At 44.7% G+C, this 71,712-nt stretch overlaps 3 protein-coding genes across 6 annotated transcripts; 1 reads left to right on the top strand and 2 right to left on the bottom strand.

The window, feature by feature from the left end:
* Positions 1–19,482: 19,482 nt before the first annotated feature.
* Positions 19,483–48,140, bottom strand: LOC100382702 (Mitochondrial inner membrane protein OXA1). Of its 2 annotated transcripts, none has more exons than XM_008645985.3 (9): positions 47,552–48,140; positions 47,374–47,464; positions 42,296–42,337; positions 42,125–42,183; positions 36,538–36,613; positions 36,327–36,458; positions 35,792–35,899; positions 20,346–20,396; positions 19,483–20,246 (listed from the first exon to the last, which is right to left on the bottom strand). In XM_008645985.3, the coding sequence occupies exons 1-9, from the start codon at positions 48,007–48,009 to the stop codon at positions 20,226–20,228; spliced, it is 1,038 nt and encodes a 345-aa protein (XP_008644207.1). In that variant the 5' UTR covers positions 48,010–48,140; the 3' UTR covers positions 19,483–20,225. The 2 variants fall into 2 exon arrangements, with proteins under 2 accessions (XP_008644207.1, NP_001168896.1); NM_001175425.1 differs by having other exon boundaries at positions 19,689–20,246; positions 20,346–20,400; positions 47,552–48,058.
* LOC103637118 (uncharacterized) lies at positions 44,883–47,344 on the bottom strand. Its single transcript, XM_008659379.3, has one exon. The coding sequence runs from the start codon at positions 46,903–46,905 to the stop codon at positions 46,171–46,173; it is 735 nt and encodes a 244-aa protein (XP_008657601.1). The 5' UTR covers positions 46,906–47,344; the 3' UTR covers positions 44,883–46,170.
* Positions 47,418–51,436, top strand: LOC100285480 (actin-depolymerizing factor). 3 transcript variants are annotated; one of them, XM_035968113.1, is made up of 3 exons: positions 47,418–47,504; positions 48,815–49,083; positions 51,030–51,436. In XM_035968113.1, the coding sequence occupies exons 2-3, from the start codon at positions 48,869–48,871 to the stop codon at positions 51,184–51,186; spliced, it is 372 nt and encodes a 123-aa protein (XP_035824006.1). In that variant the 5' UTR covers positions 47,418–47,504; positions 48,815–48,868; the 3' UTR covers positions 51,187–51,436. The 3 variants fall into 3 exon arrangements, with proteins under 3 accessions (XP_035824006.1, XP_008680099.2, NP_001151845.1); XM_008681877.3 differs by lacking the exon at positions 47,418–47,504 and adding an exon at positions 48,269–48,652; NM_001158373.1 differs by lacking the exon at positions 47,418–47,504 and adding an exon at positions 48,341–48,506 and having other exon boundaries at positions 51,030–51,380.
* The last annotated feature ends 20,276 nt before the right edge of the window (positions 51,437–71,712 follow it).

Genomic DNA, 71,712 nt, shown 5'->3' with positions numbered 1-71,712 from the left:
CACCCCCCCTCTAGGCGACTATCAATTGGTATCAGAGCCCGGTTCTTCATTAGAGCCTAACCGCTCGAAGTGATGTCGGGAGATCACGCCAAGAAGGAGATGGAGACCGGCGAAAAGCACACTACAAGCTACGGGAGCACTTCATCGGAAGAGTCCCGCACCAAGAGGAGGGAGAAGAAGAAGGGCTCCTCCAACAAAGGGAAGGAGAAGAAATCTTCTTCTCACCACAAAGAGAAGAAGGAAAAATCTTCTTCCCACAAGCCGCATCGGAGTGGGGACAAGCAAAAGAGGATGAGGAAAGTGGTCTACTACGAGACCGACACTTCATCAACATCGACCTCCGGCTCCGATGCGCCCTCCGTAACTTCTAAACGCCAAGAGCGTAAGAAGTTTAGTAAGATCCCCTTACACTATCCTCGCATTTCTAAACATGCACCTTTACTTTCCGTCCCATTAGGCAAACCACCAACTTTTGATGGTGAAGATTATGCTAGGTGGAGTGATTTAATGCGATTTCATCTAACCTCACTCCACAAAAGTATATGGGATGTCGTTGAGTTTGGTGCACAGGTACCATCCATAGGGGATAAAGATTATGATGAGGATGAGGTGGCCCAAATCGAGCACTTCAACTCTCAAGCAACAACGATACTCCTCGCCTCTTTGAGTAGAGAGGAGTATAACAAAGTGCAAGGGTTGAAGAGCGCTAAGGAGGTTTGGGATGTGCTCAAAACCGAGCACGAGGGAGATGAGCTCACCAAGATCACCAAGCGGGAAACGATCGAGGGGGAGCTCGGTCGGTTCCGGCTTCGCAAAGGGGAAGAGCCACAACACATGTACAACCGGCTCAAGACCTTGGTGAACCAAGTGCGCAACCTCGGGAGCATAAAGTGGGATGACCACGAGGTGGTTAAGGTTATTCTAAGATCTCTCATTTTCCTTAACCCCACTCAAGTTCAATTAATTCGTGGTAATCCTAGATATACTAAAATGACCCTCGAGGAAGTTATCGGCCATTTTGTAAGTTTTGAGTGCATGATCGAAGGCTCGAGGAAGATCAACGAGCTTGACGAACCCACCACATCCGAAGCTCAACCCGTTGCGTTCAAGGCGACAGAAGAAAAGAAGGAGGAGTCCACACCAAGTCGGCAACCAATCGACGCCTCCAAGCTCGACAATGAGGAAATGGCGCTCGTCATCAAGAGCTTCCGCCAAATCCTCAAGCAAAGGAGAGGGAAAGACTACAAGTCCCGCTCCAAGAAGGTTTGCTACAAATGTGGTAAGCCCGGTCATTTTATTGCTAAATGTTCCATATCTAGTGACAGTGACCGAGGCGACGACAAGAAGGGGAGAAGAAAGGAGAAGAAAAGGTACTACAAGAAGAAGGGTGGCGATGCCCATGTTTGTCGGGAGTGGGACTCCGATGAAAGTTCTAGCGACTCCTCCGACGACGAGGACGCCGCCAACATCGCCGTCACCAAAGGACTTCTCTTCCCCAACGTCGGCCACAAGTGCCTCATGGCCAAGGACGGCAAAAAGAAGGTTAAATCTAAATCCTCTACTAGATATGAGTCTTCTAGTGATGATAATGCTAGTGATGAGGAGGATAACTTGCGCACCCTTTTTGCCAACCTTAACATAGCTCAAAAGGAAAAATTAAATGAATTGGTTAGTGCTATTCATGAAAAGGATGACCTTTTGGATTCCCAAGAGGACCTCCTTATTAAGGAAAACAAGAAACATGTTAAGGTTAAAAATGCTTATGCTCTAGAAATTGAGAAATGTGAAAAACTATCTAGTGAGCTAAGCACTTGCCGTGAGATGATTGACAACCTTAGGAATGAAAATGCTAGTTTAAATACTAAGGTTGATTCACATGTTTGTAATGTTTCAATTCCCAATCCTAGAGATAATAATGATGATTTGCTTGCTAGGATTGAAGAATTAAACATTTCTCTTGCTAGTCTTAGATTAGAAAATGAAAATTTGATTGCTAAGGCTAAAGACTTTGATGTTTGCAAAGCTACAATTTCCGATCTTAGAGATAAAAATGATATTCTTCATGCTAAGATTGTTGAGCTTAATTCTTGCAAACCCTCTACATCTATTGTTGAGCATGTATCTATTTGTACTAGATGTAGAGATGTTGATGTTAATGCTATTCATGATCATATGGCTTTAATTAAACAACAAATGATCATATAGCAAAACTAGATGCTAAAATTGCCGAGCATAACTTAGAAAATGAAAAGTTTAAATTTGCTAGAAGTATGCTCTATAGTGGGAGACTCCCTGGCATCAAGGATGGCATTGGCTTCCAAAGGGGAGACAATGTCAAACTTAGTGCCCCTCCTAAAAGATTGTCTAACTTTGTTAAGGGCAAGGCTCCCATGCCTCAGGATAACGAGGGTTACATTTTGTACCCTGCCGGTTATCCTGAGAGCAAAATTAGGAGAATTCATTCTAGGAAGTCTCACTCTGGCCCAAATCATGCTTTTATGTATAAGGGTGAGACATCTAGTTCTAGGCAACCAACCCGTGCTAAGTTGCCTAAGAAAACTCCTAGTGCATCAAATGAACATAGTCTTTCATTTAAAACCTTTGATGCATCTTATGTGTTAACTAACAAATCCGGCAAGGTAGTTGCCAAATATGTTGGGGGCAAGCACAAGGGTTCAAAGACTTGTGTTTGGGTACCCAAAGTTCTTGTGTCTAATGCCAAAGGACCCAAAACCATTTGGGTACCTAAAGTCACGAACTAAACTTGTTTTGTAGGTTTATGCATCCGGGGGCTCAAGTTGGATACTCGACAGCGGGTGCACAAACCACATGACAGGGGAGAAGAAGATGTTCTCCTCATATGAGAAAAACCAAGATCCCCAAAGAGCTATCACATTCGGGGATGGAAATCAAGGTTTGGTCAAAGGTCTTGGTAAAATAGCTATATCTCCTGACCATTCTATTTCCAATGTTTTTCTTGTAGATTCTTTAGATTACAATTTGCTTTCCGTTTCACAATTATGTCAAATGGGCTACAACTGTCTTTTCACTGATACAGGTGTCACTGTCTTTAGAAGAAGTGATGATTCAATAGCATTTAAGGGTGTGTTAGAGGGTCAGCTATACTTAGTAGATTTTGATAGAGCTGAACTCGACACATGCTTAATTGCTAAGACTAACATGGGTTGGCTCTGGCACCGCCGACTAGCCCATGTTGGGATGAAGAATCTTCATAAGCTTCTAAAGGGAGAACACATTTTAGGACTAACAAACGTTCATTTTGAGAAAGACAGGATTTGTAGCGCATGCCAGGCAGGAAAGCAAGTTGGCACCCATCATCCACATAAGAACATAATGACGACCGACAGGCCACTGGAGCTCCTACACATGGATCTATTCGGCCCGATCGCTTACATAAGCATCGGCGGGAGTAAGTACTGTCTAGTTATTGTGGATGATTATTCTCACTTCACTTGGGTGTTCTTTTTGCAGGAAAAATCTCAAACCCAAGAGACCTTAAAGGGATTCTTGAGACGATCTCAAAATGAGTTCGGCTTAAGGATCAAGAAAATTAGAAGCGACAACGGGACGGAGTTCAAGAACTCTCAAATCGAAAGCTTTCTTGAGGAGGAGGGCATCAAGCATGAGTTCTCTTCTCCCTACACGCCACAACAAAATGGTGTAGTGGAGAGGAAGAATCGAACTCTATTAGACATGGCAAGAACCATGCTTGATGAATACAAGACTTCGGATCGGTTTTGGGCGGAGGCAGTCAACACCGCTTGCTACGCCATCAACCGGTTGTATCTACACCGAATCCTCAAGAAGACATCGTATGAACTCCTAACCGGTAAAAAGCCCAACATTTCATATTTTAGAGTCTTTGGCAGCAAATGCTTTATTCTTGTTAAAAGAGGTAGAAAATCTAAATTTGCTCCTAAGACTGTAGAAGGCTTTTTACTCGGTTATGACTCAAACACAAGGGCATATAGGGTCTTTAACAAGTCCACTGGACTAGTTGAAGTATCATGTGACGTTGTGTTTGATGAAACTAACGGCTCTCAAGTAGAGCAAGTTGATCTTGATGAGATAGGTGATGAAGAGGCTCCGTGCATCACACTAAGGAACATGTCCATTGGGGATGTGTGTCCTAAGGAATCCGAAGAGCCTCCAAATGCACAAGATCAACCATCCTCCTCCATGCAAGCATCTCCACCAACTCAAAATGAGGAAGAGGCTCAAGTTGATGAAGAAGAAGATCAATCAAATGAGCCACCTCAAGATGACGACAATGATCAAGGGGGAGATGCAAATGAGGAAGACAAGGAGGATGAGCAAGAACAAAGGCCGCCACACCCAAGAGTCCACCAAGCAATCCAACGAGATCACCCCGTCGACACCATACTCGGCGACATTCATAAGGGGGTGACTACTAGATCTCGTGTTGCTCATTTTTGTGAACATTACTCTTTTGTTTCCTCTATTGAGCCACACAGGGTAGAGGAAGCACTTCAAGATTCGGATTGGGTGGTGGCGATGCAAGAGGAGCTCAACAACTTCACTAGAAATGAGGTATGGCATTTAGTTCCACGTCCTAACCAAAATGTTGTAGGAACCAAATGGGTCTTCCGCAACAAGCAAGATGAGCATGGTGTGGTGACAAGGAACAAAGCTCGACTTGTGGCCAAGGGATACTCCCAAGTCGAAGGTTTGGATTTCGGTGAAACCTATGCACCCATAGCTAGGCTTGAGTCAATTCGCATATTATTAGCCTATGCTACTTACCATGGCTTTAAGCTTTATCAAATGGACGTGAAAAGTGCCTTCCTCAATGGACCAATCAAGGAAGAGGTCTATGTTGAGCAACCTCCCGGCTTTGAAGACAGTGAGTACCCTAACCATGTCTATAAGCTCTCTAAGGCGCTTTATGGGCTCAAGCAAGCCCCAAGAGCATGGTATGAATGCCTTAGAGATTTCCTTATTGCTAATGGATTCAAAGTCGGAAAGGCCGATCCTACACTCTTTACCAAAACACTTGAAAATGACTTGTTTGTATGCCAAATTTATGTTGATGATATTATATTTGGGTCTACTAACGAGTCTACATGTGAAGAGTTTAGTAGGATCATGACACAAAAGTTCGAGATGTCTATGATGGGGGAGTTGAAGTATTTCCTAGGATTTCAAGTGAAGCAACTCCAAGAGGGCACCTTCATTAGCCAAACGAAGTACACTCAAGACATTCTAACCAAGTTCGGAATGAAGGATGCCAAACCCATCAAGACACCCATGGGAACTAATGGGCATCTCGACCTCGACACGGGAGGTAAGTCCGTGGATCAAAAGGTATACCGGTCGATGATTGGTTCATTACTCTATTTATGTGCATCTCGACCGGACATTATGCTTTCCGTTTGCATGTGTGCAAGATTCCAAGCCGACCCTAAGGAAGCTCACCTTACGGCCGTGAAACGAATCTTGAGATATTTGGCTTATACTCCTAAGTTTGGGCTTTGGTATCCTAGGGGATCCACATTTGATTTGATTGGATATTCGGATGCCGATTGGGCGGGGTGCAAAATCAATAGGAAGAGCACATCGGGGACTTGCCAGTTCTTGGGAAGATCCTTTGTGTCTTGGGCTTGAAAGAAGCAAAATTCGGTCGCTCTTTCCACCGCCGAAGCCGAGTACATTGCCGCAGGCCATTGTTGCGCGCAATTGCTTTGGATGAGGCAAACCCTGCGGGACTACGGTTACAAATTAACCAAAGTCCCTTTGCTATGTGATAATGAGAGTGCAATCAAAATGGCCGACAATCCCGTCGAGCATAGCCGCACTAAGCACATAGCCATTCGGTATCATTTTCTTAGGGATCACCAACAAAAGGGAGATATCGAGATTTCTTATATTAATACTAAAGATCAATTAGCCGATATCTTTACCAAGCCTCTTGATGAACAATCTTTTAACAAACTTAGGCATGAGCTCAACATTCTTGATTCTAGGAACTTCTTTTGTTAAACTGCACACATTGCTCTTTTATATACCTTTGATCATGTCTCTTTTATATACTATGACTAATGTGCTTTCAAGTCTATTTCAAACCAAGTCATAGGTATATTGAAAGGGAATTGGAGTCTTCGGCAAAGACAAAGGCTTCCACTACGTAACTCATACCTCGCCGACACTCCAAGCAACTCTCCATTCTTGGGGGAGAAAAGCATGAGCACCAAGAAAAGGACTTCGTCTTTGGTATAATCTTAACTCATTTATTTATGACCAAAGGGGAAGATAGCACTTCGAGGGCTCTAATGCTTCCGTTTTTGGCGATTCATGCCAAAAAGGGGGAGAAATGAGCCCAAAGCAAAAGGACCGCACCACCACCAATTTCAAAAAAACTTAAGTGTTGAATATTTTCAATTGGTAGCCTATTGTGTTCAAAAGGGGGAGAAAGTAGTATTTCAAAATGATATATCAAAACCCTCTTGAACACTAAGAGGAGAATTTCATTTAGGGGGAGTTTTTGTTTAGTCAAAGGAAAAGCATTTGAGACAGGGGGAGAAAATTTCAAATCTTGAAAATGCTTTGCAAAATCTTATTCATTTACCTTTGACTATTTGCAAAAGAACTTTGAAAAGGATTTACAAAAAAAAATTTTTTGCAAAAACAAAACTCGTGGTGCAAGCGTGGTCCAAAATGTTATATAAGAAAGAAACAATCCATGCATATCTTATAAGTAGTTATATTGGCTCAATTCCAAGCAACCTTTGCACTTACATTATGCAAACTAGTTCAATTATGCACTTCTATATTTGCTTTGGTTTGTGTTGGCATCAATCACCAAAAAGGGGGAGATTGAAAGGGAATTAGGCTTACACCTAGTCCCTAATTAATTTTGGTGGTTGAATTGCCCAACACAAACAATTGGACTAACTAGTTTGCCCAAGTGTATAGATTATACAGGTGTAAAAGGTTCACTCTCAGCCAATTAAAAGATCAAGTTTTGGATTCAACAAAGGAGCAAAGGGCCAACCGAAGGCACCTCTGGTCTGGCGCACCGGACTGTCCGGTGTGCCACCGGACAGTGTCCGGTGCACCAGAGGACTCCAACGCCAACTCGTCACCTTCGGGAATTTCAAGAGGCGACTCCGCTATAATTCACCGGACTGTCCGGTGTACACCGGACAGTGTCCGGTGCTCCAAGGGAGGTCGGCCTCAGGAACTCACCAGCTTCGGGAAACGCCAACGGCTAGTCCGCTATAATTCACCGGACATGTCCGGTGTGCACCGGACTGTCCGGTGCAACCCCGGAGCAACGGCTACTCGGCGCCAACGGCTACCTGCGGCGCAATAAATGCGCGCGCAGCGCGCGCAGATGTCAGGCGCGCCCATTCCGGCACACCGGACAAGGAACAGTAGTTGTCCGGTGTGCACCGGACACCCAGGCGGGCCCACAAGTCAGAAGCTCCAACGGACAGAATCCAACGGCAGTGATGACGTGGCAGGGGCACCGGACATGTCCGGTGTGCACCGGACTGTCCGGTGCGCCATCGAGCAGACAGGCTCCCAACGGCCACTTTTGGTGGTTGAGGCTATAAATACCCCAACCACCCCACCATTCATTGCATCCAAGTTTTCCACTTCCCAACTACTACAAGAGCTCTAGCATTCAATTCTAGACACACCAATTAGATCAAATCCTCTCCAAATTCCACACAACGTCATAGTGATTAGAGAGAGTGATTTGCTTGTGTTCTTTCGAGCTCTTGCGCTTGGATTGCTTTCTTCCTTCTTGATTCTTTCATTGCGATCAAGTTCACTTGTAATTGAGGCAAGAGACACCAAACTTGTGGTGGTCCTTGTGGGAACTTTGTGTTCCAAGTGATTGAGAAGAGAAAGCTCACTCGATCCGTGGGATCGTTTGAGAGAGGGAAGGGTTGAAAGAGACCCGGCCTTTGTGGCCTCCTCAACGGGGAGTAGGTTTGCAAGAACCGAACCTCGGTAAAACAAATCTGCGTGTCACACTCTTTACTTGCTTGCGATTTGTTTTGCGCCCTCTCTCGTGGACTCAATTTCTTTATTACTAACGCTAACCCGGCTTGTAGTTGTGTTTATATTTGTAAATTTCAGTTTCGCCCTATTCACCCCCCCTCTAGGCGACTATCAAATATCGCCGAGGATGGAGTTCACGGGGTGATCTCGTTGTATTGCTTGGTGGACTCTTGGGTGTGGCGGTCTTGGACCGTCATCATCTTCCTTGTCTTGATCATTTGCATCTCCTCCTCGATCATTGTTCTCCTCCTGAGGTGGCTCCTCTTGATCGTCATCTTCATCATCTTGAGCTTGATCCTCATCTTGAGTTGGTGTAGATGCTTGCATGGAGGAAGATGGTTGATCTTGTGCATGTGGAGGCTCTTCGGATTCCTTAGGACACACATCCCCAATGGACATGTTCCTTAGTGCGACGCATGGAGCCTCTTCATCATCTAGCTCATCAAGATCAACTTGCTCTACTTGAGAGCCGTTAGTTTCATCAAACACAATGTCACAAGAAACTTCAACTAGTCCAGTGGACTTGTTAAAGACTCTATATGCCCTTGTGTTTGAATCATAACCAAGTAAAAAGCCTTCTACAGCCTTAGGAGCAAATTTAGATTTTCTACCTCTTTTAACAAGAATAAAGCATTTGCTACCAAAGACTCTAAAATATGAGACATTGGGCTTTTTACCGGTGAGGAGTTCATATGATGTCTTCTTGAGGATTCGGTGAAGATATAACCGGTTGATGGCGTAGCAAGCGGTGTTGACCGCCTCGGCCCAAAACCGATCCAAAGTCTTGTACTCATCAAGCATGGTTCTTGCCATGTCCAATAGAGTTCTATTCTTCCTCTCCACTACACCATTTTGTTGTGGCGTGTAGGGAGAAGAGAACTCATGCTTGATGCCCTCATCCTCAAGGAAGCCTTCAATTTGAGAGTTCTTGAACTCCGTCCCGTTGTCGCTTCTTATTTTCTTGATCCTCAAGCCGAACTCATTTTGAGCCCGTCTCAGGAATCCCTTTAAAGTCTCTTGGGTTTGAGATTTTTCCTGCAAAAAGAACACCCAAGTGAAGCGAGAATAATCATCCACTATAACAAGACAATACTTACTCCCGTTGATGCTTATGTAAGCAATCGGGCCGAATAGATCTATGTGGAGTAGTTCAAGCGGCCTGTCGGTCGTCATGATGTTCTTGTGTGGATGATGAACACCAACTTGCTTTCCTGCTTGACATGCGCTACAAAGCCTGTCTTTCTCAAAATGAACATTGGTTAGTCCCAAAATGTGCTCTCCCTTTAGAAGCTTATGAAGATTCTTCATCCCAACATGGGCTAGTCGGCGGTGCTAGAGCCAACCCATGTTAGTCTTAGCAATTAAGCAAGTGTTGAGTTCAGCTCTATTGAAATCAACTAAGTATAGCTGACCCTCTAACACTCCCTTAAAAGCTACTGAATCATCACTTCTTCTAAAGACAGTAACACCTACATCCGTAAAAAGACAATTGTAGCCCATTTTGCATAATTGAGAAACAGAAAGCAAATTGTAATCTAATGAATCTACAAGAAAAACATTAGAAATAGAATGGTCAGGTGATATAGCAATTTTACCAAGTCCTTTGACCAAACCTTGATTTCCATCCCCGAATGTGATGGCTCGTTGGGGATCTTGGTTTTTCTCATAGGAGGAGAACATCCTTTTCTCCCCTGTCATGTGGTTTGTGCACCCGCTATCAATGATCCAACTTGAGCCCCCGAATGCATAAGCCTACAAAACAAATTTAGGCCTTGTTCTTAGGTACCCAAACGGTCTTGGGTCCTTTGACATTAGAAACAAGCACCTTGGGTACCCAAACACAAGTCTTTGACCCCTTGTGTTTGCCTCCAACATATTTGGCAACTACTTTGCCTGATTTGTTAGTCAAAACATAAGATGCATCAAAAGTCTTAAATGAAATGTTATGATCATTTGATGCAATAGGAGTTTTCTTCTTAGGCAATTTAGCATGGGTTGATTGCCTAGAACTAGATGCCTCACTCTTATACATAAAAGCATAATTAGAGCCAGAGTGAGACTTCCTAGAGTGAATTTTCCTAATTTTGTGCTCGGGATAACCGGCAGGGTATAAAATGTAACCCTCGTTATCCTGAGCCATGGGAGTCTTGCCCTTAACAAAGTTAGATAATCTTTTAGGAGGGGCATTGAGTTTGACATTTCCTCCCTGTTGGAAGCCAATGCCATCCTTAATGCCAGGGCGTCTCCCACTATAGAGCATACTACGAGCAAATTTAATTTTTTCATTTTCTAATTCATGCTCGGTAATTTTAGCATCTAATTTTACTATATGATCATTTTGTTGTTTAATCATAGCCATGTGATCATGAATAGCATCAATGTTAACATCTCTACATCTAGTGCAAATAGTAACATGCTCAATGGTAGATGTAGAGGGTTTGCAAGAATTTAATTCAACAATCTTAGCATGTAATATGGCATTTTCATCTCTAAGACTGGAAATGGAAACATTGCAAGCATTTAATTCCTTAGCCTTAGCAATTAATTTTTCATTCTCATTTCTAAGGCTAGCAAGAGAGGCATTTAATTTTTCAACCTTAGCATGTGAACTAGCATTATCATTTCTAAGATTGTCAATTGAATCATTACAGACATTTGATTTCTCAACCTTAGCAATTAATTTGGCATTTTCATTTCTAAGGTTGGAAATAACATCATGGCAAGTGCTTAGCTCACTAGATAATTTTTCACATTTTTCTACCTCTAGAGCATAAGCATTTTTAACCTTAACATGTTTTTTGTTTTCTTTAATTAGGAAGTCCTCTTGGGTGTCCAAGTGTTCATCCTTCTCATGAATAGCACTAATTAACTCATTTAATTTCTCCTTTTGTTGCATGTTTAGGTGGGCAAAAAGTGTTAATAAATCATCCTCATTATCACTAGAGCTAGCCTCATCACTAGATGTTGCGTACTTAGTGGAGGATTTAGATTTTACCTTCTTCCTTTTGTCGTCCTTTGCCATGAGGCACTTGTGGCCGACGTTGGGGAAGAGGAGGCCTTTGGTGACGACGATGTTGGTGGCGTCCTCGTCGGAGGAGGAGTCGGTAGAGCTCTCGTCGGAGTCCCACTCCCGGCAAACGTGGGCATCGCCGCCCTTCTTCTTGTAGTACCTCTTCTTTTCTCTTCTCTTTCCCTTCTTGTCGTCGCCCCTGTCACTATCACTTGATAATGGACATTTTGCAATAAAATGACCGGGCTTACCACACTTGTAGCAAACTTTATTGGAGCGGGGCTTGTAGTCCTTCCCCCTCCTTTGCTTGAGGATTTGGCGAAAGCTCTTGATGATGAGCGTCATTTCCTCATTATCGAGCTTGGAGGCGTCGATGGGGACCCTACTAGGTGTAGGGTTTTCTTTCTTCTCCTCTGTTGCCTTGAATGCCACGGGTTGCACATCGGGTGTGGAGGAGGTGCCTTGCTCGATGATTTTCTTGGAGCCTTTGATCATCAACTCAAAGCTCACAAATTTTCCTATTACTTCCTCGGGAGACATTAGTGTGTATCTAGAATCACCACGAATTAATTGAACTTGCGTAGGGTTAAGGAAAACGAGTGATCTAAGAATAACCTTGACTATTTCATGGTCATCCCATTTGGTGCTCCCGAGGTTGCGCACTTGGTTCACCAAGGTCTTGAGCCGGTTGTACATCGCTTGTGGCTCCTCTCCTTGGTGAAGCATGAAGCGACCGAGCTCCCCCTCGATCGTCTCCCGCTTGGTGATCTTGGTCACCTCGTCTCTTTCGTGCGCGGTCTTGAGTACGTCCCAAATCTCCTTTGCGCTCTTCAATCCTTGCACCTTATTATACTCCTCTCGACTTAGAGAGGCGAGGAGTATAGTAGTGGCTTGGGAGTTGAAGTGTTGGATTTGTTCGACCTCCTCCGAGTCGTAATCCTTGTCTCCCTTCTTTGGTACCTGCGGTCCATACTCAACAATATCCCATATGCTTTTGTGGAGTGAGGTTAGGTGATGCCTCATTTTATCACTCCATATTGAATAATCTTCACCTTCAAGCATAGGTGGTTTGCCTAATGGAACGGAAAGTAATGGAGTGCGTTTTGAAATACGAGAATAGCGAAGGGGCATCTTACTATACTTCTTGCGCTCATGGCGCTTAGAAGTGGCGAATGCCGATTCCGAGCCGGAGGTTGAGGGTGACGAAGAGTCGGTCTCGTAGTAGACCACCTTCTTCATCTTCTTCTTCTTGTCACCCTTTCGTTGGGACTTGATGGAGGAAGAGGATTCCTCCTTGTGCTTGTGGGCGGACTCCCTTGAGTGTGTTCTCCCCGAGCTTGCGGACTTGTCGTCGGTCCCGATCTCCCTCTTGGCGGATGCTCCCGACATCACTTCGAGCGGTTAGGCTCTAATGAAGTACCGGGCTTGGATACCAATTGAAAGTCGCCTAGAGGGGGGGTGAATAGGGCGAATCTAAAATTTACAAACTTTGAGTACAACTACAAGCTAGGGTTAGCGTCAGAAATAAAAGCGAGTCCGAAAGAGAGGACGAAAACAAATCACAAGCGAATAAGGCGGATGACACAGTGATTTGTTTTACAGAGGTTCAGTTCTTGCAAACCTACTCCCTGTTGAGGTGGTCACAAAGACCGGGTCTCTTTCAACCCTTTCCCTCTCTCAAATGGTCACTTAGACCGAGTGAGCTTCTCTTCTCAATCAAACGGGACACTAAGTCCCCACAAGGACCACCACACAATTGGTGTCTCTTGTCTTGGTTACAATTGAGTTGGAATCAAGAAAGAATGAAGAAGAAAAGCAATCCAAGCGCAAGAGCTCAAATGAACACAAGTCTCTCTCTCACTAGTCACTATTTGATTGGAATGATCTTTGGACTTGGGAGAGGATTTGATCTCTTTGATTGTGTCTTGTATTGAATGCTATAGCTCTTGTAAGGTGTTTGAAGGCTGAAAACTTGGATGCATTGAAGTGTGGTGGTTGGGGGGTATTTATAGCCCCAACCACCAAAAGAACCGTTGGTGAGGGCTTCTGTCGCATGGCGCACCGGACAGTCCGGTGCGCCACCGGACACTGTCCGGTGTGCCAGCCACGTCACCCGACCGTTGGATTCTGACCGTTGCAGCTTCTGACATCTGGGCCACCGGACAGTTCGGTGGTGCATCGGACAGGTCCTGTAGACTGTCCGGTGCGCCTTCTGACGCTTGCCTGACTTCTACGCGCACTGTAGCGCATTTAATGCTGTTGCAGGCGACCGTTGGCGCTGTAGTAGCCGTTACTCCGCTGGCACACCAGACAGTCCGGTGCTACACCGGACAGTCCGGTGAATTATAGCGGAGTGGCTCCTAGAACACCCGAAGGTGAGTAGTTTGGAGTCGGGTTCCCTGGTGCACCGGACACTGTCCGGTGGCACACCGGACAGTCCGGTGCGCCAAACCAGGGCACACTTCGGCTGTCTCTCTCTTTGTTTGAACTCTTTCTTGGTCTTTTTATTGGTTTATTGTGAATCTTTGGCACCTGTAAAACTTATAGTCTAGAGCAAATTAGTTAGTCTAAATATTTGTGTTGGACAATTCAACCACCAAAATCAATTAGGAAAGGGTGTAAGCCTATTTCCCTTTCAACACCGTTGATCCGCGATCCTTCGGTTCAGATTAGGTATGGCTTCATTAAACCGTGGTCGTGGATCTCGGATCTAGTGGCTATTAATGCATACCGATCCGCGGATGCGCCGATTTAATCTAGCACGCCCATTTCCGATCGGATGGCCAGTACATGCCTATACCGCTTTGATGTCCTCTTTTACATAAGAACCCTCGGGGTTCTGAAAAATAGAACCCGCCGTCCAATCTGATACACCGATGTGTCTTAGGAACCTTTATTTAGAAGCCCCTACGTTTTCTGGTATTTGAGGCCCAGTCCAGAGAACGGAAAAACTAGAGAAATTAAATTAGAAATAGATTTTTAGTATTAAATTAATTGCAGAAACTTGTTTAATTTGTAGAAAATTCATATGAACTCTAAATTGATCCATTCTAGTTCCTAAAATTTTGTAATATTATTGTTTATCCATTAGTGCCACTTTTTTGGCATGAAAGACACATTAAAATTTATCTATTACTTAATCTTGTATTAAATACGTAAAACCTTTGGAAATTCATAACTTAAAATTCATAACTCCAAAATTAATAATTCTTGTTCCTATGATCTCATTTTAATGTGTATATTATTATCATGTATTTTGTTTACATTTTTGGTGTGATGTTAATTTTCCCTTTATACTATGTATGTTTGTATTGATGCGAGTAGACGAGCAAGTCACTGAGGATCCTGGTGCCCAGCAGATAGAAGTTGCTGAGCAGGAACTCGATGAAGGCTAGTTGTGCCATTGATCACTTCCTTTTTACCCAGTCATGTTCTTATTAATCATAATGATCTGCGTAGGTTAATTTTGATGGGATCCAATAGGTTACCCTAGTTTTGGCTATCTTTATGCCTTGTTTTACCACTGAATATTTTTGGGTAGTATATGCTATTGCTTTATGTGGTTTTGGGTATGGAGATATACATCACTCATTGTTACACTTTTGTTATCAGTTATTATTTACTGTTCATGATAAGATCATTATGTTAATAGGAACATGGAGAACCACCCGAGAAAACAGTGCTACCACAAGGGTGGTATGGGACGTCCTCGGCTGATTAACTAGGAAAGCTAGTGGATGACTACCTTACCCGAAAGGGGCAAGGGCAGTAGGGGAGTGGTCAGTGTAGGGAGGTCCTTGGGTTGATTTTGCTGCGGTGACGGTCATACGAGGGATTCCTGCACTGGAGCTTGCTAGAAACTGTAGCGGGTTTTCTGAAGCTAGTGAAACTTTGTAAAGGCCTCGTAGTGGTACCCTGCCTCACTTCCTTGGTACAGGTGTATGGGGTCCGATCAACCCCGTGGCAAATGGGTAACACGACTTATGGGTAAAGATGCGCGTGCATATCTCTGCTTAGATACTACTACGGTCTACGTGCAGTGAGTGAGTCATGTACTCATGTAGTAGATGTGGGCCATGTATTTATTTGATGCTAACGTACATATTTTGGCAGTTTGAAAAGCTTGAGTTTACACGAGTTCTACTCTAGTGATCTTTGTGAATAATGATTTTCGGAGACTCCATGGCCATTCCGGAGATGCTGTATGCCGTGCCGGTTTGACTACATACTATTCGGTGCTTGCTGGGGATTTTGATCGAGGATTCGATGGAACTACGCAAAAAAAAAAACTATTTACATGGGCATGACGTAGGTGATGATGTTCTGCCCAAGTGTTGCATCCGCTGCCACCAGAAATCGACTTGGTTCGGCTCCTCAGGATCGCCCTTTTCCTTGGAATTTGTTGTTGGGGTTGGTGTTGAAGTATGAATGGGCAGCAATCTTCACCCCTCCCTTTGGCATCTCATGTAGTAGTGCCTTTCTAGAGTCTTCTCAGTTCTCACCAACTCCAGGGACTGGCCTGGCCTGGCCTGCTGGGAACACCCGTAGACTCGATCACTCGACCAATGAGAAAAGCTGGCAGCTTCTAGCCTCTCTCTCTCTATATATATATATATTTTCTTTTGGGGTCCGATAGTGATCTTGGTAGGTAAAGACGTGTTTCAGAAGTCGTGAACAGCATCATCGTCAGAAATATAATGCAGATTGTTCTGTGGGCGCGGTAAAAAGCATGGCGATTCCTGAATCGTTTGCGTACTGGAACCACTCTTTTTACGCTTGGGCTACCTCCTCGTTTCATGCATGCTGCTTTATTCTTCTGGTTTCCCGTCGACAAGTCTAATTTTGCCTTCCACGTCTAATTATCGCCCAAAGCATACAGACTCATCAGCAACGTCTAATCATTTTTCCCCCGCCCCTTCCTCCTAGTTTTTAAAACTAAAAACCTTTTGATATACTTTCCAAGGAAAAAAATATATATATATGCAAAGAGCAGTAGCACCGGCCGAGGAAGGAAAGCGCAAAAGGCAATCAGTTCATTCATCAAGGAAAGAGTCATGGTTTGGGAATTCCGTTCCATTCCATTCCATTCCATGATAGTCTCCATTCCGTTGTTGTACAGACAGTACAGCGTGATCCGATTTCGTCAACGGAAACGATTCGTCCTCCTGAAAATCGATGCCAGTTCCAGGCTAATAAAGGTTTCCTCCGTATGAAACTGGAGCTGCTTCTTTCCCAACTGTCCACTCGTTTGCTCTCTCCTGGAGGGCGCTCGCTCGAACCGTACCGGCTGATTCACGCGCTATTATCATTATCATTACCATTACGCACGATGCGGAATAAATATGAATCATTTGTTGGTGTTCGTTTGAGGACGATGGCCTACCAGACCGAGTTACTTCTTCCAATCTTCAACGATCAGGGACATCGGTCTAAGCTCCAAGAAATTCGTGGAGTTATAACTGATTGTACAATTGAGTTATCTTGTGGTACTGTTTTTTTATTCTATTCTACTATATCTATTCCAATTTATAATTTAAATTTCTTTGACTTTATTTACTCTAAATTTGACCGACTCGTCTTATTCAAAAAAATTATAATTATTATTAATTTTTGTTGTGATATTATTTAGTAAATAATATACTTTAAATGTGTCTTTAAAATTTTTATTTTTCTCAAAATTATTTTATTAAAACGAGCCGGTCAAGCGTGACACAAAAAAAAGTCAAACATCTTTGATCCGCAGTCCTCCGAAGAAAACATCTCGCACCTAAATCAACGAATTTGCCATGCTTTTTCCTCTTGCGCAAATTGCCAATGAATCCTGATTTCAACCGTATCAAAGCTCGAGGAAGATCCAAATCACGAACGAATCGGCGATGCCTCGCTGTCCTGAATCCTGATGGCATCCTCTTGCAGCGCCTAGAGTCCACGAGCTCCATGTCTCCATGAGCTCAGACGGGTACTCTTCTCGATCACCACTCAACTGCTCATCAGAGGCTCCCAGTGTGTTTGGTACGGCTAGCCGTACATGGTGGCTGCCTCGGTATGCAAACGCGTAAAATCACTCGTCCTCCAGCTCGCTCCACTGCTGAAGCTGCTAACGGAGCCGGAGTGCCCAAACATGTAACCACCCGAATTTTTTGCATTTTGGTCCTTCATCGGAAAAAAATTCACGTTTGGACCCTAAAAAATTTTAATGTCATTTTTGGACCATTTACTCGGCGCCGTAGCCTATGGCGCCGAGGTAACACAGCTCGGCGTCATAGGCATGGCGCCGAGGTACGTAAGGATGTAAATGGTCGGTAAAATTTGGTAAATTTCCGGTACCGTTTACTAGATTTTTCCGTCCGTTTTCAGATTTTTAGGGATATACGGAAAACGGGACGGAAACGGGATGTGTTATTACAAAAACGGTACGGTAAACGGTGAGACATATTTACCATCCGTTTTAGGAATTCTCGGGATAATTCGGTATTTTCCCGTATTTTAACCGTATTTTCCCGGTACACAAAAAAACAAAGGAGGCAAGAACTATACCCGTTAGGGTTTCGAGATTAGGGTTTTAGATGTCATAGAAGATATATCAAGTGATCCAGACGACATGCCACATGATTTCTAGTTTATGTATCGTGTGTTTAAGACTTATATACTATGTGGTTAAAACTTTAGTGAACATGTATGATCATTTATGTGTGGTCATGACTATGTATTGTATATTTGTGTGGTTGAGACTTGTATGTGAATGAGACTTGTATGTGGATGTGAATGAACATCTGTGTGGTTAGAATTTGTTTAGTGTGAGCTTTTCCGATTACAGTTACCGTTTCCCGATCAATTTCGAGCTATTTTGCTCGGATTTATCCGTTTTCAATATACCGGAATTTACCGGTCGTTATCCGTTCCCGACTTTCCCGTTTACCGTTTCCGACCGAACAAAAATTTATGCAGGTGAAAACGGTGAGAGGTTTTTTCCGACCGTTACCGATCGTTTTCACCCTTAGAGGTACGTGCTGCGTTGGCACAAACGGACGTCGTGGCGCCGACGTGGTACCGAGCTTGGCGCCGAGCTCCGTTCTGTATAGAAAACTTGTTTAGCTCAGTTGGTAAAATACAAGGCTCTTAACCTTGTGGTCGTGGGTTCGAGCCCCATGGTGGATGTTTTTTAATACTTTTTTTTTGTCTTTGTCACTTATTTGTTTTTTTGTTGTCCATATTTTTCGTTTATGTCGCTGATTTGTTTGTCCTGATTTATTTCTCATCCAGTTTTATTTTTGTGACTGATTTGTTTATTCGTCCAGATTTTTTTATCCGGCGAGCACAACAGCTGTGTGCCACAGTGCTCACAAGCCGTCAACTTCTTCCCTTGTTTGCTCAGCTAACCACAATAAAAATCAAATTAGAACACTCTTACTTCAATCGTGATCAAATAAAAATATTATATTTTCATTGAGTTTTTTTGAACATAAATTTTAAATACATAATAACATATTCCCAGTAAAAAGAAGCACACATATTCATTTTTTCTTCTGCACTAAATAAAAGTATACTCCATTATATACTTGTCTCATAGATGATATATTTTAGAATTTACTGCATATACAGCTGTTGTGCTCGCCGGATAAAAAAAAACTGGATGAATAAACAAATCAGTCACAAAAATAAAACTGGATGAGAAATAAATCAGGACAGACAAATCAGCGACATAAATGAAAAATATGGACAATAAAAAAAATAAGTGACAAAGACAAAAAGTATTAAAAAACGCCCACCGTGGGGCTCGAACCCACAACCACAAGGTTAAGAGCATTATATTTTACCAACTAAGCTAGACAAGTTTTCTGTACAGAATGGAACTCAGCGCCAAGATCTATGGCGCCGAGCTCGGTACCACATCGACGCCACGACGTCCGTTTGTGCCAACGCAGCACGTACCTCGGCGCCATAGCCTATGGCGCCGAGCTGTGTTACCTCGGCGCCATAGGCTATGACGCCGAGTAAAGGGTCCAAAAATGACATTAAAATTTTCTAGAGTCCAAACGTGAATTTTTTTCCGATGAAGGACCAAAATGCAAAAAAATTCAGTGTAACCGCTGAGGCAAAACTTGCAACAGTTGACTGATTCAAGTAACGCACAGTCCCATTTGGATCATTGGAATTAAATTACATTCTAATAATAGTAATTTAGGCATATATCAATTAAGATAACTCGGTTTTATAAAATATATTTATATACTATTATTAGCAAGATGTCAGAGATATTTATGTACTACATTTTTAATATAGAGGATATAGAGGAGTAAGACGAAAAGTGTCATATAAGTAGAAATAAATTCTTCTAAGTATAAAATCATTTCGCATCCTCCACCCCTGAATTTAAGATAGGTTTATATCTGAATTTTAGAAAGTGGTGGAATGTCAAATTCCAAACTAAATAAGTTACTTTATTGAGTGAATTCCAATTCCTCTAAAATGAAAGGATCCAAACGTCCTGTAAATGGTATTCTAAGACAGTTTAGTACATACAAACTCAATATTCATTCAGGCCACAAAATTCTGCCCAGCACACTTTGAACCTAATTGCCAATTGCTACAGAATGTCGAATGGTGCCTCAAAAGTTGATTGACTGTCCCTGAACTTCAACGTAGCTTTCATACCAATCCTTGGAAGATGACCCTCCAATGTTTTAACTATCACAAGTTACTGAAATACATTTTGTGTATAATCAACTCTGGTACTAAGTCAAACATTTATGTGGCTTATTTCACCCCCGCCCCCCCCTGAAAAATCAAAACAAAAGCAGCCAAAAACGACGAAAAGATAGGTTCCTAATACAAAATCTGATTTTTGGGGGGCATATCAGGACAAATCAAGTATCCATCATTCCGATGGTGGAAGTACAGATTGCTCATCTGGGGCACAGATGCACAAAATTTTACCTGTGTTTCCGAGATTTACCCCTGGATTTCACTTTCTTCTCAAGATTTTTGACCTTATAGCCAAGAGCAGAAGCATCAGGTTGGTCCAGACCAGATTGCTGGGCTCCTGCGATCGCTACTGGTGACTGTGCGGCTGGTATTGCCTTGGATCCACCAAACATATTGAATACTGGCTTTGCCGTGAGCGAACGCGTATTTTCCAAAGCAGGAAGATCAAACCACTTCCTCACAGCTGGTCGCCGGATAACTGACAAAAAAAATGATGGGACACAAATTATCAACAATTAGGCCATGAAAGAGAGCACGAGATCCTACAGATTCGGCCAAAGTCTGGGGCCATACTCACCAAGACCATATAACAGGGTGAATATGTTTGATGAGGTCCAGTAACAGAAAACTGCCTGGACAAAAGAAACAACAATTAGGACTTACCTAGGAAACGAGTGCATCACATATATATTACTACCTTGACTTGTTTCTACACTAGTTTAGTGCTTAGTGCACTATGCAGACTAATAGCATGCATCTTTGTGAATTTCGTGCACATATAAAAATTCAGAATCTAATCAGGCCCTAAGAAAATTTTAAATTATAAAGTTCTTGTAATTTGTGACTAATATGACCATCCAGGCTGTTTCCTTAGTACATTGGAGCTACAAGAAAGTTATCTTCTAACACAGCTAAATACCAACAGTATTATAGGGCCCATAAGACTGACTTCAGTAGTTCACCCAAAGTTTACCCATAAGCATTATTTTGCATTGTTCTGCACTGTTCGCAGAGTGCAGTTTGAATATGGGTATGGGTAAGCTGCTAAAGATAGTCTAAGGGTAACAAGACTACCAATACAACGTAGTGATCCATAATACAAGTGTTTTTGAGCATAGCAATGGCAGGTGGGCCTATGGCAGTATTAGCCATGTTATGCGTCAGCAGCCAGCCAGCCCTTCCTCATTAGCTAGAGATATAGGGTAAATTAGGGATATGATTAAATACAATTTGTTAGAGCACTTCCAGGATTCCACCTAAATTAGATCTATTTTGTCAGAGTGTATCCTGAATATAATCCACCCTAAATTGTTTTCTCTCACAACAGTCCCCCTCAATTTCAACCGCTATCTTTTAAACATATCTGGTCCCAGTTTCTGTATTTATCTAGTCTTCATTTTTCTGTCAGACGCCGATCGCCTCTTGTTGAGTCCTACACAACGGTGGCTGATCGATAAGGATCCCACAGGTCCTGACAACATTTTAACACCAGCCGGCAGCCACCAGGGGAAGATGTCTGTGCCAGGACAAACAGTAACAGGTGAATAGAAATTGCCGTGAGCATGGCCTGGTGGCATCGGGTGGTCAGCGTGCGAGGGAAGGGCAGCGCCGCATGGCAGGCACAAAAGGGAGAGCGGTGCAGGCACTTGGCACATGACGAGGTGGTATGACAAGGAAAAGGGCACGTGCAGAAAAAAGGTGCTAAGCATGCAACCAAGAATCGAGGGACAAATAGAAACATTTAGGGTGCCATTGAAGATAGGAGATTGAATAAGGAAACTGTTGGAGTTTTTTTTTTCATGTACACCTTATTTTTGATTATAGGGGATTGAATAGGAGCGTTCTTGAAGATGCACATAGGATTAGATTGGGCCGTCCTTCCTTAAGATCAGTTTGGAAGGGATCCACTGGAAGGCTTCAGCTCCGGCTCCTTTGGTGGAGCTGAAACCGTTTGGCAAAAACAGTTCAAGTGGTAGTTCTATAATAATTTGTGTCAAGTTTGTGAGCAGCCAGGAGAAGCCACATTTTCGTGGCTCTGGCTCCTCATAACAAAAACAGCTTCAGCTCCTTGCAGGGAACCATTTTTCAGATGGACGTTTTGTACGGCTCCGCGGCAAAAGCCGCAAGAAGTCGGAGCCGTGCCAAAGAGGCCCTTAGCAATCAAGGGATCCTCTATATAAAGGGAGGTGATGTATAAGGAGGGAGCGGAGAAGAATTAACCCCAAGTCTCTCCATTAGTCTAGTCTCCCCCGAAGCCAACTCCATACATCCATCTTCCTAGCAGTGTTTACCCTTAATGAACTACAATTCACAAAATCTAGTAACAGATTGCATTGCTTTCAATCCAATCGCGTGGCTTCTACTGCCAACAACCTATCAATTATCGATTTGTGTGCCAGCATGTTGGCTGGTTGTGCAAATATATAAGACATGATTGGCAAGGAGAGGATGGAGCATGAAGACTAGGCAGCGGTGCTCCTACAACTACAAGCGGCATTGCGGATGTCTGGTGTGGCGTCAAGTACGGGTGGCAAACTAGTGGTATATGGTATTGCCTAGAGCAATGCCACCAATCTTCCATGGTGGAAAATCCTCAACAGGTCTGATGTTTCGTGTAGTCTTCATCCTCGGAGAACATTTGTTATGGTGGCGGCTAGGGGAGAGGGGGCAGGCCGGATGTTATGCCTTGCCCACAGCCGAGCAAGAAGAAAGAGTTTTTCTTCTTAATTCTTGCTTGATTAGATTGATACATTTTCTCTCATTATATAGAGAGATTTACTTGATCCCTAAGCAAGTGATCTCTATCTCTAATTTGTTAGAGTGGACGCACTAACCAGTTCAACCCAAAAGCTTAAGCTGGTGGGAGAAGGTAACCAATCCACTTATGCACTTCAACATAATTAACCCTAATACTAATGGGTTATATTGACAATCTAGGCCTGATAGGTGTGGCGTCCCAATTTTCACCACTAGAATAAAGCACATTTTAAATTATTGATCGCCAAATTCATGAGAGGCCATAGGCAAGCTTGTGATTTCTTCACGCGATTTCTCACTATGGATGCTTGTCGGTTACTGTTTCCATTATAACACTGCCTTGTCTTTCTCTGGGTCAATTTCAACACCTTTAGTTGTTAACACATGCCCAAGAAAATTGACTTTCTGCAACCAAAACTCACACTTGCTGAACTTGGAATACAACTTGTGACTTCTAAGTTTTTCCAAAACAACCTTTAGGTGCTGACCATGCTCGTTCGCGTTTTGAGAGTAGATTAGGATGCAGATCGATGAAGACTACGACAAACCGATCCAACTCTTCCATGAATACCATATTCATGAGGGTCATGAAGAATACATGTGCATTGGTTAATACAAAAGGCATCGCTGTGAATTCATATTGGCCATGACGGGTTTTGAATGTTTTCTTCGAGATATCTTCTTGTCGAACTTTGAGCTGATAGTAACCTAACCTCATATCAATCCTAGAGAAAGCTTGTCTGAAAGTTGGCTCCTTTCAGCTGATCAAATAGATCACCAATCTGAGGTAGAGGGTATTTGTTCTTGATGGTAACTGTATTGAGTTCTCGATAATCCACACACAATCTCATGCTTCTACATTTCTTCTACACAAAAAGAATTGGTGCTCCTCAAGGGATGCGGTAGGCCTGATGTACTCTTTCTGTTGAAGTTCTTCCAACTGCTTCTTCAACTCAGCTAGCTTGCTAAACAGTAGACATTCTTGACAGGCTTGGTCCCCGAAATAAGGTCTATGGCAAACTCCACATCTCTATCTGGTGGATTACCCAGTAACTTGTCTGGAAACACATCTATATAGTCTTGGACTAGTGGCACCTCTTCGGGTGACTCGACCTTTATGTGATTTACTATGGCTTCTAACAGACTTGGTCAAACACAGCTCTGAACTGTCTGGCCCTGATGATTGGTTACTATCATTGTCCTCTCAACACATGCTATGTTTCCTCGGTGTTTGGTCAACCAATTCGTGCCCAAGATGACATCAATCTCTTGGGAGGTAAGTACTACTAGGTTGGTTAGAAATACTACCTCGCTTAGGTTTATAATGATATTGTTAACTCCTAAGTGACAAGGGAAATGTCCACTCGAAAATCAGATAATTAGCGGCATCTTAAGGGCTACTGTAGATATTTTATTCTTTTCCACAAAATGCAACGATATAAAGGAATGTGATGCTTCGAAACCAAAAAGCAATGAAGCCAATGTTTTTAAGGCGTCACCTAGGCGTCCAGGTGCTCGGATAATTCTAGGCGCCTTGCTCGCCTTGCCTGCCTAGGCATTAAGGCGATGGTCATGTTTACTTGCTCTCCTTACCGCCTTAAGAACACTGAATGAAGCTAAAACTGAGTGGACCAGAAACTCACCAAGTATGACTCTTAGTTGGTGCAATATGATTGACATCAGTTGACGGTTCCGGTCTATTCACAGAGCTAGAAAAACCGATAATGTTGGTTGGTTCTTATATGGCAGTTAGCAACAAAATGATCTGCCTCACAACAATGGAAACACATCCTTTGGTTGCTCACTGGGCTTCCTCATCGTCACTAACATCTTTGGGGGCATATCAGGACAACTCGATGAACTTATACATATATTTTATCACCGTCATACCTCCTTGGTGGGGTTTCCTGAATTCACCCTTTTTGAGCTTCATGATGCATTGATGCTGCTAGGAATATGTTGTCTGAAAATCTTAACAAAACCATTCCATACTATGTCACCAGCATTGACATTTGCTTCATGGTAACTCTACCACCAAGTAGTGTTGGTCCCTTCAACTGTTGTCCATGTCATCAGCATGAACAACTTCTAGCTTCATCTCAGTTTCTCTTAGTCAAATATCTATCTCAACTGGGTTTATCAGAATCTCCAAACTTGTGTGGTTGCAGACAGTTGAAATCTCCAATCATGTTGTTGTTTTGAGGGGTTGCTGACTTGTAGCTGCCACAGTTACCCTGATTACCTTGAGCTTGAGTTATGAGAGCGGTCGTTAGCACTTTGGCGGCCAGAACCACATGTGCTGGTGTGCATGGATGTGGAGGTAGTTGTCCATTTTGCGCTATGTCTGGGACCACATTCCGTGCATCTTGGACACTTGGTTCCCCTGGTTGATCTCATCCCCGTCTTCTTGAGTTACGAACCCATGGACTCGTCTCGAACAGCGGGACATCTGCGGTCGAGGAAGGTTGAAGGGAGTTAGGTGACTCCCAGGGGAATTTATTGGGGTAGATCTCTCTCTCTCTCTCTCTTGGTTGGGGCTTCCTTTAATTATTGGAAGGCCAGGGCTCGCATATAAACTTTATATATATATATATATAGTTTGTTATTCCACACAAAGCACACACGTGGCAAACATTCAGGCACCACAAAAACATTAATCCAACATGCAGGCATACATAATACATCAGGGTACAATATTGCGGTTCGACTTTTAAGGGTCATTCGAAACAATTTGTCTATTGGGCCCTACAACATGGTCTTTGGAATCTCCGTCTTCAACATCAAGGGGACACGGGAGACAGGGATAAGCCACATCAGCCAGAGAAGTTCAAAAGACTCAACATCCAACCAACTCTGAACAGAATAATCGAAGTATTGGACCTTACAGTGCTTCCACTAATTCATACCGGAGACCACCTCAGAGTCAGTCAAGACTTAGAGCACTTTTGTACTCAACAGTCCACTCGAGTGAGCCAAATGAGCAACCCAAGAACATGTTTCCACTATCTGAAGCAGAACACTTTGTTGCCAAATGCCCATATAAAAATCAGTCAACACCATTCGTTTTCTAGAATTCTAAGAATGAACCAAAGCAACCAACTTAAGTTAATCGTATTGCACCAACTAAGAGTAAGCGGTCATCTGGAAGAGTCAAGATAAACCATGTCTATGCAGAAGAAGTTGAATCACCAGGAGTGATACTCAGTGAGTTCATGTTCCACTCAGTTTTAGCTTCATTGACTTCTAGTTTTGGAGCATTATATTCCTTTATATCGTCACAACATCACATTTGCACTAACATATCACCCCATACCCTTGCCCCTTGCTAGAAGCATTGTGTGTACATGGACATTGTGCTAGATAGAGGCATCAGATCTCCTAATATTCCATGGGATCCAGGATGTGTACTGCATATATGCATGAATTCTAGTTTCTTTTCTTAGAAAAAAAGAACACAGCTAGTACCAGAGACTCCCATATGAGTGGGGTCTAGGGAAGGAATAAACCGAGACAAGCCTTGCCCTTGCAAATGTGGAGGGGTTGCTTCGAACCAGCGAGATAGCTCTCACCACTACACCAGGCCTGCCCTTCTGGCTTCTCACCTTAGAAGAAAATAAAATAAGACGAGATGTAACTACAATTCAATGGGGGAGGGTTCTGGGGTGGCAGCCCTTCCTCATTATAATAGAGATCTAGGATCAATAAGGGATAGATATGATTTGTGAAAGGGCCTCTGGCGTAATGGTTAAGCCTTCCGAGTAGCACCTCCAGGTCCTGGGTTCAATCCCCCTCGGAGGCGAATTTCTAGCTTGGTTAAAAAAATTCCTCTCATTGTGCCCTGCCCGCTCCCGGGTTACGTCCTGCACACCACCCTCCGGCTGGGCCGTTGCAGAGTGGGTGGTGATGGGGGCCATGGTTCCGGGGGGGTTCTCGACCGGGACCATGTTTCGATCTCTTCTTAATATAATACCTAGAGGGCGATCTTTCTCTCCCCCGACGAGTTTTTTTATGATTAGATATGATTTGTTAGGGTTTGATTGGATCATCCTTAGCGGTCAAGGAATCCTCTCTTTATAAAGGTGAGTGATGTATCAAGGGAATGAGACAATGAACCCAGGTCTCAACTATCTTCCTAGTGGTGTACACCTAAAGGACTATGGTTCATAACAAACAGGCACTACAAGAGCGGTCTATGTACCTCGTATCCCGTATCAGATAAGGATACCCATGGATATATGGTGGATACATATCATCAAAATATCCATGAAAAATAAATGAGATAATTCTAGATACTTAGTCGATAGTTTTGGACTTCCTCGATGAAGAAACACACCGCACACCTATTACTGGTGGGGTGACTTCATTATATAGCCAGATAAGCTAGGGTTACATTAGGGTTACAGTGTACATGGGCCAATGGGCCAGGCGCCCCATATGGGCTGTCATAGTTACATTCCAACACCCTCCCTCAGTCTAATCGGGAGTGTCATGAACGCAAAGACTGGACCTAAAATCAGTAAATAATTGTACAGGTAACCCTTTGGTCATAATGTCAGCGAACTGAAGCGATGATGGAACACGGAGCACCCGGACCTGTCCCAAAGCAACCTTCTCACGTACGAAGTGAATGTCAATCTCAATATGCTTTGTGCGACGATGATGGACAGGGTTGGCAGTCATATAGATAGCACTGACGTTGTCACAGAAGACGATTGTCGCCGAAGAGATGGGTGCATGAAGCTCCTGGAGCAGCTGACGAAGCCAACAAGTCTCAGCCACAGCGTGCGCAACAGCACGATACTCAGCCTCCGCACTCAAACGAGAAACCATAGTCTGCCGTTTGGAGGACCATGAGACTAAGTTGTCGCCGAGGAAGACACAGTACCCTGAGGTAGGGTGCCGAGAGTCTAGACAGCCCGCCCAATCAGCGTCGGAGTAGGCAGACAAACCCGTAATGCTGCCGGTGCCGATGTGAAGTCCAGTGGAGAGGGTACCCTTAACATACCGCAGGACCCGCTTGAGCAGCGCCAGATGAGGCTCGCGCGGGTCGTGCATGAAGAGGCACACCTGCTGAACGGCATAGGCGAGATCCGGCCGAGTCAGCGTGAGATACTGTAGAGCTCCAGCGAGGATGCGATATTGAGTGGCATCGGCCACTGGGGCACCATCCGTAGCGGACAGCTTGGCATGAGTGTCAACATGAGTCGCCGTAGGGTGACACTCAGCCATGTCGGCGCGTTGGAGCAGATCCGCAGCATACTGACGCTGGGAGAGGAAGAGGTCGTCCTTGGAACGCGTGACAGAGATCCCAAGGAAGTGGTGTAGGTCCCCGAGATCTGTCATGGTGAACTCGAAGTGAAGGAGCTCGGTGAGGCGAAGAAGAAGCCGGGTCGACGAGGCTGTCAGTATGATGTCGTCCACGTAGAGCATTAGGTAGGCAATGTCAGCGCCCTCTTTGTAAACAAAAAGAGACGTGTCGGAGGCTGACACAGTGAAGCCAGACCGCTATACGAAGCCGGAGAAGCGCTGGTGCCAAGCCCGAGGCGCCTGCTTGAGTCCATACAAGGAATTTTGCAGGAGGCACACGTGGTCGGGGCAGCCGGGTCGACGAAACCGGGCGGTTGCTCACAGTAGACAGTCTCGGTCAGGTGGCCGTGGAGAAAAGCGTTCTTCACGTCCAGCTGATGGATCGGCCAGGAGCGAGAAGCGGCGATGCTGAGGACGACCCGGATGGTGGCCCGCTTGACAACCGGGTTGAACGTCTCGTCGTAGTCGATGTCGTGCCGCTGCGAGAACCCACGAACGACCCACCTAGATTTATGGCGAGCTAGGGAACCGTCAGCACGATACTTGTGCTTGTAGACCCACTTGCAGGAGATGACGTTGGTACGAGGCGGGCGAGGAACGAGACGCCAGGTGCCATTGTCAACAAGCGCCTTGTACTCATCAGTCATCGCCGCGCGCCAATTTGCATCGGCGAGCGCGGCCCAGGTGGAGCCTAGCAGCGACGACGCCAAGCTGGAGACCGCCGCGGTGAAACCATATCGTTGTATGGGGGGCGGCAGGGAGCCCGTCCGGGAACGAGTCTCCCGCGCAGGAGGCTCCGCAGGCTGGGGCGCCACCGCCTACGGCGCTGGAGCCGGTGCTGGACGTGGGCACCAACTGTAATGAAGACCAAACCGTGACTCAGCGGGGGCACCGTTACTGGTGCCGATATGTACCGTCTGTCGGGGCTCCTGGGGCAGTCTGTAGGCAACATCGTGCCACAGGATGGCCGGGTCCAGCCCGACAGGATCGCTGGCATCGTCTGAGGCCCGCGTTTCCCGTGCGGCTGAAGTAGATGGGGCTAGCGCGGGGAGTAGATCCTGTAGCAGAAAATCAAAAAGATCCGGTCGAGGCTTTGAAGCCGCAAACGGAAAGTGAGTCTCATCAAACACAACGTGGCGAGAGATGATGATCTTGCGAGTGGATAGATCGAGGCACCGGTAGCCCTTCTGGGAAGGAGGGTAACCGAGAAAAACACACGCCGCGGAGCGAGGAGACAATTTGTGGGGGGTCGTGGCACTGAGGTTTGGATAGCACAGGCAACCAAAAACTCGAAGGAGTGAGTAATCTGGCATCTTGCGATAAAGGAGATGATAGGGAATACCGTTATGTATGGACGACGAAGGCCGCCGGTTTGTGAGAAACACAGCGGTGGAGAGAGCCTCGGCCCAATAGGGAGGAGGTATGGCCGCATGGATCAGAAGCATCCGAACAACATTGTTCCGAGTGTGAAGCATCCGCTCAGCTTTGCCGTTCTGGGCGGATGTGTAGGGGCACGAGGTGCGAAGAAGGATGCTGCGGCCAGCCAGGAAGGCGGCAGTGGCACTGTTAGTGAACTCGATCCCATTATCGGTCTGAAAACAGCGCACAGAAGAGCTGAATTGTGTGTTAGCGTAAGCAGTGAACTAAACGATATGCTCATGAGCCTCAGATTTATGGCGCAGGGGGAATGTCCAACAAAAATGAGTAAAATCATCAACTATCACAAGATAATATTTATAGCCTGAAATACTCAAAACTGGAGAGGTCCAGACATCACAATGAACGAGTTCAAAGGGTGCAGAAGTATTAGAAACAAAACTAGCAAAGGGCAGCCTAGCGTGTTTGCCTAGCTGGCAGGCATGGCCAATGCGGCGAGCTGCTTTATTACACTGTATAGCTGAAAGCTTATTTAGGGTTTGAACGACGGCTGGCGCTGGATGACCGAGGCGAGCATGCCACAACTCCGGAGTAACGACAGCAACATGGCAGCGAGGCAGCAGACGATGTGGAATGGTGTAGAGATCCTCGTTGCTATTGCACCAAAGAAGGACCGTTTTGGTTTGGAGATCCTTAACAGAAAAACCAGAAGCGTCAAACTCAATAGAACAGTTATTGTCGCGAGTAAGTTGTCGAACAGATAGCAAATTGCGAGCAAGTTGAGGAGCGACAAGAACATTATTAAGATGAAAGTAGCGATCAGCTATAGGTAAGAAAGATGTGCCACGGCCAGATGAAGGGATGGACTGCCCGTTACCGTTACCGACCGTAATGGAGCACGGTGGGGAAGGAAAACGGGAGAGGAGTATACCGTCGTTGGAGGACATGTGGGATGTCGCTCCGCTGTCCATAACCCAGGAAGAGGAGTCCTGCACCGCCATCTGATTAAGGGCGACAATCAGGTTGGACGTATTCTAGCCGCCTGAAGGAGCACCTGCGGCGGCGCAAAGGCGGTGTGAGCCTGTTGTGGAGGAGGCGGAGTAGGCACCCACTGCTGCTGCTGAGGAGGCCACGGACCGGCCCAGGGGTTGTAGCAAACCCAAGGGCCAGTTGGTTGTGGTTAGGGATGGCAGCGGGTCGGATTTTGTTCGGGTATAATAATACCCGACCCGAAATTGTACCCGAGACTTCTACAAATATCCATACCCACCAAACCAATCGGGCGAGAAATTGTACCCGTACCCGTGCCCATCAGATATCCACCGGGTATCGGGTATCCATTGGATATGTTACTGTAGACTAAATAACATTCAATTAGTGTTATAATAAATACATAAAATATTTTAGTTTCCATCTAAGCACCAGTACAACACGAGAATGACTATATTTGACTACACGTCGATACAATATCTAAACTCATAATTATCGCATCCAATATATTTAAATTCGAGTACAGAGAATAAAAGCTTAATGAGTTCATGATAGTTGACAGTCATAACATTGTCAATGTCTCATTGATCTCTAGTACATTACAGTTGACTGTTAGCACAAATTAATATTTATTAATCAACAACACATGCGCCATGATAAATTGATAAATAAAAACAGCATGCAGCAACCAGCTCCAGCAGCCCGTGACATGGTGTATAGTAGCAGCAGCCTGCCGCCAACAATAGCAGCCCGTGGTCGTGCCTGTGTCCATGGTGAAGTAGCAGCAACCAGCATGCAACAAAACCAGGATTGTTGTGTACTCCCTCCGTTTCTTTTTATTAGTCGCCGGATAGTGCAATTTTGCACTATCCGGCGACTAATAAAAAGAAACGGAGGGAGTATTTTTTTTGGCTCCATTCTATTATGGTCCTTAATTTTTAGTGGATGTAGCACATTTTAAGAGGTATATTGATATCTCGGATATCCACTGGATACCCGCGGGTAAAGTATTTTATCCATACCCGACCCGATATATTTCAGGTATCCTACCCGATAGGACCCGCGGGTGAGTTTTTCTACCCGTATCCATATCCACCGGGTACGAAACCCGCGGGTATCCATACCCACGGGTCCAACTGCCATCCCTAGCTGTGGTGGCTGGCGGCCGCCACCCTACTGCTGGTTGCGCCGGCCGCCGCCGTGTTGCTGGTGGCGCCAACCACCGCCATTCCTGTTGTCACCGTTGCCACCGCGCCCCTTGCCCTTGCCACTGCCCCCATTGCTGGAGGAGGAGGTGGAGTGGTAGGCGGGCTACGTGCAGGACGGGGCGATGGAAACAGCAAGTGACGATGCCGAAGCTTCCTTGTTCTCGGTGCCGAGGCGAAGTTCCTTTACACGGAGCATGTTGGTGGCGGACTTGAAGTCAGGCAGCGGTGACGTGTTGGAGATGATGTCGACGGTGTTGGCGAAGCGAGGGTTGAGACCGCGCAGAAGATTGAGAACGAGCTGCGCGGGGGAGACAGTGTGGCCGACCTCCCGGAGCGCATCAGCGGTGCGCTTCATCTGCTGGGCGTAGGCGTCGATGGAGAGATCGCCCTGGGACAGGTTGTGGAACTCCTGCTCGAGGACGACGGCGCGAGACTCCTTGTTTGCCTGGAATAGGGCCTCAATGGAGACGTACAGGGCGCAGGCGTCCTGATCGGGCTCCATGACGAGGTGAAGGACAACGTCGGCAGCGGAATTGTACATCCACCCACGAACACACGCGTCAGGCTGAGACCACGTGGGATCTTGAGGGCGCGCAGCCACCGTGCCGTTGATATGGCCGAGCAGCCCGTACTTGCCGTAGAGAGCGGTGAAGAAAGCCTTCCACTTGGAGTAGTTGGGGCGCTCAAGGCTGAGGTCGATCGGCACGTGCTGCTTGACGTTGACAGCGGCGTAGGCAAGGAAGAAGACCAGAGCGAGCCCGTCGGCGCCGGTGATTTCGTTGGCCATGGATGGCGGTGACACGGCGGCGCGCTAGGGCCGGCGTCCGGGCGGGGTGGGTTGTCGTAGGAGCGAGCGTGGCGACCGGGTATCGGCGGCGCGAGCGCGGCGGCCTGGTGGCGGCGGCGCGGGGGCCGGGTGGCGACGGCGCGGGGGCCGTGTGGCGACGGCTCAGGCGCAGCGGCCAGTTGACCTGGTGCCGGGTGGAGGCGGCCGAGAAGCAAAGGCACTTGCGCGGCGGCCAGGTGCGGGGCAGCGGAAGAAAAAAATCGTGTTTTGCTCTAATACCATGAAGAAACACACCGCACACCTATTACTGGTTGGGTGACTTCATTATATAGCCAGATAGGCTAGGGTTACATTAGGGTTATAGTGTACATGGGCCAATGGCCAGGCGCCCCATATGGGCTGTCATAGTTACATTCCAACACTCGATATATCATGTTGATATTCCTAGCACACCAGCAAGGTAGCATCGATTATGAGCCTCCGCTATGTGTAACCCAATATGTTCGTCGCAACACATCACGACACCCACAACAGCAACCAGAGTCCAAAGAGCGCCACCACCACCTGTCGACGAGTCATTGGCGAGAGCCATAGTGAGTTCCTCGGTTCCTCCCCTACTCCTCCAGCTATTGTTCTTCTATTTTTCTCTCTTACTCACCCGAGCTCCTGGTGTTTCTTCTGATCTTCAAATCGAGAGGCAGAGGACCCTACGGTCGGGCACGAAGGTGGTGGCCCACAAGGTGGCAGCTGTTCGCACAAACTTGTGCACATGCATGGCTGCCCGCAGCACCAGCGAGCGGTAAGTCTTCCCTACTGTTGGCAGTGATGACTCTTCTTGATTTTTCTCCCTCTTGATCTTTCTCTGACGTGGCTGTGGTGGCCATCAGCAGCAAACAACTGCTCCTTGTTGATGTGTCCCAGTCAGACCGGTCCACGTAGAGGCTCTCCAGTGCCTAGAGCAGATGGATGATCTCCTCTGTTTGCCTCAATAAAGCTAACTTGCTGTTTGGTTTCATTCTTTTTGTCCGTTAACCATTCACGAAGTAAATCGATTGCGTTGTTTCGTGTTTGGTTAGAACAACTTGTATTGATTCATAGAGTTATCAGCGCTATCCATTCCCAGAGTTATAGCAGTGATGTACGTGACTCCATTCTCGTTACCATTCAGGGTGCTGAACCAAACAACACCTAAGATCTTTCATGCATTCACACTACATCTATGACTTATTTTTTAGAAAAAAAGTTACTAAAAGATATCCACATATTAGTTTTCTTTAAATGTCATATGTATTGGATGGATATTGATCCATGTATCCATATCTATGCTCAATAGGGGATATGATGGTGGAAGTTTAGTAGTAACATCATATGATGGATTCACAAAAGGTATCGTAATAGGCATCAGGCTAAGATATTTTTTATGGTAAGTTATGCTCAATATTAATTCCACATTAATTTTCCATAAAAACTAGGTTGTGGAAATTTTTTTTTTCTCGAAAAACGCAGGAGAGCTGCGCATCATTATATTAAGAAGGGGAAATTAAGGTCCAAGAGGACCAGTACAAAAAACCACCCTATGGTGGCCAGCAACAAGCATAAATAAAACTATCCATAGGACTAGGATACAAAAAGACGACCAAGGAAAAGAATTAGGTCGGGCTTGCTGCGCCTAGAGCAGCAGCAAGCCCAAGGCTTCCGAGGTGTTTGGCACCAGCCAGCACCCATAAGGATAGCTCGTCGATGAAAACTCTATGCACCTTGCCAATGGTTGGTAACTCTCCATCGAAAATAACTCTGTTTCTATGCAACCAAAGGCACCATGCTCCCAAAATAATGGCACTGTTGACTCACTTTCTCTTGCTTCTGTGCACCTGAATGGTCACTAGTCCCCACCAATCAGCAAAGTTAGTATCTTCTGGTCCTGGAGTTAAGTGGCCCATACCAAAGGGGGAGAGGATGCTATGCCAAAACTGCCTGGCGAAGACACAACCAGTCATCAGGTGCTGAACTGTTTCTTGCTCTTGATCACATAAAGGGCATGCTTCCGGATGGGGAAGACCTCTTTTTTGCAGCCTGTCCGCTGTCCAACACTTATTCTGCATGGCTAACCATAAAAAGGTCTTACACTTAGGAGGGGCCCAAGATTTCCAAAGTCTTTTCCAAGGTTCGAAGGTGATGGAGCCCAAAAACAGAACCTTGTAGCAGGACCTAGAAGAGAAAAGGCCCGAAGACTCGAATCTCCACACATGGTGATCCTCCTGAGAAGTGAGCACAATCTCACCCAGGGTGTCCCAAAGAGTAAGATATTGTTGTATCCCTATAAGGGAGAGGGTTGGCTTGATGTCCCTGACCCACGACATGCCCTCTAAGGCTTGATGCACTGTCCTGGTAGAGGCAAACTTTTTATCCACCTTTGAGGTCACTTCAGGTGCCAGCTCAGCGATAGAGCACCCATTTATCCATCTGTCCCTCCAAAAAAGGGTGTTAATGCCATTTCCCACATTAGTGTACATCGAACTGGCCACTAGTTTCCTTACTTGTGACTGAACAGGGAGATCCAATCCACTCCAAGGCCTATTCGGGTCAGTCTTGGAGAGCCAAAGCCATGACTTTTTGAATGGTAAGTTATGCAAAGTTACGCTCAATACTCCCAGTATTGACTTTTTTTGAAGCGCATGTCTGATGCAGATGGGAGACCTGTCTCACTGAGTTACCGGATCGCGGTTCAAAGCAACCTCTCTTGCTTCGGTTTATCCCTTTCCTAGACCCCACTAAGGGCTTGTTCGGTTATTCTAACTCCATGTGGATTGGAGTGTATTGGGATGGTTTGGGATAGATTTTGATTTGCGATGGATTTAAACCGACTCAATATCACCCAATCCACATGGATTAACCGTGAAACGAACAAGCCCTAATGTGGGAGCCTCCAGCACTAGATCTGCCCTTTAAATTTCCATAAAAAATACTTGTATATGTAAAAGTCAATACTAGGAGTATTTTCATATTATGTTACGCGAATATGGTGTCCCTATCTACAGTAAGAAAATATGCTATGTAATATTACCTTGCATGAGACAACTTGTCCTATGGTCATTTAATTTACCAACACATTTTCTCCTAGCTATAACCATAATGCATATAGTAAACATGTTAACATTCACAGAATTTAAACCTATGAAACCACGAGCCTAACAAGCTTCACAGGGATCTTGCTAAAAACTCTCTCCACCCCCAGAGTAATACAATCCTAGAAATTCCCAGACAGATTAATTGACAGTGAAATGATACATTGGAAGGCTTGTTAGTCTAGGTAATTAATGTTGCATGCGAATTCCAAAGAAAATGTACTCTACCAAAACGTTGCATGCATGGCTTTAAAGATAGCCCCTACCTAGCTAGGACTGCATTCTTTTGGGACAAAATTTCAATGCTAGAATTGCATAATATTTGGGATTTTGAGGTAATATATTCCTTGAGTATTCCAATATTGGTTGTCAACAAATTACCGGTAATACGATTCAATGAGTGATCTCAAATAAGATTAGATTAATGCAAAAAATGCTAAGAAAATATCAGCATGTAGCAATATTGTCATACCGTGGCAAAGTTCATTGTAAATGGGACTGTCAAAACAGCTACTCCTCTAGAAAAGTACTTCATTTTACCAGCCATAGGATTTCCCTCCATTCCTTCTTGCAAGTTAAGCTGCAATAACACAATTTTTTATTAGTTTGACTTCAGAATCAATAAACAGATATAGAAAACAGCAGATGATTAAGGTAGAAAATCTAGGTCAAAAGTATAGGAAAAATTTATGCACAAGCAGAATAGTTCACTAGATCCATGGACAAGCACAGTGCAGTTACCTGGGTGAGTTTAATAAGGAATGCATAAATGCTTATGGGGACCAGGTGGTGGTAAATTCAGGTCCAGACTAAAAAACATATATGACATGAATAATTGAATATATGATCATCAACGGCTGCTTGTGCAAACTTCCATTTTATAGTGGAGGTAGTTTTATTCCAGTAGAGAAATAAGCATCCAAGAATGAAATAGAGGTAGAGCAAACTAATTGCACAATGCCAAAAGGGTAATAAAAAAACTGAATCGAGACAGACAAAGTGCACACCTCCACTGTGGCCAAGAAGGTCAGTCCTGTTAACATAGGCAAGATGTAAAGAGAATCTGGAGTCGTCAGGTCAGTAAACCACAATGTTCCACCTCCTTTGAATGAAGGTACTTTCTCAACCATGTTTGATATCTACAATTGGTAGTGCAGTGAAGTACAACTAAAAAAAGCAAGGTCAAAGAAAGACTTGAGTGAGTAAAAAAAAACTCACGGCAAAGAAAAAGCTCATGAATATTGGCCCTTGGATCAGGAGTCCTTTCATTGGAGTAAGTGGACTAACACCATGTCTAAAGTGGAGGCAAAAAACAAAAAAAAAGTTGGAGAGACTAGAGCAAAGAGCAATATTTCAAATGCATGACACACAGCAATGGAAGAAAAAAATTATTATGAGCTTCAATGTTTGATTGTTTCGTCATGCAACTGAATGTGAAGTTGTTGTGAACCCGGCTGCGATGCGCAGGGCGGGGAGGAGTGCACCACGAAGGGTGGGATATTAAGGTGGATTGAGTAGAAGAACGCAAGGAATAGGGTATCCTGTGTGGCGGCTGGGAGCTAAGATCACCAGATGGCGTAGGTTCTGCCATGGTGATCAAGCAGCCGCACCCACAGGCACAACTTCTTTGATAATCTCCTAGTACAATCTAAGGCCACCTTTATAGCTTAGGTGCCTAACCATATTACAGATTTTCTAGGGGATAAGATAACTCTCCCGGGAGGATAAGCCTCCTTAATTATTGCCTAACTTTTAGTACTTCTTAACAAACTAAATCTGGCGCCTAGCATAATGCCTTCCAACAAAAGAATCTACAGCACTTCCCCCCTCCCCAACAAACAGCTCATCCGCGAGCGCCACATGTGGATATTGGCGTTTAAATGCCTCAACTTCTTCCCATGACGTATCTGCTTCTGAGCGCCCTACCCATTTTACCAGCAGCTCCCAGACTCCTCTATTCAGCCTTGCTCGGAGGACCTTCTCAGGCGATGGAATAACCCGCCCATGTAACAAGGGTGGTAAGGGAACCAGCTGTGTTGGCACGGTGCCTTCGAACTTCTTCAGGAGAGCAACATGGAAAACGTCATGAATGCGTGCATTTGGTGGTAGTTGCAGCTTGTAGGACACCTCCCCTATCTTTTGTGTGATTTGATATGGACCATAAAATTTTGGTCCCAACTTGGAGGGAGAAGCCGTAGTGACCCCTACAGCCGTTCGCTGTTGTAGCCGTAACCAGACCCAATCTCCCACACTGAATTCCACTTCTCTGCGACGCTGATCCTGGTAGCTTTTCATAGTGACTTGAGCTTGCACTAGACGTGCTTTGATTTCCTCAAGAAATGCATCTCTGTCCTGCAGCTGGACATCAACGGCTGCTACCTTGGAGTTCCCTGGCTGGTAGGAAACCATAGGAGGAGGGTCCCTGCCATACACTACTTTGAATGGCGAGCACTTTAGAGCCGACTGATATGATGAATTATAGCAATATTCAGCCCATGGAAGCCACTTCAACCACGATTTAGGCCGATCCCCAGCGAGACAACGAAGGTACATAGTTATAATCCGGTTCACCACTTCTGATTGACCATCTGATTGTGGGTGAAAGGCTGAGCTCATCTGTAACTTAACCCCGGCCATGTGAAACAGTTCAGTCCAAAATTGGCTAGTGAAAACTGTGTCCCGATCACTTACAATGGAACATGGTAGACCATGGAGTTTGACAATATCATCGAAGAAAGCCTTCGCCACTGAAACTGCCGTGTAGGGGTGGCCCAAGGCAATGAAATGGCCATACTTTGAGAATCGGTCTACAACTGTCAGCACTACTGACTTGCCACCAACCTTTGGAAAGCCCTCAATGAAGTCCATTGATATGTCAGCCCAAACCATAGAAGGAATGGGCAAGGGTTGCAGCAAACCAGCTGGATGAAGGTGCTGAGTCTTGTTGCGTTGGCAAACTGCACAACTGCGCACGAACTCACGTACCCGGTGGAGTGCTTTTGGACTGTAAAAAGATGTTCTCCACCTGTGAATTGTCTTTTGCACGCCTTCATGACCAGATTCATGAGCTTGGGCAAGAAGTACAGACCATAATGACGACGCCTCTGGAATGAATACTTTGCCCGTGAACCGTAGCAGACCATCCGTTGTAGTCCAACCCGGACTAGCAGTGCCATCAGCCAACTGCTTGCAGATTGCAGCCACCTGTGAATCAGTTTCAGCTTCTGCCTTTAAAGTAGCAAATAAATCAAAGGAAGGCGAGGAGATGGTGTACATAGTTCCCATATCCTCATCCCGACGGGACAGCGCATCTGCTACGCCATTGAGTTTGCCTGGCCGGTATTCCACCGTGATGTCATATCCAAAAAGCTTGCTGACCCACGTGTGTTGAGGAATCGTTGACAATCGTTGATCGAGCAGGAACTTCAAGCTATAATGGTCAGTCCGGACTGTGAATGGTCGACCCCATACATATGGTCTCCAATGCCGAACTGCTTTGACCAACCCAATCAATTCCCTCTCATAGGCTGGCAGTTTCTGATGATGGCGAGACACAGGCCTGCTGAAAAATGCTATGGCTCCATCCCCTTGGTGTAGAACTGCCCCAAACCCTGAGCCCGACGCATCACAGTCAATGAAGAATCTTTTGGTGAAATCGGGTAACTGAAGAACTGGTGCTGTTAATAGTGATTGTTTCAGCTGGCAAAAAGCCTCTGCTGCCTCATCTGTCCATTGGAAGGCATCCCTTTTTAGAAGAGCAGTGAGAGGGCTTGCAACAGACCCATAACCAGCTATGAACTTGCGATAATATCCTGTAAGACCAAGAAAACTGCGGAGAGCTCTGAGTGTACGTGGTATTGGCCACGACTCCACTGCATCCACTTTAGATGGATCCATAGCGACCCCCTGTGCTGATACAATATGTCCAAGATATGACACTGCCGGTTCACCGAAGGAGCATTTGGAACGCTTGAGAACCAGCTTGTTGTTACTCAGCAGCTGGAACACCTGCTTTACATGCCTCAGGTGGTCTGTCCAGGACGAACTATATATCAAGATGTCGTCGAAGAAAACCAGTGTGAACTTTCGGATGAAGGGCTTCAAGATGTCATTCATGAGAGCTTGGAAAGTGGATGGTGCATTGGTAAGGCCGAATGGCATTACAAGAAACTCGAAATGACCACAATGTGTTCGGAAAGCTGTCTTGTGGATGTCGCTGGGATGCATTCGAACTTGATGATATCCACTGCGAAGATCAAGCTTGGTGAAGAAGCATGAACCCCGTAGCTCATCTAGAAGTTCATCAACCACTGGGATTGGAAACTTGTCTTTTACTGTTTTTGCATTCAACTCACGATAGTCTATACAAAACCGCCATGTATTGTCTGCCTTCTTTACCAACAAGACGGGCGATGAAAATGCTGATGTGCACTCACGAATGATCCCCTGCTGCAACATTTGGTCACACTGCCTCTCGATTTCATCCTTCAGAAGTTGGGGGTATCTGTACGGTCGCACTGCCACCGGTTCTGTTCCAGACAGTAACTGAATATGATGATCATGGCGACGCGAAGGCGACAGACCGTGTGGTTCTTCAAACAAAGCAGCAAATGATTGTAGAAGTTCCTCCATGCATTCTCGGCTTTTGTCAATGACTGTGCTGCAGAGAATCGGGTCCCCCATGCCTGTCAAGCGGATCAGCCGTCCTTGGCGCCAAAATGCCATAGTGTGGTTGTCAAAATTACATATGACGGGTCCTAAAGACCGCAACCACTCAACCCCCAGAACTAGATCGAAGCCGTCCAATGGTAAGGAGTAGCATATTGTGGGGAAATCCTCAGTGCCGATGGTGAGTGTGGTAGTGACCCTGCCCCTGCTGGATATGCGCTCGCCATTGGCCACTTTTACTGAGAGACCGGGTTGAGGAACCACTTGTAAGCCTAGGCGCGATACTGCAGCGTCACAAAGAAAAGTGTGGGTGGAACCTGAATCAACCAATGCAGTGAGTGTGATGCCATTGATGCTGACCGGAAGTCTGAGGGTGTCAGCGACTCCTATTCCGGTCATAGCCTGCAGTGAAATACCCAAGTCTTCTGGTGAGCCAGTTTCTGTGGTGGTGTCATCTTCCTCCAGTTCTAGCAGGAACACGCCGCGAGCAGTACACTTGTGATCAGGAGAATATTTCTCTTTGCAATGGTAACATTCACCATTGGCTCGCTTAGCAGCAATCTCCTCAGGAGATAGACGTCGGAAGCGAGGCCTGCTGGAGGCCGATGACGTTGGTCGTGCTGCTGCAGTTGTTGGGGATTTGGATGGCGCTGCTGGTGCCTGATATGAGGTGGTGTTGGAGCTGGCAGATAGCAGCAGACGTCTTTCATACACTCGGGCCAAATGCATTGCCCGTTGAAGTGTCTCTGGCATCTCCATCTCCACATCAGTGCGCAGGGGCTCCCCCAATCCTGCTGTGTACATGTTGGTCTGCTGCCGATGAGTCATGTCATCACAGCGGCACAAGATTGTTAAAAACTGTCGAGTGTAGTCTTCGACGGTGCCAGTGCGCTGTAATGCTTTCAAGTCAGCCATGCCATTGAAACGGAGTGGTGGCCAAAAACGCATCTGGAGAAATTCTATAAACCTTGACCAAGTGAGTACGCCACCAATGTCACGCTCCAGGGCATAAAACCACTCCGCTGCGACGCCTTCCAAGTGCAAGGATGCCTGCCAAACCCGCTCATCTTGATGAACGCCCATGCCGCGAAAATATGTGTCGCATTTGTTGATCCAAGGCAAGGGGTCAGCTTCACCGTCAAAGTGTGGAAAGGTAAAATTTGGTCGTCGTGGTCCACCGTCTTCATAGCGATCACGGTGGCTGCTGTGCAGTGGAGCTCGGCGACCACCGCCGAATCCGCCATTGTAAGCGCCAGAACTGGGAAGCTCTGCACCTGCGTGACTCTCCAGGGCAGGACCCGTGGACAGGGTAGCCGCGGCCAGAGGTGGCACTAGCGGTGATCCTGTCGGCTGAACAGGTTCCTGTTCTAGGAGAGCGAGCCGTTGAGCGTGGGCGTCCAGGCGGTTGTTCATTGTGGCCAGCTGTCCCAGAATACGGTCCAGCTTCTCGGAGTCAGTCATCTTCCCAGGATCTTCGTCGCTGCCGGACATGGATGTCGCTGCAGCTTTGGAATCTGATACCAAATTGTTGTGAACCCGGCTGCGATGCGCAGGGCGGGGAGGAGTGCACCACGAAGGGTGGGATATTAAGGTGGATTGAGTAGAAGAACGCAGGGAATAGGGTATCCTGTGTGGCGGCTGGGAGCTAAGATCACCAGATGGCGTAGGTTCTGCCAGGGTGATCAAGCAGCCGCACCCACAGGCACAACTTCTTTGATAATCTCCTAGTACAATCTAAGGCCACCTTTATAGCTTAGGTGCCTAACCATATTACAGATTTTCTAGGGGATAAGATAACTCTCCCGGGAGGATAAGCCTCCTTAATTATTGCCTAACTTTTAGTACTTCTTAACAAACTAAATCTGGCGCCTAGCATAATGCCTTCCAACAAAAGAATCTACAGCAGAAGTGCATAATATGAGCAATAAACAAGGAAGTTAGCTCTCCCACAGTTAAAACCTAGTCAATCACAGAAGGAGTGAACAGAACACATTAGCAAGAAAAGGTTCAATAACGATAACCAAACCTTTTAGCAAGAAAAGGTTATTTAACAGATATTGAGTTTATGAAGAGAGTATATTAATGAGAGAATACCATCCCCGCTAGTATAAACAATAGCCTACTCAAAACCACATACTTTTTGAACAGCGCTTTCATTTTAGCTTGTCCCTCCTGCACTGATTTTGGATCCATACTCTACAGGATATAAACTCGAAAGGTTAAAGCATAGCCACAAGATGCACTTGACTGACAATACTCAGTTGGTATATATAAGTATACTATGGATAAGCTAAGAACAAGATCTCACATTCATCTGGTCTTTAATGACTTCCATCTCTGGATTTATTGCCTGCAAAAATATAAGTTTGACAGAAGCAAAGAATCATCCGATAGTTGGAAAATTATGAAGGAAGTATGAAGCCCATTGCGCAAATAACATAATAAAAGTAAGGAGAAAAATACAATAATCAAATGTAAAATTCTAGAAATGACTTCTGGAATCCCATCTATGCAACTTTAAGTCAAGCTTGCTGCTAATCCTGGAATTGGAGCCAGGTCACCAATTTAAAAATCAAGGTATTTGAATTCAGACTTCACCACTTATAACACGCTAAATTATTTAAATAAAGTTCCAATCAAATCACAGTTATTTCTCATCATGAATCAAACACCACCAAGATATAAATTTTTCATGTGTCCAATATTAATGCTACAAAAAGATAATTTCAAAAAAACCGTGGCCATACATTTTATTTTTTCAATAATTGCAGCCTTGTTTTACATAGCTAATCAAAATACATGCAACTCGTCAAAGTTAGGATTTTTAAGTGGCAACAAGTGCGGAATCACATACATGAGAACCAAGGAGCAATACAGAGCAGTAACTAGTAAGCACACTTTTTCTTCCACGCATATTGATAAGTATACCAATTATTAAAAAATCCAAACATCTAAGAACCCATGAGCATTCCAAAAGAGCATGATGCTTGGGTCTAGTCTTTGAATCAAGACCGTTGAACACAAGCAACTGTCCAGCTACATGCTCAGCTGCTTATCTTATGTGTTGGTAATGTAGGCAATAGAGAGGTTGCTCTTTCCTGAATGACACAACTCAGATGCAGCATAGCTAGGTTCTGTTATTTGATGAAAACATAGCCAAACTTTAGTTGCAGAGTCATTTTGAGCACAAATATTCTACCATTATGCTTAAGATTTTGTATATTAGAGTAACCCCTGTTATCCTAAACGGTATTAAACGGACGTTTAGACCGGTCTAAACGGTGAACGGCACCCCACCGTCCAGTTTAGGGCCTGGGCGGTTTCCTAAACGGGTCAACCGTCTAAACGGTCAACTCGGCGTCTAAACGGCCTGAACGGGACGGCTTGTAGACGTTTTTGGACGGCGTTCAGGCCGTTTTAAGGCCCGTTTAGAGTATGGTGTTATTTTACGCGGGGAAACTGAAACCAGGCCTCTTTGGCGGGCCTTTTTCGCGCCAAAGCTAGGGTTCCCTCGTGTTTTTTTTTTGCCTCTGCACCCTTATCCATCTCCTCTGGCCGAATGCTAGGGTTCCCTGGTGTCTTTTCCATCTGCACGACGCACGGCCGCCAGGGACAGCCGCTGGCGCTGCTTCCTCTCCTCTGCGCGCCCAGCCGCCGGCGCTGCCTCCTCCATCCTCTCCTCTGCTCACCCAGCCGCCCAGGTAGGGCTCCTCCCTCCTCTCTTCTGCTCGCCCAGGGCTCCTCCTTCTCCTCTCCTCTCATCTCAGCAGTGGTTCTGCAGTGGAAGAGAGGCACGCACGCCCAGGGATAGAGGGGGCGCGCTAGCAGGAAGCTGAAGCAGGGACTCCCCATCCTTTTGTTGTTGCCAGGTATGGATGCCTCTTGCTTCCTCTATTTTATAGTTTGCTGTTTGCTCCTGATTATGCATAGTAGTTCATGCTTCAATCTTCATGGCTCTCTATTTCTTGTCGTTAAATGTTAGTTCATGGCTTAGGCTTAATGCTAGTAGGGTCAGATAGTGTACAACATGGCTAGTAGGGTCAGACAGTGTACTTCATGCAAATGATTGATTGTGCATTGCAACATGTAGGATGTCATCGGCGGCTTCCAATCCATCAGCTCAACCAGCAGTGGACAAGCAACCACTTAAGCGGAATAGCGATGACATAGGGTGGGAGTATGGAACTATTGTCAATCCAAATGATTGGAATGTCATAAAATGCAAGTTATGTCCTATGGTTGTCAAGGCTGGGATTTATAGGCTTAAGCTGCATATTGCTGGTAGAAAAGGGCAAGTCCGAGCATGCCCCAATGCAACTCTTGTAGCAACCGATGCAACTTTTGCTCAAGGATGGATGGTTGATGGTGCTGAGAAGGATGAAGAAGGGTCTGATGTTGAGCCGGTGACCGGTCTCACATGGAAATTGATTGCTGAGACATGTGGTGCTGAAGAGGTCACAAAACTACGTAGGAGTGCAAGATTGACTGTTGAAAGAGAGGTTGAAGACACACCGCTGTCTGAAACTGAAAGTGAAGAAGAAGCACCACAAGAGGAAGATGTTGACTTTGAGTCGGATCAAGATGATGTGATCACAGCTGGATATGAGCTAGATGCGGAGGAAGACAATGATGGCTGATGGGAGGCTTTAGCTGCCATCATCTATCTTATATTAGCACTATCTAATTATCTTATCTATTTGTCTATGTTGAAAATGAACTTATGGACTATTGCTTTTATGCTTTGTTTGGCATTTGTGAGAACTATTTCTATTTGTGCTTTGTGAAAGTGTTTGTTCTCTATTGTGTCTATCAACCTACCATTTGTGCTGAAAGTTGTTCTTGTTCAGTGTATCAACTATCAAATGGACCCTTATACATATCACATGGGCACATACTAACAAATCTCGCTTCTTTTTCAGGTACATATCTCAAATTGGGACAAGGACAACAAAAGCTTCATGTTTGCTTCAAAAAAGGTTAGGAAAAAATCTTTTTTATCCTGCTGAAACTATGCTACAGTAACATACCGTTTAGGCCGTTTAATTCCGTCTAAACACGTCTAAACCTTAGACAGCTCCTCACCGTCCGTCTACCGTTTTCCGTCTAAGAAAACAGTGAGAGTAACTGAGAAGCACATAAAAGTCTTGATGCCACAAGGTGGAGTGGTGGACCAACAGCTTGCACATTGCACATCCCTCGTTCAGAATTGATGAGGGTAACACTAACCATTCGCATAGCACAAGAACAATAGTAGTGTCCATGAGAAATTTGATATTATGAAACACGACGGGTGCGGTTTCGACGAAATAGAGGCTCAGGCGAGGGTTTCTCCGTTATGGAAAAGTTGGGCATAGCCAACACTCTAAAATGGACATGACAACTCTATTAACAGATTCAAAGCAGTATTAGTCTTGTTGAAACCTGGTTCCGTCTCCCAGCGCCGTCGCCGTTCGTTCTCCATCACTATGTCTCCTCCATCCCGGTCGCCTTCTCCTCTATCTCCGTCGCGTTCTCCATAGCCGGGCGCCGCTGCCTCCGACCAAGAGCCGCCGTCCGCATTAACCCGTCAGTCAGGTCTCCTCCATCCCCGTCCGGATCCCAGGTCGCCCCCTTCGGTCCAGCTCCGTTCCGTGGCGCTCGGCCTCTGTTCCCCTGCGCACCTGCTCCAGATGGATTTCCCCAGGCAGTCGCCGGCCTGCAGCTCGCCCCAGCCCCGCCCGGATCTCGGCCCTGCCCAGCTCCCTGGCCGACGCCGCAGTCTCCTGGCCGTCCATGGCCGCGTTCCTCTCCCCCTCGGCTCGTCGGGGTTGCTCGGTCTCGGTTCCAGTGCCGCGTCCCAGTCCCTGTGCTCGCCCATGCCGCGCGCCCTCCAGTTCCATGGCCGCGCCCCTGGTGGCCGAGCTCCATCCCTGCCCCTCTTCCCCTCAGCTTGCCTGTTTCAGCTCGGATTTAGTCCAGCCGCGTCTGCTCCCGTCGTCGCATGCCTCTGCCCATGGCCGTTGCCTTCTCCCTGCTCAGGATCGTGCTCGCGAGTTCTCTCTGGGCCCATGGCCGTTGCCTTCTCCCTGCTCAGGATCGTGCTCGCGAGTTCTCCCTGCTGTCTCCTCGCACTTCCACTTGGTAAATCCATGTTGTCCTGTAAACAGCTTTCTCAAAGCATTAGGAAAGGACATTAAAGCATCATCAGACTAGATCACCTAAAGACATGTAATCCAACTTTGCACCACCTAATTCTAGTAGATTTACCCACACTGCTAGTTTGCCCAACACTTGGATGATCAAGCTCTTGTTGAACATGCAGAGAAGTCCCCCAGAAACAACAACCTCAGTGTTTGGTGGCAAGAACCGATGACTCCAAGAAACAGGGTATGTAAGGGGTAATAACCACATAGCCATTTTCAAGAGTGCAGAGACCATGCAGTTCCTGAGTATCCATGTTATATGATACAAGTTTCTGGTTCCAGTGCTGAACAAGGATGAACGAATTGTGATCTGGATGAATGACCACAATATGGAAGTCTTTGATTGGGGCAAGAAAATGGCAAGAAAATGCAGCAGACCATTCATCCAGATCATCGACCAAAGCCCAAAGCCCAAATGCAGCAGACCATTCTCTTGTTTCTGAAGATTGAAGGCAAGAAAATGCAGCAGACCATCGACCAAAGCCCAGCCACACATGAATCCAATCACGGATTCACCCCACAGCTCCCATTCACCGCCCTCTTCACCTCGCCCCCACTTGCTTGACCTGTCACTCCATGCCTTGGCTTCAGACGAGTAAGAGTGCACCGTTTCCACCTCCTCCACCGCCTTATTCTCCTTCTCCAGGGCGGAGACTCGGTTGGGCGTGGACGGCAGCAAGAGCGGAGAGTTCTTCTCCAGGGCGGCTAGCCTGCTGGAACCGGTGTCGAGCACCATTGCCGTCCACGCCCAACGTCCTCCAGGGCGACGAGCACCATTGCTGGAGGTGGAGCGCCATTGTCGAGCACCATTGCTAGAACCGGTGTCCTCCGGGGCGACGAGCAGGCCTCACGTATATAGTAACGGAAATACGACGGCGTGAGTTTGAGATCGTAGTTACCTGTTAATAGAGCTGTCATGTCCATTTTAGAGTGTTGGTCCTGCCCAGCTTTTCCATAACGGAGAAACCCTCGCCTAAGCCTCTATTTCGTCGAAGCCGTACCCGTCGTTTTCATAATATCAAATTTCTCTAGTGTCCATGGGTGTTTGCAAAACATTTTCACTTGTAAATAACAGAACTTCATGTTTCTAACATTAGGAACATCCTCCAAAATGGATTTACGAGAAGGTTTTGAGCCACACATAACACTAAATTGAGCAGAGAGGCAACAATGAGCTTAGCAGGATCGCATTAGGGCACTTTACTCTTAGCTTCGTCGTGGCCTTCAACTGGTTCACGAGCAACGGGACTGTGGCGATCCGGATAATAAATGTTGTCAGCGCGATGCACACCCACCTGACCACACACCATAGAAGAGGCGAAGCAGACGACCCAAGTGAGTAGATCCCGAACCTTAACATCAGCTAAATCCTCAAAGCTCACCAGTTCAGCCCGGTAAAGGTATGGATAGCGTCGATAATGTGCTGAAGTGCGGCAACAGGGGGGAATGAGTCCGCAGCCGCGGCGGCTACCTCCCCTGGGAACGGCGCTGGCACTGACGCCGCCGCCTCCGCTGCATCCGCAAGCACGCCCGCGGCATCGACCTCGGCGGCTGGTGCCGCCTCGAGGTTGGGGGCGGGGGCTGAGGACGAGAAGGTGCGGCGGGTTGGCCCCGCGAGGCGGAGCGAGAAAGGGAGGAAGCCTAGGATTTGGACTTCTCTAGAACGTTGCTTGAGCTGGACGTGAAGTGGTGGGAGCGGGAGCGGGAGCGGTGGCGAGGGTCTCGACGCCTGCTCGTCGAGGGAGTCGGAGGTACGCGAATGTGGAACGCAGGGATGGAGGCGTCGCGTGAGATGGTGAGAGAGCCGGGTGGCGATGCTCCTCCGCGCGGCGAACGCCATGGCTGGCTGGGCTGGTGCGTGGCGGCGCGCAGTGGGAAGCGACTAGGCGAGGCGCGGCTCGCTGTGACGACGACGGCCCGAAGCGTCAGCCAGTCTAGCAAGAGTGGGCTCCGTAATGGGCCGTATGGCGTTTGGTTATTCGCAGGATTGGTTGTGTCGGCCTTTTGTCACTAAACAGTGGCCTTTTAGGCCCATCCCGAATCGGCTTTTGGGATGGGAGATGGACGGCGCGCGCGAGCATCCTGAGTCCTGACGGAGATGACATCCAGATTTGAGTGGACGCGGCGGGCCGCCGCGCACGAATCCCATGATCCCATCAATGCCCTTCCTCGATTCCAACTCTGCGAGAAAAGCTAAAATAATCGGACCCATCTCTTGGACCGTGCGATCGCCCCCCTCCGCCGCCGCCCACGGATCAACGCCACGCCACCACGCCGGAAGACCGGGATCGTGACGGCCACATGGACATGGCTACGGCGGCCGCCGCGTTGCCATGGGTTTGTCCCCATTCCTCATCTTCTTTCCTATTAACCCCCGCGGCCCCGCCCCTGCTTTCCTTGCTCGCGCTTTAGGTAGAATACATACATATCTTCTGCTCAGACAAGTTCGACCGTCCATGGAGGTTCTTGGTTTCGCGGCAATGGTCGTTCGCTCCCTTCTGCTATCTATTACTTTCCACATTTTCTATCGTACAGTTGCCTGAAAGCAAAGATGAACTAGCGATAAGGGAGAAGCTAGCGGGGAAGGGGATATGTTGTCTGATCGTGTTGGACTCACGGCGGCATGGTTCTTCTTGTTTGTTCAGGGAGGCGGTTCCCCGGCGTGGATCGACGTGCCTGAGCGGAGCAAGAGCGCGTTCATGGAGCTGAAGCGGAGGAAGGTCCACCGGTATGTGATCTTCAAGATCGACGACAGTAGAGAGGAGGTCGTCGTCGACAAGATCGGCGCGCCCGGGGAGAGCTACGACGACTTCACGGCGTCGCTACCGACCGATGATTGCCGGTACGCCGTCTACGATCTGGATTTCGTAAGCGACGACAACTGCCGGAAAAGCAAGATTTTCTTCATCTCCTGGTCAGTGCTTTCTTTCCCACTGTTCTTCTCTTGTCTGCACATCTGATTTGTTGAATGAGCAATGCTCTGAATTGATACATCTAATAGCCATATGCTTTGTTCATGCATTACTGCTAACGCAGTAGTCGTGGCTCGTGAGTTGTTCGACTTGAGAAGGATGCCTCCGTTTTTTTAGTCCTGTGGAGGATTGCTTTACTGAAGTTCAAGTCTTGGCCCTAGCTGACAGCATCTGCTACGTTCGTTTCAGTGTTCTGAATGTGCAAGGTAACGAACGCTTCGTAGGGTCGCAATAAGACTATCTCCGGCAGCTTAGCCGTACCCATATTTAAACTTCACTTCGCGGTGTAAAACAGTGTTTTAGATGACCACATAAGTAAACTGTTGAACACGATATAACCGTAGCTGCTCAGTACTGCCACCGCTACGAGGCAACAGCAACAAGGTGTCTCACAATAGTGTTCCAAAATTGAAACACTACATTATTTAAACAGATTAGAACATTAAAAACAAATTAAGCTCCAACAGATAAGCCTATCTTAAAAATAAATTAAAATGCTCGGAAAGAAAAGGTTGAGGATGAGATAGAAAATAAGGATAGGCAGTTATGCACTAGTCTAGTCTAGGGTGTAGTATATCTAGATCACTTTATGATGTGTCCTATATTTTTATAGAAATTTGTAAAATAAGACACCGTTAGAGCTAATTTTCACGAGGCGCAGTTGGAGATGCTATATTAGCTACTGCTATTTGGGTTAGTGGACCGTTATTGTGGCCCAATAGTGCTTTTTAGACGGCCATTGCATGGTGGTGAGCTGTGATGTTTTTTAAGGATCATTTTTGGAAAATGCAACTTCTAACCAGCTTTAGACATCCCATAAGACTCATCAATTGGATGTCTAGTTTTATTCTCGAGTTATAGGCATATTGATCTACCATTATTTAATTTTTATATAGGTTTTTAATGTGATAGAAAACCATGTTCCATACTTACATTTATAAGTATCTCTGCTCTGGATCCCGCTATTGGAAGTTGGGACTTAGCGTCCACACCAATCCGCTATCTGCTATTTGTTACCTTGTGAACGTGGGAGATCATGTCATCTTGATCTGTCCAATGTCTCAGAATCCGGATAGAAAAAATTCCACAATCCTAGATTTGTATTTAAGGGCTAGTTTAGGAACTCCATTTTTCTAAGGAATTCCTATTTTTCCAAGGTATTCCTAATTTCTCTTGAAAAATGAAAATGCCTTTGAAAATTAGGATTTCCAAACTAATCCTAAGGGCTAGTTTGGGAACCCCATTTTTCTAAAGGATTTCTATTTTCTCAAAAGAAATTAGTTCATTTTCTCTTAGAAAAATATAAATCGCTTGGAAAAATGTAGTTCTCAAACTAGCCCTGAACCCCGTTTTCTAAAGGGATTTCCATTTTCCGAAGGGAAAATGAACTAATTTCTTTTGGGAAAATGGAAATCCTTTGGAAAAATGGGGTTCCCAAACTAGCTCTAAACGGGCTATATTTCATAGAGATTTTATCTTACAGATTTCTAGAATCTCAAAATCTAAACTGTTGGGATTCTGTTTATCCGGATTTTGAAATTCCCTTGGGATTCTATTCACATCAAGCTTACAGTGCACAGTTGTTGTACTGAGAGCAGAGTCGTTGCAAAACGGCACTCTTTGCTTGGACAGTTGATGCGTTGAATACGTACGGATTGGAACGCAGTTCATGTTTGTTTGTTTTTTTGCAGTAGGTAAAGGTACTATGAATTCGTTGTATTGTGTGTATTGTATAGCAGTCATATATTTTTCATGTTGTCAGACTGATTTTTGGTTTCAGTATGACTACTACTAAGTGGATATATCAGATATATGATGCAATCATCATCTGACAACTACATTCTCATAGCACGCATGCTCGCGTTAACGGTGTCTCCTTCCTGTGCAGGTCTCCTTCAGATTCTCGCATCCGTGCCAAGACCATATATGCCGTGTCAAGGAACCAATTCCGTCATGAGCTTGACGGAGTGCACTTCGAGATCCAAGCCACCGATCCCGATGACATGAATCTAGAAGTTCTCAGGGGGCGTGCTAACAGAACCTGATTCACTAGCGAGCAACCCAAAATGCAGCTCGGAGGTCGCTGATCTGATGAGGCATGACGTAGAAGTATAGGCTGCCGATCACACCCGGGCATGCATTGTTTCTTTTTACTTCTTCCTTTCCTTTTGGAGTTATACTTCCGTGATGTTTGCCTAACTACATAGGTTCCCTCTAATATGATGTGGACTGTGGAACCTTTCCTTGTTTTACATATAATTGTATACTATGTAGTACTACGTCTATTCTTGAATAGTTGTTGACCGCTAGTTTATTTTTAAACTAAAACATGACAATTGAAAAAGAACCGAGGGAGTAACTATATTTTGCTAAGCAATTATGCTTTATAACAGAGTTTTAAATTCGACTAGATTTATAGAAAAATATTAGCGACACCTATATCACCAATTGAATTTATTATAAAAATAGATTCAAAATTCTGTCTAATAATACTAAGTATATACTATAAATATTAATATTTTGTTATAAATTTGGTTGAAGTTTAAAAATGACTTGAAAAATGAGAATGGCAACTATTTTGTAACGGTGGGTGTAGGCGATGTGGTCGTAGACGATCATGACATGTCTTTAAACTTCTCCTCATGGACTCGCTAGTCCTTCCTGTCTGGTGCATTGTTAGAGATTTGGTTGCCTACTTGAAGCAAATAAATAGTGGTGGATGTTGTCATAGATTGATTTGTCTTCATGGTTAGTATGATGTTGATGTTGATCCTCCCGCTATAAATTGGTGGTGAAGGCCAAGATATCGATATTGATGTTGACACCCCTGCTCCAAATTGATACCAAAGGCAAAATTTAGGGAGTGTTTGGTTCCCGAGACTAGAGTATAGTCCATGTCATATAAGATGTTTAGATGTCTATTATGAGTATTAAATATAGTTCAATTATAAAACTGAAAGGATCATGATGTCTAAGAGAGGAGTGAATTGGGCTTTTCTAAAATTCTAACAAAATATTAAACCCTAAGCATGAGCCCAACTTCACCCAAACTATTAGCAACAAGTAAAAGCTATGACATAGAGAACAAACCTAAATCATTATTGCAAATAGTAACTAAGCAAATACACAAAGTAAAATGTTCAAAATAAAAGCGGAAAGTAAAGTAGGGATAAGAAGACTACTCCAATTTTTCCGATGTATCAAAGAGTCGACACTTTCTACTAGTCATCGTTGGAGCACCCGCGCAAGGGTATCACTCTCCCTTGGTCCTCGCAACAACCAAGTGCTCACTATGAGATGATACTTTGCCTCTCCGGTGCGGTCGACCCCTCACGATCGCATACAATCGTCGAGTCGGGTCACTAACAAATTCTCCGGGGCGATCACCAAACACCAATCGTCACCGAGTTGTCTAGGTGATGCCGAGCAGCAAGAGTAATAAGCCATAGACCTTCACTTGACCAAGAGAAGCATAATGCATGTGGTGTGTGCTCTAGATGGCTCTCGTGCGCACTAATGAGGTCCTAACATGGGATTAAGACTTTGTTAATCACCTCACTATGCTTTGTGGACTTGCAATGCTCTAGCAATGAATACAAGTGTGTTGGGGCAGCAAGACACTCATAGTGGCTGGTAGAGGGGGGTATAAATACACCAACCAACCAAAACTAATCATTACTGTAGACTGCTACGCATGGGCGCACCGGACAATCCGGTGCGCCATCGGTGTGCCAACAGTGCGCTTTCAATGGCTAGTTCTGACAGCTAGTCGTTGCTCTGATGTCACACCGAACAGTCCAGTGTCGGACTAAATGCAAACTGTTTGCTCTCGGGTTTCTAGGGGTGATGAGGGCTTGCTCTCGGGCGCTCTCGAGCCCGCTGCTAGGGGGACCACCGGACAGTCCGGTGCCCCTAGACCAGTAACCATGTTGGTCACTTGTTCTCAATTGTTATACACCATTGAAAACAAGACAACACGATGTTAAAAAGATGACTAACCTTCGTCCTTAAGCAGTTGTCTCTTCGAAACAACTCTTCGAAGACGAAGTTTGAGATTTTAGTCGAATGAGTCAACATCATCGTATGAACGATTATAGAAGGAATGTAAACAAGTTAAACATATTCACTCATCTCAGACATTTTTATATCCCATTTCCCTTTTCATACAATGAATCTACAATCGTACCTTCAGCTCCACAAAGTGAATAAGAGCGAAGGTGCTTTAGGAAAGAGATTACATGAGGCAATTGTCCAGTCCACCAAAAAGGTACTTTATGTAGGGCACTATTCTTCTATTTATAGGGGAACATACAACTTTGTATGAAATTACATGTGTGCCCATATAAACGATACACATGATTTACAAATAATGTGAGGGCAATATTGTCTTTGGGATTTAATATTCAGGATGACACCTTCTCCCGTCATCATCACCTTGTGTTGTTACAACGAAGCTAGCTTCTTCATCCCTCTCCGCGTTCTGCATCGAAGGTATTTCGTTGCCGAAGCTCCTGCAACACTTTATAACATATTGATAGCCAATGGTTAAACGTGTTTTTGAGGACCTTCAACAGACGAAGGCCCCCAACAAACCCTATTTTCTTTTCTTAGGTTTTTCTAAACCGTTTTCGATTCTAACTTGTGAGTGAGTTATAGAGTGATACCTAGCACTAGTTGTGAATGTGAACATGCACCGACACTACACTAGATTTCTCTTGGTCAAACTACTCATCCATAACCTCTCTTTAGACACTTAGGATATGAAATCCTAACTCTATGCGAAGTGTCCACAACTCCATAGACACTCAGGATATGAAATCCTTCATCTTTTGATTCGCCTTTTTTAGTCGTCGCTTCAAGTTCTCATCTGAGGGATTGTTTTCACCGTTGTAGCGCAACTCCCTGCAATATGACCTAACTTACCATTTGCTCTGCAAAACATGCGTTAGTCACATGTAATCTTATGTTGTCATTAATCACTAAAACCAACCAGGGGCCTAGATGCTTTCAAAAAAACTAATTACGATAAGATAAATTTATTAAGTCTAATTAATCAATAACCAGCAATTGTTTACTATAGCATCACACCAGCGAATTATGAACTAATTCGATTTAATAAGAGTGAATCATGAACTAATTAGATTTAATAGGTTTATCTTATTATTTAGTTATGTTCTGTGTAATTAGTTTTGCAATTAGACTATATTTAATAATTCTAACTAACGTTCAAACACTCAGTGTGATAGAGACTAAAATTTAGCCCAGTAAACGAACACGTGCAGGTTGGCGGCTAGTCCCATGAGTTGAAATGTTGAGCACTCATATATAAACGCCAAAGTTGATATGTAGCCCTTATTAAAGTGTTGGCATAGACGAAGCTCCTCTTTGAAACCCCTAGAGATAACAACAGCTAGCCAACTAATAAATTGTTAGCTAGGTTAAACCGACTAATAAACTAATTATTAGTTAATTGTTAGTAGCTAACAATTAGCTAGGATATTAGTTGGGGATGTTGAAATATCTATAGACTAGTTTGGAAGAAGGGGAAGGAAACCCAGGGAGAAAAAATCTTCCATATATATAACTAAATATCTTATTCAAATGTTATTTGAAGGGATTTATTGCCTCGAGAAAAGAGAGGATCCAAGTGTATTTGGGTTCCCAAACTAGCCCTGCAACAAATTTTAGCGGCTAACTATTAGTTTTTCAAACAGAGACGAAGTCGATGATGTCAAAGTTGATGATGAAGCCCCTTTGTCAAATATTGTGTCGGTGATGCCAAGTCGATGGCAAAACTGTCACTGAATTTTTGGTGTGGGTAGTGTTAATTCAAGGGACCGTGAAAAGGTAACAAGTTAGTCTTTCTAAAATTCTACAATAAACTAAAGCCTCTCATTTTTCACTTGTCAAAACATATAAAATAGAATAATCTAATCAGATGTGCAACTGTGGTTTTTGCTAAGCGTGTTGTTATCTCTGTCACAAAAGATTTATACAACCTAAGTTCCAATCTCATCAATTAGCCTAGTAAACTAAACTAGTCTCTACTACTCTATAAGAAGGTAACGTGGGCGTCCACACCAGGCTTCACTATGCCTTCACCCCCTCACGCCACGCCCGCCATTCCAGGACCATCCTCAGATTCCGCCCGAGAGTCCTCACCCCACATGCTTTCATTCACGGGCTGAACGTAGATGGAAGACGAAGCCTCTGGTTCGCGTCTCTTCGTCCCGAGATCTCGCATCCGCGCCGTCGATGGAAGGCTCGCCTCCGGTCCGCGCCTACGCCCGCACCCTCGCCCACGCCCAAGATGTCACCCCTCCCCTACCATTGTCCTCGCTTCCTCCCTCCAGCACCTGCTGTCTTTTCTCACTCCATGGCGTGGATCAGGATGGTCCTCGCGGCGGAAGCCACCCGAGACAGCCACATACCCCAGCACTCACCCCCGCCTCACCCGCTTGATCTGATGTGGGTTTGTTTGTTTTCGCGTCGATTAGGTGATTAGGTGGTGTGCGGCTCGATCTAACGTGGGTTTGTTTGTTTATCGGTGCAGCTCACTGGCACACAGTACACATCATCATTGGACTTGCTCTGACTCTTCGCCTACAACACCTTGAATGACTACAAGAGTAAGATCGTGGCATGCGCCTTTGCAATTCTTACACTGTTTAGATCTTTGTAGCTTTGCATTTGTTGTTGTGCGTCTTGGTGTATGTGTTCGTTGCTGCCACTGCCCAAGGCTTCAAGTTCGTGTTGCGCCACTAGCTAAGCTCTAGCGCTGCGATGACGGCCTTTGCCACAAGTCTGGCCCTGGCGAGCCCTCTTCGTCTTGCTGCCGCGACAACAGCGAGGCACCTCGTCCGCTAGTGGTCGGGCCAGGGTAGGGGATTCCTATGCAATTCCTGTGGCTATGCTGGTTTCTCCTCTAATTTTTCTTCAACTTTTGTTTTTTTCTTGGTGCTGTTACATTAGAGAATATTGTTTTACCATCTAGCTGAGTTGGAAGCCCAATAATATACCAATATTCTTTGTTTTGCCTTTTAAATATAACAATTCTTCAGTTTATTGGAATTAACCAGTCAGTGTTTTGCCATTTAACGTTAGGGATGCTCTTTGAAGTGGTTATTGATCAGTTAAAACTTACACAACAGTTTATTTTCGTTCTTACTTGATAGCCTAAACCTAATAATTGATGTAGTGGAACTGTGGATGGGCAAAGGTTTACTGCATCTAGAACTCTGAACTAAACAAGAACACAAATAGTTTTGTTAAGAATGCTCATTCATTCACATACTAGAAAATTTTCAAACACGAGGCAGCCATTTCATTTAGGGGAAATTGTCATGCCAGTGTTTTATGACTTTTAAATATTGTGTGAATGTGTTATCCTGTAGGTTAGGATCTTAACCCTTAATGCTTCATACTTCTTGAAGAACGATAGCCACTTCGTCATTTCAATCAAGGTACTCCGAGTTATTATTCTTAATTTTGTAGCGGTTGTCTGAAGGATAGGTCTCTTACGGTGATGAGAGGACTTTTTGTTGTTTGAAAGGTCCTGCGAGGTGCCAGCACTTGGGTCCGTCTTGTAGCAGTTGTCATATAGTCATACAGATATGCAATCTTGGTCTGCATTGATCTAATCTAACCAGAAAACATTTGTTTAGGGTAATTGTATCGACTCCACCCTGTCTGCTGAGACCATGTTCGCTGTTGAAGTTGGAGAAGCTCAAAGCACATCAATTCAAGCCTGCCTAGCAGGTGACGTTGGAGCCCTACGAGCATGACCATGCATGTGTTGTGGGCGGTTATAGGATGCCCAAGAAGCAGAAGGCTGCCTGATCACCTCATAGATCATAATTGGCGCTCATCTTGTCTAATAAGGATGCTTCGTTGTATTGTGGTTTATTAAGATGTCTGCATGATACTGATGGTTACAATATAGTGGTGGTTAGTTGCAATGTAGTGTGAAATATCTAGATTAAAATAACAAAATTTATGTATGGCTAGGAGCCTAGGATCACAAATAGATTATGAAATATTTTTTCATAACAATATAACACACATTTGTATATAAATTATTGTGTTTTTAGATGTTTCCGTTGCAACGCACGGGCATTCACCTAATAGAAATATAAGTACACAACCTATATACATAATTAATTGTGGAAGTTTAAATAAGATAGATATGCAAACTTTTGTCAATGACTTCGATATTTTTACCGAGATATCGAGAAGATCATGCTTCTCCTACTCTTCGTTGGAGCCTCTAACTAGAATGCCCTCGCAAAGGCTAAGCTCTTGATAGAGTGACTCCATGGATAGCTCTGATTTTCCCCATGTGTAAGTAGGTCTCCTAGATGGTGTTAGGGTTAAGGAGCCTAATAGAGGAGAGTGAATAGTCATTTCTAAAACTTAAATGTGCCAACTTATTAAAATAGTTGTAGAATTAAACTAAACAATATAGCCTCAATTATACCCCTCTACCTAGATTCACAAGCACCTTACAAAGATTCTAAATAAGTAACTAGGATGTTGAGCTAGAGAGAACTCACATACACAAGTCTAGCTAGCAAGGTCATACAAACTAGCTATCAAGGTCATACAAACTTATGCTAGTTAATTAAGCACATCAAAACCTTCTACATGTACTACAGTGCAAAGCTCATGGAGCCTAATAAACACTAGTACTACTCACTATCTAGGTGCACAAGCACAACTAGAGATCTAAACAACTTAGCTAGTCAAACTAACTAGCACAAAAAACAACTAATTAACTACTCAAGCTAACTAGCTACACAAAGGGCAACAACACAAGCAGGGGCGGATCTAGACCCTAGGACGTCCGGGCCACGGTCTGGGGTGTGACCTGTGCGACGATCTGAGCGACGTAGTGCCAAACGTCGGAGCAGGCGAGACCATGAGCATGAGGGAGAGGGAGAGGTTGTGCGGTTGTTCTGTGCATGAAAGAGCGACGCTAGGGACAAGCCCGACTAGAGCGGCCGGCATACGACGTGCACATACTAGATTGCGTGTGTGGGTGACAATGGATCTAAATTTTACACTATAAGATTTAAGGGTCAGATCAAATTAGGATCAAGCCCTATTTCTATTCATTTTTGGACTAAAATGTATTTAGGGCCCTACCATTTGTGAAGAAGCACTTGGATCGTGATCCATTACCACCCCTAGTTGCGTGCGGTCGGCACCTTCGCGGACGTAGGTGCTGGCGTGCATGTTGCTGGCTTGCTGCACTACTGCATACTCAAGGTGCTCCAGTCTAGCCACTCATAGGCACACACTGTTTCTTACATGTGTTGACAAAATTCCTTGATGTGCTTTGATAGAACCAAACTGAAAGGGAAATGTGCCCTTGGGCCATTTCTATAATGTTTTGGTGATTAAATGTCCAATACGTTTGATTAAGTTCTTACATGCCAAATAAAGTGAGAAGTGCAAATCAAGGCACAAGGTATGTTTCTAGACTTAGTACATTGTTTCTTTGAACGCTAATGTGTTTCTCTAAGTGCTTGAAACAGTGAGAAAAGAGAAGAAAAGGATTGCAAAAGAGTTGGCTATGTGCAGCAAACTCCTGTTCGGCTTGGCACACCGGACTGTCCGGTGGTGCACTGGACAGTGTCCAATGCGCTAGGCTGGTCCATGTGGAACTCGCCGCTCTCGGGATTCGACGACGGCGTACGGCTAAAAATCACCGGACTATCCGATGAGTCATCCGCGACGAACTCGTCGCTCTCGGGAAAAGCAACGGGGCGACATGGCTATAATTCACTGGACTGTCCGGTGGTGCACCAGACAGTTCGGTGAGCCCACGGTCGCCAGTGCCAACAGTCGGCCGCGAAATCTGCTGGTGACGCGTGGCAACTCCAACGGTCGGCAGGGTGCACCGGACTGTCCGGTGTGCACCGGACAGTGTCCAATGCGCCAACGGGCCCGGAGGTGCAACGGTCGACTGCGCCCGATTTGGAAGGAAATCGAGCACCGGACAGCTACAGTAGCTGTCCGGTGGCGCACTGGACTGTTCGGTTCGCCACTCTACAGAAGGCAAAGATTGGCTTTCCAAGTTGGTCCTCAACGATTCCTAGCTGTCTTGGGGCTATAAAAGGGACCTCTAGGCACATGAAGGAGTACACCAAGCATTCTCTAAGTATTTTAAAGCATCCAGATTCCGCTCCCGCGCATTCGCTTCATTGTGTTAGTGATTTGAGCTCCATTTGAGTTGCGAACTCCTTGTGTTGTGTTTCGAGCTCAAGTCGTGACTTGTGTGCGTGGTTGTGCTACGGATTTGAGTCTTGCGTGTGTTGCTCTTCCCAACCTTACTCTGTGCCTTCTTTGTGATATCTATTGTAAGGGCGAGAGACTCCAAGTTGTGGATATTCCTCGCAAACGGGAAAATACACTAAAGGAAAAGACCGTGGTATTCAAGTTGATCATCAGATCACTTGAAAGGGGTTGAGTGCAACTCTCGTCCATTGGGACGCCACAATGTGGAAGTAGGCAAGTGTTACTTGGCCGAACCACAGGATAAAATCACGTCTCGTGTGTTGCTTTCTCTGTGATTGTTTTGTCCACAAGAACTCACCTCAAAACTACTTAGTCGCTCTAACACTTCTATAACTAAGTTTTGTGGCTATTTAGTGTTTGATTTTACAGGATCACCTATTCACCCCCTCTGGGTGCTTTCAATTGGTATCAGAGTTGTACTCTTCACTTAAGGGACTAACCGCCCGAAGAGATGGATCCTAAGGGTAAGGGGATGGTGATTAACGACAAAGAGGAGTCCCTCCTCAACGAGCCAAGAGACGACAAGCCTACCAACTTAGGCTCAAGTCTTAAGAAGAGGGACGGGAAGAAGAAGAGACGCATCAAGAAGATCATCTACTACGACAGCGATGCATCTTCTTCTTCACCAAGAGATGACGACTACGACGAAGACTCTTTAATGAAGAAAACGGTTAATCAAAACTATTCATTTGATTATTCTCGTATTCCATTCAATTCAAATGCTCATTTGCTATCAATTCCACTTGGGAAACCTCCACACTTTGATGGAGAAGACTACTCTTTCTGGAGTCATAAAATGCATAGTCATTTATTTTCCCTCCATCCTAGTATCTGGGAGATTGTTGAAAACGGAATGCATTTTGATAGTACTGACAATTCCATTTTCATAAATGAGCAAATTCATAAAAATGCATAAGCTACTACTGTGTTGTTAGCATCTCTTTGCAGGGACGAGTATAATAAAGTGAGTGGCTTGGACAATGTCAAACAAATCTGGGATACCCTCAAGATATCTCATGAGGGAAACGATGCCACTATGATCACAAAGATGGAGCTAGTGGAAGGCGAGTTGGGGAGGTTCGCGATGATCAGGGGAGAGGAGCCAACACAGACCTACAACAGGCTCAAGACCCTGGTCAACAAGATTCGAAGCTATGGAAGCACAAGATGGACGGATCATGATGTCGTCCGACTCATGCTAAGGTCATTTACTATAATTGACCCCCATCTTATCAATCTTATTCGTGAAAACCCTAGGTACACCAAAATGACGCTCGAGGAGATACTCGAAAAATTCGTGAGCAGGCGCATGATGGTAAAGGAGGCACGATACGTGGATGACACCTTGAACGGTCCACTACCTATCTACGAGCCGCAACCCATTGCTCTCAAAACAACGAGCAGCAAGGAGGCGCTACCAAACAAGGTAGCTCAAGTGGAGGCTGCCGGACTCAATGAAAATGAGATGGCGCTTATCATCAAGCGCTTCAAGACCGCACTCAAAGGATGCAAGGAGTACCCCAACAGGAATAAAGCAAAGGGAAAACGCTCCTGCTTCAAATGCGGTAAGACTGGTCACTTTATTGCAAATTGTCTCGACAATGATAGTGACCAGGGACAAGAAAAGAATGGGAAGAAGGAGAAAAAGAAGAACTACAAGAAGGCAAAGGGCGAGGCGCACCTTGGAAAGGAATGGGACTCAGACTGCTCCTCTTCCGACTCCAACGACGAAGGACTCGTTGCCTCGGCCTTCAACAAATCCTCACTCTTCCCAAACGAACGCCATACATGTCTTATGGCCAAAGAGAAAAAGGTACGTGTTCGGGACACACCCAAGTACACTTCATCTAGTGATGAAGAATCCTCCGATGATGAAGTAGATTACTCTAGTTTATTTAAAGGTTTAGATAGAGCCAAAGTAGAGAAAATTAATGAATTAATTGATGCTCTAAATGAAAAGATAGACTGCTAGAAAAGCAAGAGGACATTTTGTATGAGGAACATGACAAATTTGTTAGTGTGCAAAAATCTCTAGTTTTAGAAACTAAGAGAAATGAAATGCTATCTTCTGAGTTATCTGCTTGCTATGAATCTATCTCTAGTTTTAAAAGTTTAAATGATGAATTAAATGCTAAGCTAGAGGAAGTAAATAAAACTAGTTCATGTGTAGAGCATGTTAGTATTTGTAATAGATGTAAAGACTTTAATGTTGATGCATGTAATGAACATCTTATTTCTATTACTAAATTAATCGATGAGGTGGCAAGTCTTAATGCTCAACTTAAGACTTGCAAAATTGAGTTTGATAAATTAAAATTTGCTAGGGATGCCTATACTGTTGGTAGATACCCTTCAATTAAGGATGTACTTGGTTTTTGAAAGGAAGCCAAGAACTTAACAAGCCAAAAGACCTCCGTTCTCAACAAGGAGAAAGGGAAGGCCCCTATGGCTAGTAGTTCTCAAAGAAACCATGCTTTTAATTATGATAGGAAAATTGCTAGTCGTTCTCATTATAATAAAAGTTATGTTCATGCTGCTTATAATGATTCACATGCTATGTTTGCATCTAGTTCTACTTTTGTTCATCGTAGGCCTAGGAAAGATCATGGTGTGCCTAGGAAAATGTGCAATGGACCTTCTATCATTTACCATGCTTGTAATGATTCTTTTGTTCTTTCATGTAAGAATGCAAAAGTAGTTGCCAAGAAGTTGGGATCCAAATGCAAGGGAGATAAAACTCGCATATGGATTCCAAAAACTATTGTGACTAACCTGGTAGGACCCAACAAGAGTTGGGTACCTAAAACTCAAGCTTAAATTGCCTTGCAGGTTTATGCATCCGGGGGCTCAAGCTGGATTATCGACAGCGGATGCACAAACCACATGATGGGGGAGAAGAAGATGTTCACCTCCTATGTCAAGAACAAGGATTCCCAGGATACAGTCATATTTGGAGATGGGAATCAAGGCAAGGTCAAATGTTTGGGAAAGATAGCCATCACAAGCGAGCACTCTATTTCAAATGTATTTTTAATAGAGTCATTAGGATACAACCTCCTGTCTGTAAGTCAATTGTGCCACATGGGCTACAATTGTTTGTTTACAAATGTTGATGTATCTGTCTTTAGAAGGAGTGATGGTTCATTAGCATTTAAGGGTGTATTAGACGACAAGCTCTATTTAGTTGATTTTTTTGAAAGAGAATGTCGATCTAGATGCATGCTTAATGGCTAAGACTAGTATGGGCTGGCTCTGGCATCACCGTCTAGCACATGTTGGGATAAAGAACCTTCATAAACTTCTAAAGGGAGAGCATGTGTTAGGACTAACTAATGTCTGCTTTGAAAAAGACAGACCTTATGTAGCATGTCAGGCAGGGAAACAGGTGGGAAGCACTCATCACAACAAGAATGTGATGACAACATCAAGACCATTGGAGCTTCTTCACATGGACCTCTTTGGACCCGTTGCCTACCTTAGCATCGGGGGAAGTAAGTATGGTCTTGTAATTGTTGATGACTTTTCCCTCTTCACCTGAGTGTTCTTTTTACATGATAAATTAGAAACCCAAAGGACCCTAAAGCACTTTCTAAAGAGGGCTCAAAACGAATTTGAGCTAAAGGTGAAAAAGATAAGGAGCGACAATGGGCCCGAGTTCAAGAATCTGCAAGTTGAGGAGTATCTTGAGGAGGAAGGTGTCAAGCACGAGTTCTCCGCTCCTTACACACCACAACAAAACGGTGTTGTAGAGAGGAAGAACATGACACTAATCGACATGGCAAGAACGATGCTTGGAGAGTTCAAGACGCCTGAGCGGTTTTGGTCAGAAGCTGTGAACACAACCTGTCACGCCATAAACCGGCTCTACCTGCATCACCTTCTGAAGAAGACCTCCTACGAACTCCTTACCGGTAACAAACCCAATGTCTCTTACTTTCGTGTATTTGGGAGCAAATGTTACATTCTGGTGAAGAAAGGTAGACATTCTAAATTTGCTCCCAAAGCAGTAGAAGGTTTTTTTACTAGGGTATGACTCAAATACAAAGGCGTATAGAGTCTTCAACAAATCATCGGGTTTGGTTGAAGTCTCTAGCGACGTTGTATTTGATGAGACTAATGGCTCTCCGAGAGAGCATGTTGATCTTGATGACATGGATGAAGATGATGTTCCGATGGCCACAATGCGCACAATGGCAATCGGTGATGTGCGACCACAGGAACAACAGGAGCAAGATCAACCATCTTCCTCCACGATGGTGCATCTCCCAACTCAAGATGATGAACAGGTACATCAAGAAGAAGGGCATGATCAAGGGGGAGCACAGGAAGATCAAGTGATGGAGGAAGAAGCACCACAGGCCCCACCAACCCAAGTTCGAGCAACGATCCAAAGAAATCATCCCGTTGATCAGATTCTGGGTGATATCAGCAAGGAAGTAACTACTCGCTCACGCTTAGCTAATTTTTGTGAGCATTACTCGTTTGTCTCTTCTATTGAGCCTTTCAGGATAGAAAAGGGCTTGCTGGATCCGGACTGGGTGTTGGCCATGCAGGAAGAGCTCAACAACTTCAAGAGAAATGAAGTCTGGAGCCTGGTGCCATGTCCAAAGCAAAATGTTGTGGGAACCAAGTGGGTGTTTCGCAACAAGCAAGACGAGCACGGAGTGGTGATAAGGAACAAGGCTCGACTTGTGGCAAAAGGTTATGCCCAAGTCACAGGTTTGGATTTTGAGGAGACTTTTGCTCCTGTGGCTAGGCTAGAGTCTATTCAAATATTATTAGCCTATGCCGCTCACCACTCTTTTAGGCTGTTCTAAATGGATGTGGAGAGCGCTTTCCTCAACGGGCCAATCAAGGAGGAGGTGTACGTGGAACAACCCCCTGGTTTTGAGGATGATAGGTATTTCGACCACGTGTATAAGCTCTCTAAGGCGCTCTATGGACTTAAGCAAGCCCCTAGAGCATGGTATGAATACCTTAGAGATTTCTTAATTGCTAATGCTTTCAAGGTTGGGAAAGCTGATCCCACTCTTTTTACAAAGACTTGTGATGGAGATCTCTTCATGTGCCAAATATATGTCGATGACATAATATTTGGTTCTACTAATCAAAAGTCTTGTGAGGAGTTTAGCAGGTTGTTGACATAAAAGTTCGAGATGTCGATGATGGACGAGTTGACCTACTTCCTTGGGTTCCAAGTGAAGCAACTCAAGGACGACACCTTCATCTCCCAAATGAAGTACACACAAGATGTTCTCAAGTGGTTTGGGATGAAGGACGCCAAGCCTGTGAAGACACCGATGGGAACCGACGGACATGTTGACCTCAATAAAGGAGGTAAGTCCGTTGATCAAAAGGCATACCGGTCCATGATAGGTTCATTGCTTTATTTATGTGCTAGTAGACCAGACATTATGCTTAGTGTATGCATGTGTGCTAGATATCAATCCGACCCCAAGGAATGTCACCTTGTGGCCGTTAAGCGAATTCTTAGATATTTAGTTTCTACGCCTTGCTTCTTGATCTGGTATCCAAAGGGGTCTACCTTTGACTTGATTGGATACTCAAACTCCAATTATGCCGGGTGCAAGGTTGATAGGAAGAGCACATCGGGGATGTGCCAATTTCTAGGAAGGTCCCTGATGTCCTGGAGTTCAAAGAAATAGACATCTGTTGCCCTATCCACCGCTGAGGCCGAGTATGTTACCGCAGGACAATGTTGTGTGCAACTACTTTGGACAAGGCAAACCCTCCGGAACTTTGGCTACAATCTGAGCAAAGTCCCACTCCTATGTGACAATGAGAGTGCAATCCGCATGGTGGATAATCCTGTTGAACACAGCCGCACTAAGCACATAGACATCCGGCATCACTTTCTGAGAGACCGCCAGCAAAAGGGAGATATCTAGGTGTACCATATTAACACCGAGAACCTGCTAGCCGATATCTTCACTAAGCCTTTAGATGAGAAAAGGTTTTGCAGGTTGCGCAGTGAGCTAAATGTCTTAGATTCGCGTAACTTGGATTGATAGACATCATACATGTGTTCTATGCCTTTGATCATGTTACTTTGTGCATTTCAATCAATTATTGTTATTGATGGTGCTCAAGTTGTACAAATGATCCCCGGACCTCACAAGTCCATATGCGAATGATGCACATATTAAGGGGGAGATGTGCTACAACTTGACCCTTTGAGACTAACCTGTTTGTCTGAGTAAATTTGATGTAGTCTCGAAGGTGCATTGAAAGGGAAAAGTGAACTTGGTTGATGAAAAGACTTCCACTGCACTCTGGTATTAGTGTACTTACTTCCAAGTTCATACTTGCAATATAATTGCCTTTTTTATCTTAATTGACATTTTTGGTGAGGCAATGGGGTTAAAGGGCAAAAAATGATCCCATTTTGGTGCTTAATGCCAAAGGGGGAGAAATTAAGGCAAAAGCAAATGGATCAGCCAACCACTTGTGAATTTTGAAAATAATAGAGTTAGAATTTTTGATTTGTCCAAAATACTCATTGCAAAATTTGGTCTCTTATGGGGGAGAATATTGATTATGGGAATAAGGGGGAGTTTTGGCACTTGATCAATTTTTCTCTTGGAATATCTCTCGATTTGCCCAAACAAGTGTGTCTGACTTAAAGATAGGAAAAAGAATTTGATTTGCAAAAACAAACCAAGTGGTGGCAAAGAGTGATCCAAATATGCCAAATCATAAGAAAAACAATTTGGTCTTCAATTGCAATTGATGTTGCACTTCTTTTGTTGCTTTTGGATGTGTTGGCATAAATCACCAAAAAGGGGGAGATTGAAAGGGAAATGTGCCCTTGGGCCATTTCTATAATGTTTTGGTGATTAAATGTCCAATACGTTTGATTAAGTTCTTACGTGCCAAATAAAGTTATAAGTGCAAATCAAGGCACAAGGTATGTTTCTAGACTTAGTACATTGTTTTTTGAACGCTAATGTGTTTCTCTAAGTGCTTGAAACAGTGAGAAAAGAGAAGAAAAGGATTGCAAAAGAGTTGGCTATGTGCAGCCACTCGATAGAAGATAAAGATTGGCTTTCCAAGTTGGTCATCATCGGTTCCTAGCTGCCTTGGGGCTATAAAAGGGACCTTTAGGCGCATGGAGGAGTACACCAAACATTCTCTAAGTATTCTAAAGCATCCAGATTCCGCTCCTGCGCAAACGGGAGACTCCAAGTTGTGGAGATTCCTCACAAACGGGAAAATACACTAAAAGAAAAGACCGTGGTATTCAAGTTGATCATCGGATCACTTGAAAGGGGTTGAGTGCAACCCTCGTCCATTGGGACGCCACAATGTGGAAGTAGGCAAGTGTTACTTGGCTGAACCACGGGATAAAATCGCATGTCTCTTGTGTTGCTTTCTCTGTGATTGTTTTGTCCACAAGAACTCACCTCAAAACTACTAAGTCGCTCTAACACTTCTATAACTAAGTTTTGTGGCTATTTAGTGTTTGATTTTACATGATCACCTATTCATCCCCCCTCTATGTGCTTTCACAAACCACTTCTACTGCTAGCCACTATTAGGGGGGTGTTTAGTTTGAGGAATCACTCCATTCAAAATGATGTGGTGCATCATAGGTTCATTTTTCAAATTTGGTGGGACAACCTCATTCCTCATATTAATACTAACTAACTATGAAGAATTAGGTGGTGATGGTTCAACTCATTCCATTCCACAAACCAAACAAAAAAGAGAAGTGATAAGATGATGGACTAACTCATTACTCAAACCAAACGCCCTATTAGTTGCTAACCGAGAGATTGTGTCCACGAAATGAGGATTAAAAATGAATAATAACAAGAAGATTTAAGTATTTTATAATTTCAGTATTGTAAGGAAAATGGACCTAGGCCATTTGGCCAATTGAGTTTTGGTGTTTGATGATTAACACAATCTGTGAACTAATAAGTTTCCTAGTGTTTGTATTTGTAGTTCACAGGATGCTGGAATTACTTGGACTAAGGAATTGAGGAAAGCAACACCTCAAAAGAAGACATTAAAGAAGATCCAAGAAAAGTCCAAGAATGAATACGTGTGTTGCCTGCGGACTGTCTGTGCGTGGAGCACCGGACTGTCCGGTGCCCACACGCCGGACTGTCTGGTGCACCAGGAACCACAGCCCCAACGGCTAGTTCTAGGTGGCACCTGGAGGGAAGACCACCGGACTGTCCAGTGTGAACACCGGACTATCCGTTGTGAAAAGGTCTGCGCACCAACGGTCACCTGCTCTGACAGACCAACGGCTAGGCGCACCGGACAAGGAACAGTACGCTGTCCGGTGCACCACCGGACTATCCAGTGTGACCGCAGAAAGCAGCAGCTTTCCTCCAACGGCTACAATTGTGTTGGGGGCTATAAATACACCCCAACCGACCATTTCCATGTGTGGGATCCCAAGAGACATACCAAGGCATATAGTAGACATTCCCAAGTGCTCTTACACCCAAGTGCTTAATAGAATCACTCGGTGATTAGCATAGGTGCTTTGCGAAGTGCTTAGGTTAGTTAGACCGCTTTAGCGCTTGCTCTAGGTGAACCCTAGTTAGTTGAGTGAGTTTTGTAAAACCACACAACCCCCGGCTCTTGCGTGAGCCGTTGTAATTGTACCGAGTGGGGCGAGAGTCTTGCGAGACCGTGACAACCACGGTTGTGTCACGGCCACCACCGTGTACCGGAGGGCACAAGGCCCGTGGCGTTTCGGTCAGAAGCTCGATAGTGGAGACGGTAGGGAGCGTCCGAGAGGAGCCGGAAGCGGAGCACCACTTGCGTGTGGAGAAGGCCCGTGGCTCTCTACAAAGTTACTCGACCGAGGTGCTTGGCCCTCGCGTGGGCTTCCCTTTGCGTAGGGGCACCAACGAGGATTAGTCAGGACCTTGCGCGGTTCCGGATACCTCGGTAAAAATACCGACGTCATCCACGAGAGTTTGCATCTCTACCTTGCTCTTTACCTTCCGTATTTATATTAAGCATTTAAGTTTCAATCTTGTATTCATACTTATTTAGTGTAGATTGAAACTTAGCCATTACGATAGAGATAGCAACACTTAGACAAAACCTAGTTTGCTCATTCTAGTTTGATTATTTGCATAGGTTTTGCTCTAGGGATTTAACTGTGGCCTAGTTTAGTAAAAGTTTTAGAAGTCCTAATTCACCTCCCCTCTTAGACGTCACCCGTTTCCTACAAGTGGTATCAAAGCCTGGTTTGGCTCATTTGAAACATTTTAGCTTCACCGCTAAAAGAGTCGACACTTTTTAGAGGAAGGGATAGATACCCATAGGCCACCACACTTCGACGGCACTAACTTCCCATATTTTAGTGCTAGAATGGCTTGTTACCTAGAGGTCGTTGATCTAGGCATTTGGAGAGTCACTCGTGATGGGATGAAACCCCCTAAGAATCTCGAGAAACCCACCACGAGTGAGGAAAAAGAAATTCATTTAAATGCTAGAGCCAAAAATTGCTTGTATGAATCTCTTAGCATGGATAATTTTAATCAAGTATTTACCTTGAAAACTGCTAATGAGATTTGGCTAAAATTGCATAAGCTCCATGATGGCACATCCAATGTCCGTGAGCAAAAACATTGCCTAGTCTTAAATGAGTATAATTCTTTTGCTATGAGAGATGATGAGCTTGTTAGAGACATGTATTCTCATTTAAATCTAATCATCAATGAGCTCAACTCTATTGGCATAAATAAGCTAGGTGATGCGGACATTGTGAGGAAGATTATCTCCCTGCTACCACAACGAAGATATGGGAGCATCATCACCATTCTCCACAACATGGAGGACTTGAGTGCAATGACCCCGACCATTGTGATTGGAAAAATCGCTGCCTTCGAGATGTCGCGAAAAATGTGTCGGGGAGAGAAGCCAACTTCATCAAGGCCATATGCTTTTGCATGTGATGAAAGGAAGGGTAAAAAGAAGGCTTCCATTGCAAGTTCCTCAAGTGAAGAAGAGGAAGAAGAAGAAAGTGATGAAGAAGAAGATAATCAACCATCAACATCATCCTTCGAGGATGAAGAAACAATCTGATGCGTCGGAAAGGTAATGGGGATGATCCGCAAGATTAATCTAATGGGTGTGCCCCTGCAGGTAGAGGATCTTCTCTTTAACATTGACAGGAAAAAGCAAAGAAAGAGAGGATGCTTCGCATGCGGGGAGAAGGGCCACTTCTGGGCCAACTATCCAACTATGGCTGAACCCAAAAAGGAGAGGAGCAAAGGCAAGACGCTAACAAGTGTCAGAACTTGGGATGATTCTTCAAGTGAAGATGAACCTCCAAGGACGCGCAGCCACCGGTCCTCATCACGCTCATCACGGTCGTCACACAAGTGCCTTATGGCAAGAGGTAAAATGAGCATTCCATCCTCTAGTGATGATAGTAGTAGTGATGATGAAGGTGAGGGAAAGCCCTCCGTTGATGAGCTTGCGGAAGCCATTAAATTTTTTCAAGATGTTTGCACTAAACAAAAGGTTCAACTTAAAACTTTGAAAAATAAGTTGATTAGCTCTCAAAATGATTATAAAGGTTTGCTAGAAAAATTTGAAACATTTGCAAATTTGAATTGTGAGCTATCAACTAAAATTGAGCAATTAGAGTCTAGTGCTCCATCCACTGCTACCAATGATGGCCTTATTAAAAAGAATGAAAAACTTAAGGCTAAGTTAGCTAGCTCCTAAGAAGCTATTGAAAATTTGCTAGGGAAAATGGAAATTCTTAGCATACACAATAATGAGCTAACTACTAAGCTAGAAAACATTGGTAGCACCCCAGCAGCATCTTTAGTTGAAATACCAGAAATAATTAAGAAAGATGTTTCTACTTCCTGCTTTGATTTAATTGATGATTCTAACCCTTGCAACCAAGTTCTTGTCAAGAATATTGTTGTAGAAACATGTTCGGATGAGGTTACAAAGGAAAATGAGCAATTAAAGCAAGAAGTGGCTCGCCTTGGCAAGGCTTTGTATGAAAAGAAAGGCAAAGCCAAACAAATCCAACCTTCATAGGATAACACCACTACGGGAGTGAACAAGCCTGTGAAGGGAGAAACCGTGATTTGTAGGCTATGCCACAATGAAGGCCATAAGTCTTTCCAATGCAAGGCGATGACCGAGGATAAGCAAAAGCAAAAGCCAACAAGCAAAATCTCCAACACCTACATCAAAAAGGTGAACAAAAAGGATGCTACACCATATTTGATTAAGAAGAAAAAGAATGGAAAGGTGATAGCAATCAAGGCCAACAAGCAAGTCAACAAAGGAAAGGGAGCCAAACGCATCTGGGTGCCAAAGGAAATAATTTCAACCATAAAAAGCACCAAGAAAGTTTGGATCCCGAAAGGGAAGTGAGTAGTCCGAAGGACGACGGGAAGTTTGGAGACTCGACAAAGTTAGGATGTATATCATGGGATACATCATATTAGATCAAGTTTATTGCCAAGTGGGTTAATTAAAATTTTGGACCCAAATTTACCACCCATGACTAAGGTAACTAGATTTATTGTATTTCTTATTTTTAGATATGCGTATCTATTTATCTTATATCTAGTTTACCTTTCATGCCTAGTATTGCAATTAACATTTACTTTTATGCATGCATCCTAGGTAAATCTCATGGTAGGACTGCTTGTTTTTAATTCATACACTTAAGCAAACCTACATGGTTTAAAATGTTTATTCAAGCACGACACATAGCTTCTTTATCACTCCATAGTAAATGATACACCAATTGATATTTTTATGCTACAAGTGATAAACACTCTTATATTATGTGTATCATTTAACTTATATGTGCCAAAGTTCGGATTATAGATAATTTGCCCCTCTTGATATCAAATCAAAGTGCATGTCTCCTACAAGTATTCAAAACTTGAATGCACACCTTCAGGGGGAGGTTACTCTATAATCTAAAACTTTGAGACTGATATCTTTTTCAAGCATATTTCATGTAATAGTCTCATTGTAAGAAAAATGAAGTCCCCGGAAAAAGACAACAATCTTCCACTACAAAATCTCCAAGAACTCTCATGTCTCACCACACCTGCCATTGACTTTCAATCGGTATCTTTGAGACTACATTTAATATCATTTACATGTCTTCTCCAATATTTGATTAGGCTATTTTCTCATATCTTATACTTCCATGTTGCTATACATGCATATATGGTTAACTCATATTCTGTTACCTATGCATAAGGAAGTTAGTCTAATCAAATCATGTCTTGCAC

This window comes from Zea mays, chromosome 1, assembly GCF_902167145.1.
Source record: "Zea mays cultivar B73 chromosome 1, Zm-B73-REFERENCE-NAM-5.0, whole genome shotgun sequence".
NCBI lineage: Eukaryota > Viridiplantae > Streptophyta > Magnoliopsida > Poales > Poaceae > Zea > Zea mays.
The sequence above is the reverse complement of the archived record's forward strand: the minus strand, read 5'-3'. Positions and strand labels throughout refer to the sequence as shown.

Bases quoted from the DNA above. Each gene is read 5' to 3' on its own strand.
- LOC100382702 (NM_001175425.1), bottom strand. From the start codon at position 48,009: ATGGCGTTCGCCGCGCGGAGGAGCATCGCCACCCGGCTCTCTCACCAT. The intron at 36,459-36,537 runs GTGAGTTTTTTT...TACCAATTGTAG, and splicing joins TCATGAGCTTTTTCTTTGCC to ATATCAAACATGGTTGAGAA. The intron at 20,247-20,345 runs GTGAGTATGGCC...TTTTTTTGTCAG, and splicing joins CACCCTGTTATATGGTCTTG to TTATCCGGCGACCAGCTGTG.
- LOC100285480 (XM_008681877.3), top strand. From the start codon at position 48,503: ATGGGTTTGTCCCCATTCCTCATCTTCTTTCCTATTAACCCCCGCGGC. The intron at 48,653-48,814 runs GTCGTTCGCTCC...TTGTTTGTTCAG, and splicing joins TTCTTGGTTTCGCGGCAATG to GGAGGCGGTTCCCCGGCGTG. The intron at 49,084-51,029 runs GTCAGTGCTTTC...CTTCCTGTGCAG, and splicing joins AAGATTTTCTTCATCTCCTG to GTCTCCTTCAGATTCTCGCA.
- LOC103637118 (XM_008659379.3), bottom strand. From the start codon at position 46,905: ATGGTGCTCGACACCGGTTCCAGCAGGCTAGCCGCCCTGGAGAAGAAC.